General features: G+C 43.3%; 1 protein-coding gene and 1 long non-coding RNA gene across 2 annotated transcripts; both read left to right on the plus strand.

Annotated features, from left to right (window-relative positions):
• Positions 1-4,734: 4,734 nt before the first annotated feature.
• LOC138768025 (uncharacterized) lies at positions 4,735-7,915 on the plus strand. Its single transcript, XR_011358915.1, has 3 exons — positions 4,735-4,812; positions 5,855-5,960; positions 7,671-7,915. It is a non-coding gene; the product is annotated as an uncharacterized lncRNA (long non-coding RNA).
• Positions 7,916-24,079: 16,164 nt separating this feature from the next.
• Positions 24,080-52,199, plus strand: NUFIP2 (nuclear FMR1 interacting protein 2). Its single transcript, XM_069945691.1, has 4 exons — positions 24,080-24,408; positions 46,119-47,783; positions 49,521-49,553; positions 50,908-52,199. The coding sequence occupies exons 1-4, from the start codon at positions 24,225-24,227 to the stop codon at positions 50,958-50,960; spliced, it is 1,935 nt and encodes a 644-aa protein (XP_069801792.1). The 5' UTR covers positions 24,080-24,224; the 3' UTR covers positions 50,961-52,199.
• The last annotated feature ends 13,770 nt before the right edge of the window (positions 52,200-65,969 follow it).

Consider the following 65,969-nt stretch of genomic DNA (forward strand, 5'->3'; position numbering starts at 1 on the left):
TTCAACAATAATTCGCTAATCTTTTCATTGAATAAAAGATCTTTCAGTCTTTCTTGAAATGTCTACCTACATTTCCCTACCTACATGCTCAGCCCGGCGAACGTTTTAAACGACCATGTAACGATGTAATGATCGCAATAAAATCGTTACACTACAGATATCGTTCACGTTCCCACACGTATTATGTGTTATCGTTCGCTTAAAAAAATCGTTAAGTGCTCGTTAACGAGCTGTCGTTGGAGCGAGTCTATGAACGATAATCGTTCCGTGAAATAGGGCTATTAAAGTTACAGGTTATCTTTCTGTGGGTCAGTGCGATTACAGTACCTAATTTATATAGATTCTATTCTATTTTAGTACTTTTTATCACTTAATTAATATGCTTAAAATTCCTCTAATTAACCTCTTAAGGACATAGGACGTACCGGTACGTCCTATGTCCTCATTAGCACTTCAAAGCGGGGCCGCGCGGCGGCCCCGCTTTGAAGTGCCGCGATCCCGGGTGCCGCGTGTAGCCCGGGACCGCCGCTATTAGCGGGCACGGTCCGATCGCCGTGCCCGCTAATTAGCTAATCGGAGGCAGCTGTCAAAGTTGACAGCTGCCTCCGATTACCGGAGGCAACGTTTCCCTGGTGTCTAGTGGGGGAGATCGCTCCTCCGGGACCTTGTCCCGGAGGAGCGATCTCCGTTACTGATGCCGGCCGGGGACGCGTCCAAGATGGCGCCGTCCTCGGCTCGGCACTCGTTTGTTTCCGGCTGCAGCAGCCGAAAGCAAACGAGTGCCGATCTCATGGATCTCTGCAGCATATCTATGCTGCAGAGATCTCTATGAGAGATCAACGTGTATATACTAGAAGTCCCCCAGGGGGGCTTCTAGTATATGTGTAAAAAAAAAAAAAAACGTGTTGTTAATAGTAAAAATCCCCCTCCCCTAATAAAAGTCTGAATCACCCCCCTTTTCCCAGGTTTTAAATAAAAGTAAACAAATAAATAAATAAATAAACATGTTTGGTATCGCCGCGTGCGTAATCGCCCGAACTATTAATTAATCACATTCCTGATCTCGTACGGTAAACGGCGTCAGCGCAAAAAAAATCCCAAAGTGCAAAATTGCGCATTTTTGGTCGCATCAAATCCAGAAAAAATGTAATAAAAAGCGATCAAAAAGTCGTATATGCGCAATCAAGGTACCGATAGAAAGATCACATCATGGCGCAAAAAATGACACCTCGCACAGCCCCATAGACCAAAGGATAAAAGCGCTATAAGCCTGGGAATGGAGCGATTTTAAGGAATGTATATTGGTTAACAACGGTTTGAATTTTTTACAGGCCATCCGATACAATATAAGTTATACATGTTACATATCGTTTTAATCGTAACAACTTGAGGAACATGCATAACAAGTCAGTTTTACCCCAGGGCGAATGGCGTAAAAACACATTTCCCCCAAATAAAAGAAATGCGTTTTTTTTTTTCAATTTCACCACACTTTGAATTTTTTTCTGGTTTCGCAGTGTACTTTATGCAAAAATTCAGCCTGTAATTGCAAAGTACAATTAGTGACGCAAGAAATAAGGGCTCATGTGGGTTTCTAGGTGGAAAAATGCAAGTGCTATGACCTTTTAAACACAAGGAGGAAAAACCGAAAACGTAAAAACGAAAATGGGCCATGTCCTTAAAGGGTTAATGGTACCATTTTGGTTTTGATGGGACTTTTGATCTCTTTTAACTTTTTCTGATGTATCATGTGACCAAAAATCAGCAATTTTGGTGTTTCAATTAATAAAAATATTAATAACATAATATTTTAATAGATTGGACAACTTTTGCTTTTCTTTTATTTGAAAAATGGGAAGGTGGGGTGGTTTGAATTTTTATTGAAAATTTTTTTTTGAAAGGGAGGGTTTTCTTTTTATATTTTTTATAGAAACTTTAAATATTGTACTTTTTACTGTACTTTTTAAGTCCCCCTAGGGATCTTTTATAAGCAACCTTTAGATTGCTAATACTCTTGTTAACTGCCTAATTGGCTACCCGCAAACATATTGCCGATCGAACATCTGACAGGTGCAGCACCTGTCATACAACACATATAACCTATTCAATACCGCATTGAAAGTGTTAAATGACTGCCACTGGCATCAGTTTCAGAGCTCTGCTACACATAGCAGCCTACCCTTGCTATGAAACATGCTCAACTCCTGAGCTTGTTCCATTCACGCCTTCATGTCATCCGGCGTATATAGCTGTATGGCTAACATAAGAGGGTTAAAAGGAAAGAATTTCCCCCCTTTTTCCCCATCTTAGTGAATCCAGCCTACACACTGGGCATGGGGAAACATAGCCTTTCATCTTTTGACCTTGTCTGAGACAGACAGGGCACTGCACTTCCTTAAAAGGTTACTCCAGCGGGGGGGGGGGCACTTTTTTGCTGGGACCGGGGAGGAGGTGGCCGAGGGAAAAGACGTCCACTTACCTCCCCGGTTCCAGCGGTGGGCCTCCGAAGGCCGCGGTGCGGGACCTGCCGCTGGAACCGGGGAGCTAAGTGGACGTCTTTTCCCTCGGCCACTTCCGTCCCGGTCCCAGCAAAAAAGTGCCCCCCCCCCCTCTGGAGTAACCTTTAATGGTGCTGTCTGGATCAGCGGATGTGAGACCACTGTGCCCTAAGGGCGTTGTCTAAGTATATGCTCTGTTCTTCACGAGATACTCCTGATAGTGGAAATAGTCTTTCCCAAATGATACGCTAGGTCGCTACTTCCTGAGACAACGTGACAGCTGGTCGGGGCAGACTAGATGGCAAGGGTGGAACCATCCGTGTTGCCAATCTGACAGTACAGACAAATATGCAGACACACAGGATGAAAGTAACAGATGCAGGTGAGAAAGCTGGGGACAAAGACACAGGTGCAGGTCACACGGTGCAGTTGACAAAGCAGATAACTAGATGCAGGAATGGTAGCAGGTGCAAAAGTGGCTTGGGTCAGGTTCACACTCAGGACAGGAACTAGGGCTGGGCGATATGGCCTAAAATTTATATCACGATATAATTTGATGCATGCACGATATAACGATATATCACGATATATAAATTTTTTTTGTGTGTATACTCAACCCCCCCCTTGCCAGTCATCAGCCTTCCCCTGTGCCAGTGATCAGCCCTCCCCTATGCCTTCAGCCCCCTTTGTGCCAGTTATCACCCCCCTTGCCAGTCATCAGCCTTCCCCTGTGCCATCAGCCCACCCTGTGCCAGTGATCAGCCCTCCCCTGTGCCATCAGCCCCCCTTGCGCCAGTCATCAGCCCCCCTTGCCAGTCATCAGCCTTCCCCTGTGCCATCAGCCCACCCTGTGCCAGTCATCAGCCCTCCCTTGTGCCAGTTATCACCCGCCTTGCCAGTCATCAGCCCCCCGTTGCCAGTCATGAGCCCCCCGTTGCCAGTCATCAGCCCCCCGTTGCCAGTCATCAGCCCCCCCGTTGTCAGTCATCAGCCCCCCGTTGTCAGTCATCAGCCCCCCGTTGTCAGTCATCAGCCCCCCGTTGTCAGTCATCAGCCCCCCCCCCCCAGTGCCAGTCATCTCCCCTCTCAGTTTTCCAGCCATTTCATGTGCCAGCCATCATGTCCCCCCAGCCAGGGCCATCATCAGCCCCATGCCAAGCCATCTGCCGCCCCCGACCCCTCTGCTACTTACCTTTCCTGCAGGGCTGGCTGATGGAGTCCGCGAGGCGAGACGGGCCGCGTCTTCTTCCCAGCATGCACTGGGAGACCTGACGTCACACGCATCAGCGCGCTAGCGCGCTGACGATGCGTGAACGGGGGGCCCTGCAGCGCGGTACCACGGAGCGGTAAGTGAGAATCTTATTCACTACCGCTCCGTGGTATATCGGGATATGACGATATGCCAAAAATCTATATCGTCAACCGAATTGATGACGATATTTTGGCATATCGTTTATATCGCCCAGCCCTAACAGGAACACACAGGTATATTGGAAGCAACTGGGAGTGCAGGATCAGACAGCAGGAACTCTAGAACACAAGGACACCACAGCGGGAACACAGGAACCAGGTTGGATGGGCAGGAGCACTGTAACAGGAACAAGGACAGGGAGTACAGGCAGGGAAATATTGGTAAGACAGATACAGGCTCACAAGAATGCTTCTGCTAGGCAAATGGAGAAACACCTTTGCATGACCACTGGACCTTAAAGGGGTAGTCCACCCAAAATTTTTTTCTTTCAAATCAACTGCTGCCATGAAGTGACAGAGATTTGTAATTTACTTCTATTAAAAAATCTCAAGCCTTCCAGTACTTATTAGCTGCTGTATGCCCAACAGGAAGTTGTATTATTTCCAGTCTGGAGAGCAGGAGGGGTTTTCTATGGCGATTTGCTCCTGCTTTGGACAGTTCCTGACATGGACAGAGGAGGCAACAGAGAGCACTGGGTCAGACAGGAAAGAAAACACCACTTCCTGCTGGACATACAGCAGCTAATAAGTACTGGAAGACTTAAGATTTTTTAATAGAAGTGAATTACAAATCTCTGGCACTTTATGGCACCAGTTGATTTGAAAGAAAAATTTTTTGGGTGGACTACCCCTTTAATGCTCAGAAAGTGCGCATATGCACGGAGCATCAATACCTAAGCCACAGGTGCAGTGTAATTAAGGTACTGAGCCTTTAAATCTGGGAAAGGTGCATGAATGCCCCCTCTAGTGGCCAGATCTATACTACACGGAGGAAGGAAAGAGAGGGCACACATTGCTCCATGCGGCTAGGACTGAAGAAGCTAGAAGAACCCAGGCCACGAAGGTGAGAGGACAGCTGCCGGAATACCCGGATGTTGTTACATGCGCCACAAAGCTTGGAGGACACAGACCTCTGTCCCCTGACCTGTCTGCATCCTCCTCACTACTTGACTGACTGAGAAAGATCTCCACATGTCATTCCTGGAGGAGCAGAGAGATAGAATCTTTCCACTAGTACATAAGGCACTATTAAAAGCTGGCTAAAGAAGGGGGGCTTTAAAGCGATTCTGTATCGACCAACCCACCCCACCAAACAGCTAGTACTATTCATTTGATGAGAGTAAATGCATACTGGTCATGTCTTTTAAAATGCGCCTGGTGCCTTGGTTAGAGCAAAAAATGATCTTTTAATCTGCAGCGCTATGTCAAACAGGTGTGTCTTTGCCCCAGGTCTTCAACACCTCTCCTTCCTTCCTCCCCACTCTCCTCATCTCTAGGAACACCCCCCAGGCAGGATTTCTATTCATCGCCTGTCTAAACTGCACCTGTGATGCTACATCCCAGGTGCATTTTAGACAAGTGATGAATAGGAAAACTCCAACCTGGGTGTGTTCCTAATAATGAGGAGGGTGGGGAGGAAGGTAGGAGAGACATCACAGACCTGGGGCAAAGACACACCAGTTTGACACAGCACTGCAGATTAAAAGATCATCTTTTGCTCTAACCAAGGCACCAGGTGCAATTTAAAAGACACGACCGTTAAGAATTCACTCTCATGAAACGGATAGTACTAGTGGTCTGAAGGGGTGGTGGATACCGAGTTGCTTTAAAGTGGTTGGTGACTTTATAGTAAAATTGTTCAGTGTACAATTTTAGTAAATATACTCACTGCACTTACTGACAGAAGTTCCCTGTGTACCTTATAGACCATCATGTGCAGCTGACAATAATGAATTTAAAGGACCTTATGAACTACCCAGCAATCAATTATGCAACCCAGCCACACAATTGATTGAAGCCAAGAGACAAAAACTAATCAGTGAGACTGGCGCTTGTTATCTTTCCCCTGCACCAGTAGCCTTTTCTCTCCCATTCATCCTATTCAGTTCAACAAGTAGATGCTGAAGAGAGAAAGATCAGGCCAGCCCCCCGTTATGACGACATAGACACAAAATGGTGCCGGGAGAAGAGGACATGGTCGACAGTTATTCGGTATGTATGTAGAAGGGGGGGGTGGAGGGAACTGGGCCAGGTGTCTAATTAACACACATTACAAAGTTATATAACTTTATAATGTGTGTTAATTAGGGGAAAAATGTTGTTGTCCTTTAAGAATGTTTGGTGGGTGGTTTTTTTTTTTCAAATTTTTTATTTTACTATCCACATTTTATAATAATCCTGAAGTCTTTCACTAGGCCCAACCCCTTACAGTAAGCAAATGTTGATCTGCTAGATCAGCGCTCGCATACCAAACTCATACACAGCTCAGTTATCGTGCATCCAGGGCTGCAAGGACATTATTAGCCATGTCCATGCAACGCTTGCATTTGACATATAAAAAAATTAAGTTTATGCTTACCTATTCTTCTCCGATGTCCTGCAGCCTTTCACCTGTGTTCCCTGCTCACCGCTGATGCTTCTGGGCCGGTCTCTTCAGTAACAGGCCGCTCAGCTGCTAGCTGAATGACCTATTCAAAGGTTGCAAAGTATGCTCAGTAATGTTTCCCATTCATGTCCATGGGACAAATCTCGTCCATTGTTTATAAAAAATATATATATAAGTGATAAATTCGCTTTAAAGTGTACCTGTTATGATGGACGCTGACCTGATTAATATAAAAACCATTCTGCTGCTGGAAGTTCAGGTATCTATGGCTACGATAAATCCAGGGCCGTATTGTACACAAGCCTCAGGCCATGTTCACATGGCGTAAGACAACGGACGTTCTGTGAAACGGCCGGGTCACAGAACGGCCAATGTCATAAAAGATCATCCTTGCCGATATGGCAGTACCAGCCAGATGATCTTCATTTCTGATGAATTAGGATGCGGGTGCATTCGTGTGCGCCCACATCCCAATTTGCTGCTGCACACAATAGATTGTGTGGCCGGAGCCACACTCTCCATTGTGTTAAGTGACAGGTTCTCTGCGGCCGCTATTCAATGAAAAGCGGCCGCAGAAAACTGACATGTCAGTTTTTTGTGCGGCTGGATGGAATCCTGGCCGGAGCGAAGTCTATGAGGGAGATTTATCAAATATGGTGGAACTGGCTCAGTTGCCCCTAGCAACCAATCAGATTCCACCTTTCATTTTTCAATGAAATGAGGAATTAAAGGTGGAATCTGATTGGTTGCTAGGGGTAACTGAGCCAGTTTCACTTTACACCATGTTTGATAAATCTCCCCCTATGTGTATACGCTCCAGCCGGGATTCCATTCTTTCACATATAAAACATATGTGTTGTATAAATCACGGCCGTTGTTGCAAACTGCAACAACAGCCGTGATTTATACAACACATACATTGTGTGAACATAGCCTCATATTGATCCAGTAGGGCTTGTGCGCGGGTCTATGGATACCCTAATTTCCGTTAGCGGAATGGTTTTCATGCTGATCTGGTCAGTATACAATATGATAGCTATGCTTTAAAGCTAATCATGCCTGCTACGGTATTTCCAGATCTCCCACAGAACAGAATGGATATGCCATAAATGATGTAAGATGGGAATAATCCTTTAAATCTTTAACTGTATCAGCTGTAATTTTATAGCTTTAAGCAAGTAAGTTGTTTTTCCATTTTATAAGATTTTATTTTATAATCATCATAAAACAGAACATTATGTACAGACAATTTTTCAACAGCATATGCTGGATCTGAATTAATATTCCTGACAAGTTCTGTTGCTTTCTGTTTCCAGAGTACATATTCTGACAATGGAGCCAGCTCAGAAACATGTGACTTCCTCGGAAGTGTGTGGAATCTGCTGTACTGAAGACTCCGCCACCTTTTACATGGCCCCATCATGGAGAAAGTGCAGTCTTGGACGAGATAATGCTGACGTTGCCATCAGTGGGAAGATGCCAAGTCATAAGAGGGCTGGAAATCAGATTTGCAGAGCTTTGTCTACTTCTATGTAAACAGCTAAACAGTAACACAAATGCATTCAGTCCAATTGTTTTCTGCAGTGATTCCTGTGCAAAACACAGACAATATATTCTTGTTGTGTAATGAATATAAATCAAATAGTTATTAGGTTACATTTAAGGAAAAGATACTGCCAATGCAAATTTAGTGCTGATGACATAAAGATCCAATACAAAACACATACACCGATGACATATGCATCTGTATTTTGCACACTCGCTCTAGATCTCAGGTCAGCATTTTCTATCTACAAATATAAAAGTAGTGCATGCCGTATTTTTAAAACAAACATATATCCTATACACGCATGTGAAGAGCCCCACTTGTATGGAATTTGGCTTAGTCAGATTAAAGGGGTACTCCGGCCTGGGGGCTTTTTTTATATGGCCAGTAGTGATGAGCGAATAGTGAGATATTCGAATATTCGATATTCGTACGAATATCCCGCGAATATTCGATCCCATTAAAGTCTATCGGAACAAGTATTCGATTAGTGAAAAACATCTATTTGACCATTTGGAGGGTGAAACCGGAAGCTGGGGGATTTGAACGCTTATCAAATATTTATCGAATATGCACGAGATGTTCGTACAAATATCGAATATTCGAACATCTTACTATTCGATCGATTATCTATTCGATCGAACAGTATTCGCTCATCACTAATGGCCAGGGAGGAGGTGGCTGAGGGCAACAATGTCCACTCACCTTCCCGGTTCCAGCGGCAGGTCCCGTATCGCGGCGCTTCTGTCCCTGCTGCCCAGCCACTTCCTGGTGTGGAAGGGCAGCGGGGATCGGACCGCTGTGATACGGGACCCGCCGCTGGAACCGGGGAGGTGAGTGGATGTCGTTGCCCTCAGCCACCTCCTCCCCGGCCATATAAAAAAAAGCCCCCAGGCCGGAGTGCCCCTTTAAAGACACCCCGCCTAGGCAAATTATTTGGTGGGTACCCCACAACACCACTGGCACGCAGACCTTCTGACCCCGTATAGCAGCCAAAAATAAGAGGGGCTTTACCTTGAAATGACCCAAACAATTAATTTTATGGGAGTATGGCTATGTTCACACAACGTAAAAAATAGAAAAAGGGTGTCCGATTTTGATATTTATAAAAACATAAATTTTTGCGATTAAACTGCGATTAAACTGACTGCAATGACAATGCATTGAAGTCCATGGGAAGACGGACGTCCAATGCGCACAATGCATTGAATAACGGACATTTTTTTACCGCTGACGTCAAAATAATGAACATGATCATTATTTTCGGACGTCTTTTGTAAAAAGCAGACCTTTTTTTATTAGTAGTTCACACATATTTTTTCTTTTGTCACTGTTCTTTCTTCATTTTTACTATTAAAATTCAATGGGCTTTTCGATTAAATGGGTTGTCCAGCGAAAAACGTTTTCTTTCAAATCAACTGGTATCAAAAATTTATATGGATTTGTAATTTACTTCTATTAAAAAAAAATCAAATCTTCCTATACTTATTAGCTCCTGTATGTAATGCAGGAAATGTTTTATTTTCAGTCTGACATAGTGCTCTCTGCTGATATTTCTGGCCGAGACAGGAACTCTTGTGCCGGTTTTCTATGAATCCCCATAGAAAACCTCTCCTGCTCTGGAAAGTTCCTGTCTTGGCCAGAGATGTCAGCAGAGAGCACTGTGTCAGACTGAAAATAAAACAACATTTCCTGCATGACATACAGCAGCTGATAAGTATGGGAAGACTTGAGATTTTTTACTTGATGTAAGTTACAAATCTATATTACTTTCTGACACCAGTTAATTTGAAAGAAAAAGATTTTCGCTGGACAACCCCCTTTAAGCCGCACCCAAAGGCCAATTTGTCCACCTAAACTAGAACAAACAGCAGTCATTGCACTAAGGGGAGGCCAGGCTGTTAAATGACGTCCGTTATTTTATACTCAAAATGACGGACGTCATTTTAAACGGAGCTGAAAAAACTCTGTGTGAACAAGAGATTTCTAAGCCAGCAAGTTGCTTAATCAGGCCATACACATTACATTACTGTCAACCAAACCTGATTTTGGCAGGATCAGCCAATCAGCTGTATGGCAGATGTCGTCAGATGTTTGATTTCGACATGTCTGATCCTTTCAGGGCACTGCTGGTTTTAGGAGGAGTAGGGGTCCCAGACGGAAGTATAAGACTGAGGAAGTATTACATAACTATTCCTCCGTAGATTATTTCCACAAATGATTCCAGTGAAGAATAAGTCAGTAATACAGAGCACCAGAGATACTGAAATATTGGTCATATGCATGAGGCTTTTATGTGAATGCAACCTAAACATATCCTCTAAAGAATTCTTTCCTTGGTAAAATTTTACAAGCTTTAAATGACATATTTGAAATATTTCCCCCCAGCTGCATTACTGTGTTGTGCTGCTTACATATTGCATGTTTATATTATACTATATATAGTAGGTAGTAAATATTAGTGTTTATTCCTTGTAATATTTCCTGTGAGTACAATGATAACAATGAAGCTGCCACATGTTCAGGATAGCTGAGGAGTGAACCATCTGGATTTTACATTCTCCAATTATCCTCCAAACGCTGTATTGAGGCACTAATGTTTGATTTCATTTGTTTATTTGTGTATTTGTTTTTGACTCCTAGATTTACATAGATCAAGTAGTGCATCTGATTCATTGTGAAACCTAAGAGCCAAAAAGGAGAGGCAACAGAGAGAAGTGGATATATGGTTCTGTAAATCCTTGGCGACCTTGGTAATTTAGTGACACTCAGGAGCCAGCTACATGAACTAGAACTAGTAAGGGGTCAACATAGGCAGAAGACACAGCCATAATGACAGTGAACAGAAACTTTTATTTTTAAAAGGAATCTGTCAGCTCTATATCATGCCAAAGAGGTGTCAAAGAGGTGTTGCCAAGCCTCAGCATACATGCCTCCTCCCTCAACCTTCCCTTCCCACCTTGACTGATTACATGGTTCAGTGCTGGAAGATGAGTCAGACAAGTTTGGGGGAGAGTGGAAGTATGTATGCTGAGGCTTAGCAACGCCTTCTTGACACTTGAGCTCAGAGCAATATATAGAGCTGGCAGATTTAAATTAAACAATAGTGTGTTCTATTTGATAGTATTTAAAGTGTCCCTGTTGTTATAACTAACTAAATCAACAGTAGATGTGATATAAAGCAAGTTTGCACTTTAAATTCATTATTTTTTAACATGGAAAAAACACGGCACTTCCTGTTTTCTGAGACAGTCAGAAAACAGGAATTCCTGTGTATCCCAGGTCATCTGAGCGCTCACAGAGAGAAGGCAGTCATGGAATTGATGGACACATTGAGCAGTGAAAATCTGCCTTCAGGAGACTGGACCTGGATTTCTGGTAAGTTCAGCTTTGTTTCACAGTACGATAACAACAAAAAAATAATGAATGTTGTCACGGCCGCGGCGGCATCTCGTGTTCCGGGCCGCCGCAACCTCCTCCTGCCCCATGCAGCCGCCGGGGTCCTTGTGCAGGGAAACGGCGCTGCTGCTAGTTCGGCCCCTGGGGGCGCCTCACCTTCCTCCGCTCCTGTCTCTCACTGTGCCGGCCGGCGCGCGCGTCCCCGCCTCCTAGGGCGCGCGCGCGCCGGCTGTCTCAGATTTAAAGGGGCAGTGCGCTCCTAATTGGTCCACATGTCAATCACTCCCCTATAAGTTCCAGCTCTGCCCCCTTCCAGGTGTTGGAGCCTCTACATGCTTCCCATAGCGTTTGGCCCAGCTCCCTATTGTTCCTGATTCCTGTTCGCTACCTGGTCCCTAGTCCTTGTTCCTGCTCCTCTGTTACACTATTGCTCCTGTGTTCAGCCTGTCACCTGCGATCACGCCTACAGACCTCTGCTAGCACCATCTCCTGCCTACTGCTCCTGCCACGCCTCGCCTGCCGTCACTAGCAACCAAGCCAGGGGTAGCGACCTGGGGGTCGCCTGCCGCAGCAAGTCCATCCCGCCTTGCGGCGGACTCTGGTGAAAACCAGCGGCCCCTTAGACTCCGCTCCCTGGTGAGGTTAGTGCCATCGCTGGTGACGGTCCAGTGGATCCACTACTCCAGGCGTTACAGTAGGCTCCAACCATGGATCCCGGCGAGGTGCCTGATATCCGTGACGTAGCCAGAGTGGTCGCTCAACAGGCCCTACAGATCCAGCAACAGTCGCAGCAGATCCAGCAGCTGACTGCCGCCTTACAGCAGCATACTACTGCTCAGCGCTCACCACCTACTGCTGTCTCTTCGAAACTACAACTGGCTCTCCCGAGCAAATAAGGTGGTGACCCCAAGTTGTGCAGGGGATTCCTGACTCAGTGCACCATGCATATTGAACTTTTAAGTAGTCAGTTTCCCACCGAGTGCTCTAAAGTGGCTTTCATCATCAGCCTATTGGAGGGTAGAGCTCTGGCTTGGGCCACGCCTCTCTGGGACCGAGATGACCCTACTGCTGCCAATCTCCGAATCTTTCTGGCCAAGTTTCGCTCCGTCTTTGAGGAACCTGCCCGTGCATCTTCGGCTGAGACTGCTCTACTTAATCTCTCACAAGGGAATTCCTCCGTTGGCGACTATGCCATCCAATTTCGCACCCTGGCAGCAGAGCTAGACTGGAATGAGGCCGCTCTAGTAGCCACCTTCAAGAAGGGTCTGTCCAGTCGGGTGAGAGACGTGCTTTCTGCCCGAGACCTACCTACCTCCCTGAACGAACTCATCCTACTGGCCACCAGGGTTGATACTCGTTTTTCGGAGAGGGAGGAGGAGGTTCTGCATGAACAACGACTAAGCCTGTCCCGTCGCCATCACCAGCTGGCGCCGGTCTCCCAGAATCCTGACATTCCGGTGTTCCAGCCGTCTCCTGAGGTTCCTATGCAGGTGGAACGAGCTCGCCTGACGCCTGATGAGAGAATTCGTCGTCTAGAGCTGAATCTCTGCCTCTACTGCGGTGGCCCTGATCACTTTCGGCAGAGATGTCCCCAACGTCCTTAAGCATCCGGGAAATGCTCGCACCTAGGTCTGGTGGGACAGGTCTCCCTAGGTGTAAATGCCACCTCTCCAAGATTGTCTATGCCAGTTTCACCCAGACACCCTCAGGACAAAATCACCAGACTACTGCCTTTCTCGATTCTGGGTCAGCAGGCAGTTTTATTGCGGCAACATTGGTTCAAAGATGGCGGCTACCCGTGACCCAACTAGCCAGACCCCTGACTATCTCCTCGGTCACGGGCGAGATTCTTACCGACCATGTGTACTACCAGACCGCACCTCTAGTCCTCCAGGTGGGCCCTTTACATCAGGAAAAGATACCCTTCTACGTCCTGCCCCATTCTTCTCCCGCCATCCTCCTGGGACTCCCTTGGCTGCAATTACATGCCCCTAAGCTGGACTGGAGAACCGGGGAGATTCTCAGTTGGGGTCAGGACTGTTCCAACCAGTGTCTGAAGTCACCTCAGACCAAGTACTCTATGTCGTCGCCTGACCCCGCCAAGCCTCTATCCGGCCTACCGGCGGAAGACCAAGACTTGGCGGATGCCTTCTCTGCCGAGGAGGCGGACTCTGTACCATCTCACCGGGCGTACGATTGTCCCATAGACCTCCTTCCTGGTACTCCTTCTCCACGAGGTCGGGTGTACCCTCTCTCCGTACCCGAGACTGAGGCCATGTCCTCCTACATCCGGGAGAACTTACAGAAGGATTTCTTCCACAAATCCACATCCCCTCGCCACATTATACCTCCCGATCGCCTAGTGCCAGTCGCCACCTCTACTCTTCAGAGAGTACCCCCCGGAAAGACCTATGTTCGCCCTGCGCTTCGAAGAAGGATTTTGAAGTGGGGACATTCCTCGTTGGTGGCCGGGCACCCTGGAGTCCAAAAGACCGGGCAACGGATCTCCCGCCACTACTGGTGGTCCAGTCTATTCCAAGATGTCAAGGACTTTGTGGCTTCCTGTACCATCTGTGCCAAAAACAAGTCCTCCCGACTACGGCTTGCCGGCCTATTACAGCCCTTGCCAGTTCCAGACCTTCCCTGGCACCACATAGGGATGGACTTCATCACTGATTTGCCTCCATCTGCAGGCAAGAAAGAGGGGGAGGCCAAAGGGGGGGGGGTACTGTCACGGCCGCGGCGGCATCTCGTGTTCCGGGCCGCCGCAACCTCCTCCTGCCCCATGCAGCCGCCGGGGTCCTTGTGCAGGGACCCGGCGCTGCTGCTAGTTCGGCCCCTGGGGGCGCCTCACCTTCCTCCGCTCCTGTCTCTCACTGTGCCGGCCGGCGCGCGCGTCCCCGCCTCCTAGGGCGCGCGCGCGCCGGCTGTCTCAGATTTAAAGGGGCAGTGCGCTCCTAATTGGTCCACATGTCAATCACTCCCCTATAAGTTCCAGCTCTGCCCCCTTCCAGGTGTTGGAGCCTCTAGATGCTTCCCATAGCGTTTGGCCCAGCTCCCTGTTGTTCCTGATTCCTGTTCGCTACCTGGTCCCTAGTCCTTGTTCCTGGTTCCTGCTCCTCTGTTACACTATTGCTCCTGTGTTCAGCCTGTCACCTGCAATCACGCCTACAGACCTCTGCTAGCACCATCTCCTGCCTACTGCTCCTGCCACGCCTCGCCTCGCCTGCCGTCACTAGCAACCAAGCCAGGGGTAGCGACCTGGGGGTCGCCTGCCGCAGCAAGTCCATCCCGCCTTGCGGCGGGCTCTGGTGAAAACCAGCGGTCCCTTAGACTCCGCTCCCTGGTGAGGTTAGTGCCATTGCTGGTGACGGTCCAGTGGATCCACTACTCCAGGCGTTACAATGTATATTGCAAACTTGCTTTATATCACATCTAATGTTGATTTACATTTTGAAAGTTATAATGACAGGGACGCTTTAACCCCTTAGCGACCCATGACGTATCTGATACGTCATGGTGCCGCGGGGGGTGTTCAGAGAGGGGTCCCGCCAGGACCCCGCTCTGAACGGCGTCGCTACCGGCCGATATGTATAGCCGGAGAGCGCCTCTATTAGCTGGCGCGGGTCCCGTTGCCGCGCCGGCTAATTAAGCCTTTAAATGCAGCTGTCAAACCTGACAACTGCACTTAGATGCTGTGCTCTCCCTGTGCCTGGTGTCTAAAGGGACGGATCTCCCCCCGCATTGCGATCGCGGGGAGGAGATCCGTTCTTCTGCCCGTGCCAGGCCTCAGCATCGGAATGACGCTGATCCCGGCTCGGCAATGCATTGCTATGGCCTGCAGCAGGCCATAGCAATGGATCACCGATATGATGGATCATTGCTGTGTATATACACAAAACACAGTAATCACTGAACTCAAGGAGAACAGTGAAAAAAACTCCAATGAAGTACTCAATCAAGAGTCTCCACTGATGCCCCAAAAAATTTAAATATGCAAAACAAGAGTCCATGGAGTCTCGGTTGCGAGTCTCAAAACACGGGCTAGCAAGATATCTCTAGCCTGTTGCCATGGGGTGCCTCAATGATGGGGAGAGCACCACACCACCCTAATAAATAGCCCCTTAAGTCCCACTCGGTTGCGAGTATTGGAACACAAACAGGGAAATACCAGGGTGGCCCCTTTTTGTCAATGTCTTACTGAAAATATGAGTATTACGATCATGACAAGGGCTTGCCAAGGCAGGTCTCCATCCACAGACAGCCGTTTCGGGGTATTTGCCCCTCGTCAGTGTGGAGTAGGATTCTGGCTAGTTGGGGCAATAACAAATCAACCAACAAAACACAGTAATCACTGAACTCAAGGAGAACAGTGAAAAAAACTCCAATGAAGTACTCAATCAAGAGTCTCCACTGATGCCCCCAAAAATTTAAATATGCAAAACAAGAGTCCATGGAGATATCTATAAGAGATCAGTGCTGTGTATATACAAGTCCCCCAGGGGGACTTCTAGTTAATGTAAAAATGAAAGTAAAAATGTTTTTTTATTAATAAAAATTCCCTCCCCTGATAAAAGTCCAAATCACCCCCCTTTTCCCATTTTATAAATATAAATGAATAAATAAACATATTTGGTATCGCCATGCGCATAATCGGCCAAACTATTAATGAATCACATTCCTGATCTAGCACGGTAAATGGTGTCAGCGCAAAAAAATCCCAAAGTGCAAAATTGCGAACACATCATGGCGCAAAAAATGACACCTGACACAGCCCCATAGACCAAAGGATAAAAGCGCTATAAGCCTGGGAATGGAGCGATTTTAAGGAACATATATTTGTTAACAATGGTTTGAATTTTTTACAAGCCATCAGATAAAAGAAAAGTTATACATGTTACATATCGTTGTAATCGTAACGACTTGAGGAACATGCATAACAGTCAGTCAGTTTTACCATAGGGCGAACGGGCTAAATGCAAAATTCCCCGAAATCAAAACAAATTCCTTTTTTATTTAAATTTGACAGCGCAAATTATTTTTTTTCTGGTTTCGCAGCATATTTTATGGAAAAATAATGCCTGTCATTGCAAATTACAATTGGTTTCGCAAAAAATAAGGGCTCATATGGGTCTCTAGGTGAAAAAATGCAAGTGCTATGGCCTTTTAAACATAAAGTGGAAAAAGCAAAAGTGCAAAAATGAAAATTGGCTTTGACCTTAAGGGGTTAAGCATAATTTTAAGTTATGCAATCTGTTTCCTTTACTCCATGAAAAACTGTTTTATAATTGTAGGGTTACAATAACTTGCAATTGTACAACGATTGTCACATAGTCAGAGGTCACTGAAAGCTTTAGCCATAATAATAATAATAATAATAATAATAATAATAATAATAAAAAATCTTATAAAATAAACAACATATTCTGTTTGCATAATTGTAATGTTCTATACATATAGCAATTCATCTATAAATATGTTAGAACGCAAACATTTTGCAAAATTTCTCTACTTACTATATTATACAAATGTGCACGTTTTTTTTTTTTAAACCCTTTTAAATGTTAAAATTGTCCCAAATAAAAAAGCCACCATATAGTTATGTAAACAAGAAATATAAATATTGGTGCTTTTCTAAAATTAAAGGGTTGTCTCATGAAGAACCTATGTCTGTATGCTAAGGCACATGGACATCACTAAAGGGGGTCCCCCTCTCTATGAGCCATAACGGAGAAGCACTCTGTTCTGGTATGTATCACATGGCCTGTCATTGACCTAAGTAACCACCATCTAATACTGCTGGGGAGATTTCTAGCTGGTCGCATTTTCCCTTCAGGTAAAATCAAGTGTTTGCCAGAGATTATAGGACCTAGACCCATGATGATCCAAACTAGAAGCTGCAGGGGGGCTCTGTAATAGAGCTATGTCTAGCTGTTTATATAGGAGTTAGAGATGAGCGAAACTCACATGCGTTCAGGTTGGTCTGAACCCGAGAGTGCGTAATTTAATTACCGCTGGCTAAAAAAGTTGGATGCACCTCTAAGGTTACCTGGAAAAGATGGATATAGCCATAGCTTGTATCCATGTTTTCCAGGACTCCCTTGGGCTGCATCCAACTTCTGCAGCCACCGGTAATCAAATGCTTCAGACTTAGGGTGTTATTACACGGGCCTATGGGGGCCCGATAACTGTAAACGAGTGCCAATCTGCTAGATCGGCACTCGTTTACTGGGTCTATAACACGGCCTGATAATCGTTTAACAAGGGCTGTATGGACATCGTTACCAATGTCCTTGCAGCCTTTGCTTTAAAAGGCATACATTACCTATCCATGGTCCAGGGCTCCTCCTGCGGTCTGCTTCTCCCCGGATCCTGTGCGCTGCAGCTTCAGAGCGGCCTGTCTAGGCTGACAGGCTGCTCAGCTAATCACTCACCGTGGCGGTTCCAGCCGGTGATTGGCTGAGCGGCCTGTCAGCTAAGACAGGCCGCTCTAAAGCTGCAGCGCACAGGATCCGGGGAGAAGCAGACCGCAGGAGGAGCCCTGGACCATGGATAGGTAATGTATTTACTTTGCAAATCGTCAACCGCCGGCCGAGCACCTCTATTACTCGTAGCGATGCACGGTTGGTGGCCGACAATTATAGGTCCAAACCTTTATCAATGATCAGCTGATCGTTGACATTCAGCCGATTATCGTTCCGTGTATTAGTACCCTAACCCGAGTGTGCTCGAGATATATTTAATATATAAATGCTTGCTTATATTTTATAGGAGTTATTCAGACCATAACATAAATGTGTGCAAGAAAAGTGTGGTGTGATTTTCTGCAGGATCTTTTCAGCCATGAGATAACAAAATTAAAATACTTGTAACTCAAAAAAGATTTATTGCTACAAGCTGACCCTGTGCTTTTAAATATATGCGTGTCTGATGACAGTAAGATTGGGGGTGAATATAAACTAAGACGAAGTTACAAATTATCCAGATTTTCTTTCATGCTATGTAGTTATTTTGTGGTTTTGTTTAAAATTGCAATCTTCTGCTTTGTTCTAAAAATGCAAGTCTGGTGAAGAAGAAGAAAAGTTTTTAAAGAAGATTTTCTATAAAAAGAATTCTATAAAAATGGGTTTAAAATGAAATGTTTTGGCTTTGTGCACTTTGGAAAGGACCGTTTTGGGCACCCTTGGTCAATGTAGTCAACATGCACCTTCCCAATGTACTATACTACAACATGTGCTCTATTAAAAGGGGTACTCCAGAGATTTTTTTTCTGCTAATACATTGGTTTAATAAAGTTATATTACTTTGTAGTATAACTCCATTAAAATAAATGTGGACTTTTTTGTTTATTTAACCACCTCTGTTGAGTGGCAACAGTAAGGGGCAACACAGGCCCATCTTCTTCTGATTAAGAGCTGCTGCACAGCACTAGTGATACAGAGCAGGGTCCCGTTCCCACTATGTACTGTATATTCTTCTTATATACTACAGCACAGCACGGCAGCCTCTCGACAGTGAGTGCTGATTACTATAGCAATACCCGCTCACTGTTCAAAAGCTGCCGCACTGTGATATACTGTCGGGCAGTACTGTAAGGGCTTATCCCTGCGCTTCGTAATCCACAGAAATTACAGAATCTGAAGCTGTGCAGTGGGTTCAGAGCTCTCTCACCATCATGTATCAATATGATGCCGCGAGAGCTGTGTTTAAAGAGGTAGTGCGGCGTTACAAAATTATTCACTAACTAACACACTTTACAAAGTTATACAACTTTGTAATGTATGTTATGTTAGTGAATGGCCCCCTTCCCCGTGTTCCCCCCCACCCATGCTAGACCCGGAAGTGTGATGCATTATACTCACCTGATTCGTGTCGATCCCCGTCCTCCATCTTGGGACAATGATGCCATCTTCGGGAGGCAGGCCCAACCGCTCCATCCGTCCCTCATGCCGGCCCCCCTCTGCCGCGTCATCAGCTGCTCAGCCGCGATTGGCTGAGCACAGTTATGCTCAGCCACTCTTTTGATAAAAGTACATTGTGTGAACATAGCCTTAAAGTGACTCTGTACCCACAACCTCCCAAACAACTTGTACCTTCGGATAGCTGCTTTTACTCCAAGATCTGTCCTGGGGTCCGTTCAGCAGGTGATGCAGTTATTGTCCTAAAAAACAACTTTTAAACTTGCAGTCCTGTGCCAAATGGCCATGGCTTGGAATATCTGTGCCCTTACTTTGCGCCACCCCTCCGTCCCTCCTCCCACCCTCTTTCCTATTCCTCTGCAGTGAACATTGCATAGGTGCCTAAACGATCCAGCCCATGAGCCGTGCTGACAGGTGATGAATAGGAGACAATCTGCCTGGGGCATTCCTAATGATGAGGAGGGTGGGGAGGAGGGACAGAGAGGTTGTGCCAGCCTAATGCACACACACCCTAGGCCACGGCCATTTGGCACAGGGCTGCCAGTTTAAAAGATGTTTTTTAGGACAATAACTGCATCACCTGTGGAACGGACCCCAGGACAGATCTTGGATTAAAAGCAGCTATCCAAAGGTACATGTGGTTTGGGGGGAGGGGGGCAGATTGTGGGTACAGAGTCACTTTAATATGAGTAATCATACTGCTCTGTAGACAAAAAAAGGAAAAAGTTATAGAGGTCAGATTATGGTGAGTAAAAAAAAAACCTTAAAGTGTCATTGTGGTTATAACTTTTAAAATCTAAATCAACAGTAGATGTGATATAAAGCAAGTTTGCAATATACATTCATTATTTTTTGTTGTTATCATGCTGTAAAACAAAGCTGAACTTACCAGAAATCCAGGCCCAGTCTCCTAAAGGCAGATTTTCTCACTTGTGCTGGTTGAAAAAAAAAAAAGACTAAACCCAGGAATTCCTGCCAGTACAGAGAGTCGGGGCTCAATGTGTCCGTCAGTCACATGACTGCCTTCTCTCTGTGATCGCTAAGATGGTCTGGGAAACACTGGACTTCCTGTTTTCTGACTGTTTCCTGTTTTTTTTTATTTTAGAAAAAACTCAGAAAACAGGAAGTGCAGTGTTTCCCATGATAACTAAAAAAAATAAATAATGAGTGTAAATTGCAAACTTGCTTTATATCACATCTGCTGTAGATTTAGATTTAAAAAGTTATAACGACAGTGATACTTTAAATGTTTTAAAGTTAGGAAAACAACAATTATATAAATTGTGTGCCATTGCATTTTGCTATAGCACTGTAGTGTATATGATAGAATAGTTATAACATTGTTTTATATATGATAGCATTGTGTGATTACACTGTTGTGTATGCCTTGTGTTATAGTAGTGTCTTATATATGATAGCATTGTGTGATTACATTGTAGTGTAGATTCTAGCACTGTTAAGCTATGTTCACACAACGTTCTTTTTAAGTAAAGAACGGACGCTTTACTGCAGGGGCGGCATTGCATTGAAGTCAATGCAATGCCACCCGCTGTGTTCTCACATCGTTATTCTAGTGGGCGTTAGAATAATGTGCCTGTCAATTATTTGACATCAGCTGTTCACATTACGCAATGTGCAGCACGGCTGCACATTGCATTGGAGTGAATGGCTAATTGATTTGCGGGCACAGCCGCCGGTGCCCGCAAATCAATTGTGAAGAAAGAACGTGCCTGCAGCCGATACGGACATATCGGCTGCAGGAACGGGCTGAGTGCAGCCCAACGGCCGGCTGTTTAACAGCGTCCGTTGCTATGCAACGGACACTGTTAAACGTTGTGTGGACCTAGCCTTATAGTACTATCTTATATATGATAGCATTGTGTGTCTACACTGCTGTACATATGATAGCATTGTGCTATAGTAGTGTCTTATGTATGATACTGTTGTGTATACAATAGCATTGTGTTATAGTACTATCTTATATACAGTATAATAGCATTGTGCTATAGTAGTGTCTTATATATAATAGCATTGTGCTATAGTAGTGTCTTATATAAATTCACGGTTTCGTCTACATGCAATGGCTGTGTTCCTATAAAGTGCTCAAGCTAGTCATTCTAGGTCCATTGCAAACGGCCGTTACACTGCCACTACAGCTAACACTGATCATAGCCAAAAAAGAAAACAAACGCTGATTTTTCGTAGCAAACAACTTATATATCTTTATTGAATATACATTAAAACCATTACCATAAAAAAGAGAGACAGACCAAACATTAAAAAGAACAGTGACTATCCTGGAGGTGTTTCTAAAGTAACCAGATCACATATGCTGAGGTCTCTGACCGACAACAAATGTCACAGAACAGGGGGATATATTCTCAAGAATCACATAGTAGGACACTATAATAAATATAATAAATAATAAAGTGCAAGTGCATTCAATTCATAGACTCAACCTACAGATAATTCATAAATCTCTGATCCACCCTCCATCTAGTATTATTTCCCCATCAAATCTAGAGATCCAGACAGTTAGATACCTTTTGCGATAATATACAGTGTGTATCCTCCAGGGTGGTGGCGTCCTGGAGGATACACACTGTATATTATCGCAAAAGGTATCTAACTGTCTGGATCTCTAGATTTGATGGGGAAATAATACTAGATGAAGGGTGGATCAGAGATTTATGAATTATCTGTAGGTTGAGTCTATGAATTGAATGCACTTGCACTTTATTATTTATTATATTTATTATAGTGTCCTACTATGTGATTCTTGAGAATATATCCCCCTGTTCTGTGACATTTGTTGTCGGTCAGAGACCTCAGAATATGTGATCTGGTTACTTTAGAAACACCTCCAGGATAGTCACTGTTCTTTTTAATGTTTGGTCTGTCTCTCTTTTTTATGGTAATGGTTTTAATGTATATTCAATAAAGATATATAAGTTGTTTGCTACGAAAAATCAGCATTTGTTTTCTTTTTTGGCTATGATTAGTGTCTTATATATAATAGCATTGTGCTATAGTAGTGTCTTATATATAATAGCATTGTGCTATAGTAGTGTCTTATATATAATAGCATTGTGTGATTACACTCCTGTATATATGATAGCATTGTGTTATTACACTCCTGTATATATGATAGCATTGTGTTATTACACTCCTGTATATATGATAGCATTGTGTTATTACACTCCTGTATATATGATAGCATTGTGCTATAGTAGTGTCTTATATATAATAGCATTGTGCTATAGTAGTGTCTTATATATAATAGCATTGTGTGATTACACTCCTGTATATATAATAGCATTGTGTGATTACACTCCTGTATATATGATAGCATTGTGTGATTACACTCCTGTATATATGATAGTATTGTGATTACACTCCTGTATATATGATAGTATTGTGATTACACTCCTGTATATATGATAGTATTGTGATTACACTCCTGTATATATGATAGCATTGTGTGAATACACTCCTGTATATATGATAGTATTGTGTGATTACACTCCTGTATATATGATAGCATTGTGTGATTACACTCCTGTATATATGATAGCATTGTGTGATTACACTCCTGTATATATGATAGCATTGTGTGATTACACTCCTGTATATATGATAGTATTGTGATTACACTCCTGTATATATGATAGCATTGTGTGATTACACTCCTGTATATATGATAGTATTGTGATTACACTCCTGTATATATGATAGTATTGTGATTACACTCCTGTATATATGATAGCATTGTGTGATTACACTCCTGTATATATGATAGCATTGTGTGATTACACTCCTGTATATATGATAGCATTGTGTTATTACACTCCTGTATATATGATAGCATTGTGTGATTACACTCCTGTATATATAATAGCATTGTGTGATTACACTCCTGTATATATGATAGCATTGTGTGATTACACTCCTGTATATATGATAGCATTGTGATTACACTCCTGTATATATGATAGCATTGTGTGATTACACTCCTGTATATATGATAGCATTGTGTGATTACACTCCTGTATATAAGATAGCATTGTGTGATTACACTCCTGTATATATGATAGTATTGTGATTACACTCCTGTATATATGATAGTATTGTGATTACACTCCTGTATATATGATAGCATTGTGTGATGACACTCCTGTATATATGATAGCATTGTGTGAATACACTCCTGTATATATGATAGCATTGTGTGATTACACTCCTGTATATATGATAGCATTGTGTGATTACACTCCTGTATATATGATAGCATTGTGTGATGACACTCCTGTATATATGATAGCATTGTGTGATGACACTCCTGTATATATGATAGCATTGTGTGATTACACTCCTGTATATATGATAGCATTGTGTGATGACACTCCTGTATATATGATAGTATTGTGATTACACTCCTGTATATATGATAGCATTGTGTGATTACACTCCTGTATATATGATAGCATTGTGATTACACTCCTGTATATATGATAGCATTGTGTGATTACACTCCTGTATATATGATAGCATTGTGTGATTACACTCCTGTATATATGATAGCATTGTGTTATTACACTCCTGTATATATGATAGCATAGTGTGATTACACTCCTGTAAGGCTCCTCAGTCTCCCAGTCCCAGTGAGAGTAGTAGTCCTCTGCCCTGCACAGTGTGGCTGCTCCGTGCACCCTGGTAGTGGCAGCCATAGTGCTGACGTTGTAGCCCAGCCCTGTGAGGTTGCAGAAGTTGTGAGGGGAGGGGGGGCTGTGAGGGGAGGGGGAGCTGTGAGGGAGGAAGCACCAGGGCTGTGGGAGGGGAGGACGAGCACTTGGAGATGCCTGATTGCTGGAGAGGGACAGTCAATCGTTTCTAGAAAGTCCCTGAGCCAACCGGCTCGGCCTGAGAGGAAGAGGCCCATCTGCACACTCACATCCAGAGAGGGGCTGTGTGCCTGCAGCCAGCTCAGGGGGAGCCCAGACACTTCAATGGAGGAGCAGCCTGGGCCCCAGCAGCAGCAGCAGCACCATCTGCACTCATCGTCCACTTACTACTACTACCCGGGCAGCCTGCAGCATGGAGCAGAGGGCAGCGCCAAGTACCAGCCAAAGCCGCTAAAACATGACCACAAACACGCCCTACAGCAGCAGGAAACACACCAGAAGAAAGCAGGTCCGCTTCTGGGGGCACCTACCACAGCTAGGGGGGCATGGGATGAGAGGTGGCTGAGGTGGGCACTGCTCCTCTATGCCAATGACTTGGCAGTGCCATGCTTCACCACCACTATGTATGTTAGGCTGCAGCTACATGGCTTGCAGTGTTATATTTTAGTAGTATAATGGGATTTTTATGCAGTTTGATTCACTTGTTCTATCACTCGTATTGGAATTTGGCGCACTACAATTCAACTCATTGATCACCATTGAGTCAAAGTTCATAGAAATAACCAAAACCATCATTTTTGGGGTCATATGTAACTTTTAATTACTATTAATTAATAGCAAACCGCCACTATGTTTCTGCGTAGGACGTTCCCATAAAGATAATGTGGACTGAGGTTATGTTGGTGAGAGACCGTGTGTATAGCTGGCTCAATGGGTTGTCCGTTGTGCCATAGTGACCTATAACCAGAAACAGTAGTCGTATTGTTCGCTCCTCATTGTTATGCATAATTATTTTTATGTAGAACCGTGTTTGATCACACAAAAGTTGGTATTAACTTCTGGTGTCCACCAACCTATGGACTGTCTTGTGTCTGCCAACTTTTGAGTTGCCTATATTTTTGCCCATCAGTGCCAATACATGTGCCACAACATTGGAAAAGCTATAGTGCCACATGCTAAGAAGTCATTGTTGTTTTTTTTTTTTCGATATGGCTATGATACATTGTTACCATCCATAAATGTCTTTGTTTCCATGGAGTGGTTTATACCTAGAAGCAATTGATGTTTAACTATTTGCATGTTCTGCTTTGCCATGTAAATCATTGTCTGAGATTCCAGATCTATACCAGGGTGTGATCCAATACCAGACACTGAGGTGTCTGCTGTTACATGAGCCCAAGGCTTAGGTGGTTGCATAACTAGGTGTTTTTCAGTCGTTTTGGGGGCCCACAGTCCCTCTCCTTGTCCCTTGTACATGCTATATTCTGCTGTGGGATCTTTTTCTGGGCGGTGTGTAGTTATGTAAAGCTGCTCAGGACCGGCTGCTTGCTGCAGGGGGTTAATTGAATTCTCCAAGCCGGCTACGTGCATTCTCCTCCCCCTCTAGTCAGCTACTCCATATGGCCTAGTGTCAGCAGCCAGAGCCGGGGACTCGCCTAAAAGGCTTCTGTCTCTTGTAGACCAATCTGGGGCAACTACAGCCAGTCCAAGTAGATGATGATGATGGTGATACCAATGTATGCTATTGACCCCCACATCCCTGTTGTGGTTTCCTCTATACGGGTGGAACCATTTTCTCTGGGATGAATATTCTAGAAGATGTGGCAGCATAGGCCATGGTGTTTGCATTATATAACGGGGCTGTGTTGTTATATCGGGAATGGCCCTGCAGGTCGGATAACATGCAGAGCACTAGAGCTTAGCGTGACGTGTTTTAGGCTGGGGGTAGGTGTCTAGGAATGCAGGAAGGGGATTTTTTTTATTTAAAGGGTTATTCCAGTTTTTATATTTTATAGCGGTATTCACCCAGACTGTGGCTTTCTGGTTGGTGCAAAACTACTTCTCCTGGGAGTATGATGGAAGTTGTAGTTTTTCAACAGCTGGAGAGCCACAGGTTGGGGCAAACTGTTTTGTATAGTAGAAAACCATACATTTTACTGATATACAAGTAAAACATTTGTGACAATAATAATAAAAATAATTATTCCACATTAGTCCTATTCGGTTTACCCATGGATGTGGCCTCCATGTTGACACAGCACTTGCATGTCATGTAACCACCTTTTGCTTACATAATGCAAGTGGTCACATGATGCATAGAGGGTCACATGACTGACATCATCTTTAGTCCTATTCAGTTTGCACATAGATGTATTACCACGTGCAAACAGGGGTCAGCTGCACTGATATACATGTGAGGAGAATATTATAGCATTAGAAAACTGTAAGGTATAAACAGCTCTGATACATTCAATGCCAAATGTTGTAGATTGATTCATTCCTTTCTGACGTACATGTATGTAACATAATAGGCTGAGCCTGCTCCGTGCCAGTGGGTGCTGGCTGCTATCTACAGCGGAAACCTGCCACTAATGGGTCACATTGAAAATCACAGCATTCAAATGGCTAAACGACAGGTGATTGCAGGGTGCCAATTGGTTATTATGGCAGCAAGAGACCTCCAGGCCTCAGACAGGCTCTAGTAGCACAGGACAAGTTGAACTGATGCATGGATCAGTTTAAAGGGTTATCCAGCGCTACACAAACATGGCCACTTTTCCCCCAATTGTTGTCTCCAGGTCAGGTGTGGTTTGCAGTTAAGCTCCATTTACTTCAATGAGTTTCAAAACCCCACCCAATCTGGAGACAACAGTAGGGGGAAAGTGGCCATGTTTTTGTAGCTCTGGATAACCCCTTTAAGCAATCTAAAGATTGCTTGTAAATGTCCCCTAGAAGGACTTAATGTAACACAATTTTTTTCTTTTTCCGTTACGTTGTCGGTTCCGGCGCAGTAATCCTGGTGGTGTGGTCCCTTTTTCAAAGCGCTGCCTGGTTCAAAGGCTCTGCGCTGTTTACTTCTTGTGCACCAGCCCTCCATGCAGTGGAGGCAGGCCTGATGGCCCCTAGTGTAATGATATCCTCTTGTTAGTGGCCTCTCTGTCTGTCAATTATCTCCGCAGACAGGCAAAGATCCGTGACTAGTCACAGGTGGCTCCCTGTCCAGATGACTAGTTGCTGCCCCTGTCCCAGTATAAAGACCCCAGCAGACGCTGCTTGTGTGCTAGGGGAGCTGCATACTAGATCTGTAGGCTGCAGCTGGGAAGCCATATTGGCACAAATTGTGCTGACTGGTTCCCTTTAAAATAGAGGTCATGGAGAACACCATGAAAAATGTAACGCCTTTTCTAGCATGATGTTACTGCAACATGTGAATACAGCCTAATCATTCCACCTCGCCCTAGTAAGCATTGTTGTCCAGTTTCCTGAATGTAGTCTCGGGCTGGGTTCCCACACATGTTTTGAGCACCCTAAAACCCTATCCCTAATAGCTGTGCCATGGTTCCGATAAGCCTGGCAACATTGCGTGGCTAGTGGGGGAGAAATGGGGACAATGGGGGAGATTTATCAGACATGGTGTAAAGTGAAACTGGCTCAGTTGCCCCTTGCAACCAATCAGATTCCACCTTTCATTCCTCACAGACTCTTTGTAAAATGAAAGGTGGAATCTGATTGGTTGCTAGGGGCGACTGAGCCACTTTCACTTTACTTGTTTGATAAATCTACCCCATGGTTTCTTCTGAACTCTTATGCGGAAACCCAACCTAAGTAAATATTGGATGCTACTGTTCTGGTTACCATGGTTATGTCCATGGTCAGGTATAGACTAAAGTGAATCTACATATGTCATATATACTTCTTCTGGGAATATTATCTCCCCCTATGTATACTACTTATGGTTTATCTCTGTTTCTTGTAATCTTTTATGCTTTCCAAGGAAAATTGTTTAGGTCTGTCTTACATCCATGATATTCTGTGTACATGTTCAGAGTATTCCTCAACCATTTCTTATATATACCGTAAACGTAGCGCAGAGATTAAGTGAACGTATCCTTGGACTAGTTCCATTACACATGTTGCTGACCATAGCAACGAGAAAGAAAGTAATGGGAAATAGCAATGAGGTTTATATTACAAAGTGACTTTTTTATTTAACGACTAAACCAGTTTATTTATAAAATGTGTAGATCCCCTTACTGTGCTGCACATCTCCTGGTGAATGTCTGGAACAATAAAGACTGCTATAAAGCAGGCACCAGGCCGCAAAGATCTATCATCAGACATAGCTAGATAGTTATATATATATATATATATATATATATATATATATATATATATATATTAGTACAAATGTGCAGTTTATAATAAAGTACCTTACATCAATGTACTGTTTTTCTCCCCCATGGATTTTATTACGCCTAAGTTTTTTTCTTTTTTTTCTTCTCTTAAATGTGACCTTGCTGTTGCCATGCAACAGTGCACACCCTTTCCCACAATCCTCTAGTTTGGAGGCTAAAGGACCTTTTACACAGGCCAATCATGGGCCAGGAGAATGCCTAAAAACGCTCTTTCACCTGATATTGGCATTTGTAAAAGTAACATTAATCAGCTGTGGGGCCAGAAAGCACCCCATCCTTGGCTGAGCGCATCTTTTAAACTAGCTTTAAATTTTATTGCCATCAGATGCACATCTCCCTGTGTAAAGAGGACATGTGCGGCCAACAACAAAGGAAAACTGAGAGCACGCATATGCCTATGTCCGTGCTATCAGTTTCCAGCCCTTCAGTGCTACTGTGTGATCCGGCATCCTGTCCTGCTGTCCGTCCGCTGCTGTATCTTCAGAATGATTGACAGCTAGAGGAGGCGGGGGGGGGGGCAGATTGCACCAAGGGCAACAGATTATCAAAACTAAGCAGACAAATGGGGGATTAGTAAGCCAATATCTCTTAAACCGTTTTACCTTTATACAGTTTTAAAAATGCCTGTACATTTGAAATATGCTTAAAGTGCAACTGTCATTTTTCAGAAATAAATAAGTATCAATAGTACAAGTGATTTTAAGCAAATCTGTAATCGGTTTTATTAAGCAAAACAGTTTCCTTCTGTACTCCAAAAGCTGTTTTACAGTCTCCTCGCCCCTCACTTCAGAAGGATTTCTGTGTCCATTATGGTCTATGGATAGGGGGCGAGGGAGGTGAGTGAGAACGGAGACTAGAAAAGGCAGAACTGCAAGACACTACATCCTGCAATCTTATCTAGTTCCCAGAGCAGAACTGACCTTTCTGACCCATAAATACAGTGTCTGCACAATTTCCAAACAGCAGAACTGGTTCCCTCCTCTTCCTGCTTACTCATCCCCCTCGGCCCCTCCTCCCTCCATAGTTTATAATGGACTCAGCAAACATGTCTTCACTTTGCTCCTGTGATGAAGACGACTTTGTCTGATAATGCACAGACAAGTAAGGGGGGGGGGGCTGCAAAACAGCTTTTTTGTACATAAACGGGCTCCTTTTGCTTAATAAAATGTATTGTAGAATTTTTTCTTTTTTTTTTTCTTTTTTTTTAAAGGGGTTGGTTACTTTATAGTAAAATAGGTCAGTACAAAGTATTAGTAAGTGTGCTCAATGTATATACTGACAGCAGCTCCCTGTGTACCTCATAGAGCTAATATCAGACTCCCCTTCACCAGGCTGGGCTGCCCTGCTCTGTTTTGTTTCAGTCCATAAAATGGCCGACATGGAGGAGCATGTGACCATGCCCTCACATGCTCCTCCATGAAAGCAATCTTATGGACCAAAACACCACAGAGCAGCCCAGCCTGGAGGAGGGGAGTCTGATATTAGCTCTATGATGTATACAGGGAGCTGCTGTCAGTATATGCAGTGAGTACAATTACTAATACTGTATACTGAGCAATTTTACTATAAAGTGGCCAACCCCTTTAAGCGCATGTACGGTACTATTCATTTCTGCTAAAAAAAAATTAAATTAAAGTTACACTTTAACATAGTGCACTGGTTTAGACCTAGCATTCTTAATGACACAACCCCTTTAAAGGGAATCTGTCAGCTGTAATTCAGTTTCCAAACGGCTGACACTGGTAAATAGCTGTTGGGTCAAGAAAACTGTAGAAAATATAGAAACATGCTTTTATTCTCTGGTAAAGAGTCAAAGGCTTTTCCAAGATCCTGAATAGCTGCAAGCTGGAATGCTTCCTCTTCTCCCCTGCTTGATTTGTCACCTGGAAAAGGAGTCTCAAACAAAGTCAGGTATGGGAGGAGGAGTAAGGCGGTATTACAGCTCGCTGCACTTAAAGGGGAACTATTAGCAGGTTAGACAAAGTTTAGTTAGTTTACTCGTTGGTCCGGTAAGACTGTTAGGAACGCTGCCCCGCCCTCATAGAGCAGATTCGGCCTGACGGCGGATCAGCGATGGTCTTACTGAACACAGAAGTAAAAGACTAAGGGTGCATTCTCTGTAAACTGTCTGTAGCACGGACTGTGTTCTGTGGAGTGGATCTCTGAGCTCCCAGCATGATGATTAATTATGATGCGGGAAGCTCAGAGATCCACTCTGCAGAATACCGTCCGTTCTACAGACAGTTTACGGAGAATGTGTGAATGAACCCTAACTGCACGGGAACGGCGCAGAGGATGAAAATGAGAGACATACTTCATCCTTGGCGCTTCCTGCGCCATAGGGAGCTGTCAGCTGGTTAGATTTGTCTAAGCTGCTGATAGTTCCTCTTTAAAGTGTACCTATCACTTTGGGACTGTGGCAGAATATATTGTATGTTTGGCTTTAACACTGGCAACCTGACAGGAAAGGATTGTGACATATGCTACTGTATAAGGACCGTGGACCCAAAGTTGCCCAATCTATGGGACCACAGGACGGACTGGGCTACTTTCACACTAATGTTAGGGTGATGGTGGTCCAATCAATAACGTAAATCGGTAGTAATATCCATGCAGCCCTTGCCCTAAACTGTTCATACATTACCTTTCCACGCTCCTGGTTTTCTCCTGCCCTCTTCATGCTTCCTGACTGGTCTCTCAGCCAATCACGGGGACGGTGGTCCTGGCCAGTGATTGGCTGAGCAGCCTGTCAGCTCTGAGAAGCTGCAGCGCACGGTGCTGGGAAGAGAGCAGAAGGCAAGAGAAGACTGGGAGCGTGGACAGGTAATGTATGAACAGTTTATTCAATCGTTAGTCATCGGCCACGCATAGCTATTACACTTAGTGATGCACTTTCGGTGAACAATGATTTTAGGTCTGGACCTAAAGAAACGATCAGCTGATGATCGTCGTCTTATTTGGCCAATTGTCACTTCGTGTAATAGGACCCTTAGTTGCATGCATCTCCAAAACTCGCAGCACAAAAGGGCCTTTTACACAGCCTGACATGAGGCCGTTCAAGGACTCGAGTGTGCGACAATCGGTGAGATTGGTGTTTGTTTGCAGGGGCATGGCACATCCATTCAAGCAGCCATAAAAACTGACAGCACAGATATGTATATATCCATGCTGTCCGTTTCCAGATCACACAAGCAGTGTACATTTACTTTCAGCACTGCTGTGTGATCTGGCACTGTCAGCTCCTGTCCTGTTGCGTAACGTACAGGCCACTGCCTCACCTCCTCCAGAATGATTGACAGCCGAGGAGGTGGGGCGGCAGCTTTAAGAGAGTAGGAGGGGATCTGACAGTGCCAGATCACACAGCAGTGCTGAAAGTATGTCTACTCTGCTTTTGTGATCTGGGAACTGAAAGCAGGAATATGTGCATATCTGTGCTGTCAGTTTCCCTTTGCTATCTGCCACACTTTTGTTTTTTTGTGTGTGTGTGTGTGTGTGTGTGTGTGCGCTTTAAACCCCTTTCATGCATTAGTTTATTCTGTTGGCTTTTGTGGACCAAATGCCACCCTTTCATCTCCATTTCCCCATACACACATCTATAGATGTTACAGATCCATGATGGGGAAGTAATCCATGCCGCAAAAAAAATTAACAATTGTGCAGCCTGTAGTTGGGGCACAGATCACCCATTTTTAAAGGGAACCATTCACCCCGTGGCCCCAGGCAGAAACTGACATACAGTGACATAAAGGTCAATATACTTACCACGTCGCTCCCGGTCCCGTCCCGGATCCCGTTGTTGACACAGAGAAATCAGCGATTCTTCTTCTCGCGCCCATTATGGTAATGAGCGCCGCCGGGTCCGAAGTCCAGCCTTCTCCCCGCCTCCGACACTTGATTGACGCCGGGTCCTCTTCCTCCTCGTCTTCTTTCTTCTCGCCGGATCCCGCGCAGGCGCCGTGACAGTCGTTTTCGGCGCATGCGCAGTTCACAATTGATGCCGCTCCGCAGCCTCACTGTTTACTGCGCGTGCGCCGATTGCCTCGAATACGTATCCTGTTTACCGCGCAGGCGCAGAGAGGTGATGAGACCATCGCAACGGCGCCTGCACGGGAATTCGTCAGAAGACTGAAGACTGAAGACGTCAATCAAGTTCCAGGAGGCGTGGATGGGCGGCGACGAGAAGAGGACCTCATGAATAAGTTGGACTCGTCCGTCGTTTCCTATGGACGTTGGACTCATCTCAGCTCATTACCATAATGGGCGGGAGAAGAAGAATCGGCGATTTCTCCGTGTCAACAACGGGACCGGGAGCGATGTGGTAAGTATATTGACCTTTATGTCACTGTATGTCAGTTTCTGCCGGGGGCCACGGGGTGAATGGTTCCCTTTAATGAATGGGTCTATGCAAATGCACATGGGTAGTTATGTCCGTAGTTGCCGGTCTGCGGCTATGGACAGCATCACGACTGTATTGGGCCTTAGTCTAGCCAATTATGTTTCATAAAGAGGAATCCACGTTTTCCTCATAGTATACATTATTACACCATTCCATTACACAGGAGAAGTTGTTTTTTTTTTTTTTTTTTTTTTTTTTTTTTAAACCATTATCAAATCAAAGTGGCCTGTAATGTCATGGCCAAGGATCTGTTTGACATTTCCATTATGAGGTGCCTCATTGTTACCTAGCGACAGTTCTTATATAAAGTGCCTATTGTACATGTCACTATGAATAGCATTTACATTATTAATGCCCCTAATAATAATCATTTTTATGGCTGCTTTTTTTTTTTGAGTTTTCAAAACCTATTGTTATGATGGCACGTTTGTTCACTGTTGTCCTTTTCCATTAAGGATGCCTTCACACCTACCGTGTCGCAGCAGAAAATCCGCTGCGGATCCGCAGCAGATCTAACTAAATGAATGCACACAGCATTAAATACGCACTGTCAAATCCGCTGCGGATCCGCAGCAGATTTGTAAGTGCGGATTTGATGCTGTGTTCATTCATTTAGTTAAATCTGCTGCGGATCCGCAGCGGATTTTCTGCTGCGATACGGTAGGTGTGAAGGCATCCTAAAGCTGTCTTAGGCTATGTTCACTTACCATACTAACAATGGCCATTGTTTTGAGTGTCAAACAACGGCCATGGTTTAGCATGTTCCTCTTGCCAACATTGCAAAGACAGACGTAGGAACATCATTTTAGTTCAGTATTTGCTGCCCTTTTTGGTTGTGGCTTGTAATACGTCCATTGACTTTAATACCAAGGACAGTTGGAAAAAAAAGTACTTCGAAAAAGTTAAAATAATGGCTGCTGTTCGCAAAATAATGTCCACGAATAAATAACATGAACGTTATTTTGATGGCCTAGTGAACAGCGGCCATTATTTAATGCATTTTGTGAACCAACGGCCATTTTTTCCATAGACTTCAGTGCAAATCATTGAATTATGAAAACAATGGCCATTGTTTTAAATGAAAAAGACGGCCGTTCTTTGCTTAAAAAGTACGTTGTGTGGACATCTAACTCTAACCTAACTCTACAGTGATTGTGATCGCTGGCATCACTTTCTAAATTCACGTACACTAAGGCCATTTTTACTCGCCTTGGTTTCTCGAGGCTCGATGAATGATTGATGTATATTATTTAGCATTGTGCTTCAAAAGATTAAATTAAATCTTCTTCTAATCACTTAGTTTTTGTTAGAACATGACGTTCTCTTCTTACTCGCTTTTACCAATAGGCCTCCTGTGGAAAACTGCTCTGTGAGGCTTCATATGTTTTAATGAATAGGCAGTCCTTAAACAAAACAGATGCTGCTCTCAACCTTAAAGGGGACCTATCATGTTGACTATGAAATTTGATTTGCAGCCATCATGTTATAGAGCAGGAAGAGCTGAGCAAAATGATATGGGGGGAATATTCAGTAAATCTTGAGTTTTCTTCATTTAGGCCTCTGCTTATTCTGAGCTTTGGAGTCCAGTGGGTGGTCCTAATCAAAGACTTACAGTAATCTGTGTACATACTCCGGCCGCCATCACTTACTCCTATGCAGTTTCCACACGGTGTCTCCTATAACTCTTGAGCACAGTATACCATGTTGACAAAGGTCGCAAATGACCGAAACGTCCAGGAATATGGTACACCATAACTTATGTTAAATCCTCGCTACCTGTGTTGGAAACTGTAAAAAAAAAAAACTTAAAAGTGCATAAAAAAAAAAACATAAACAATTGATGGCAATTGGTGTGCAGTGGATATTCCTGTATTCATGATAATTGATTTAGTTATACAACTTTGTAATGTGTGTTATGTATGTGAATGGCCCCCTTCCCTGTGTTCCCCCCCACCCACGCTAGACCTGGAAGTGTGGTGCATTATACTTAACGCATTCGTGTCGACCCCCGGCCGCCATCTTGTGACAATGATGTCATCTTCGGGAGGCCGGACGGACCGCTCCAGCCGTCCCTCATGCCGGCCCCCCTCTGCCGCGTCATCATTTGCTGAGCATAACTGTGCTCTGCCAATCGCGGCTGAGCAGCTGATGACGCGGCAGAGGGGGGCCGGCATGAGGGACAGCTGGAGCGGTCCGTCCGGCCTCCCGAAGATGACATCATTGTCACAAGATGGCGGCCGGGGGTCGACACGAATGCGTTAAGTATAATGCACCACACTTCCGGGTCTAGCGTGGGGGGGAACACGGGAAAGGGGGCCATTCACATACATGACGCACATTACAAAGTTGTATAACTTCCTACTTTGAGTGCACAGACATAGCATCAACTATAAGTTATAAACCCTTGTGGAAAAAGATTCATTATATCAATCAGCTGCCCCATGTCTGTGACATGATGATGATAATATCCGGGTAAACAGCCTTATTAAATTGACAGGTTTCCTTTAAAGGGGGTTTTCAGTAAAACAGACTGAGCTATCCAGAGGGTAGATCAAGCGTCACTGATCAGCAGAGTGTCAACTACTGGCACCCCTGCTGATCAGCTGTTCTGGGCCACATTACACACAGTGAGCTGAGCGGGGTCAGAAGCAATTGGCTCCTTTCACTGTGCAGTGGTCGGACCTAGTTACTGCAGCTTAGCCAACTTCTTCTGCCCCATTCACTGTGTAATGCAGGTTCCGATCAGTCACTGATGAGCTATATTGTGACTAGCACATCAATGCCTGGACATCACCTTTAAAAGGATGGTCTAACAATTGAATTTGCATAGCTGATGTAAAAAGGACTCCTGCATCTGTCTATGTTATATGTTCAGTGAAGTCTTTCTTGTACGAGGATCCTTGATATACTGCAGACCCTTGAGCACTACAAGAGGGTGAAGGAGAGAGCTGACTCATACTACATCACATAAGCTTTACGACCTTTGCAGTCATATGCTTGCTCATTTCAGTCTTCATCACCAGAAGCAGAAGTAAAATACCGCTATGTTTAAGTATAAGGTATTTCTGAGTGAATAGCATGTGTGCATTGTACTGCATGTCATTTGTGGGGAAGCCCTTTTAAAGGGAAGGTATCATCAGAAAATTACCTGTTCAAATGAATTTTGTATGTTAAACAGAATTTTTAAAGAACTTTAGTGGGGTTTTTTTTTTTAACTTTACATTTTGTGATTAAAACTATAAAAAAAATCAGAATCTTACAGTTTTCATCTTGGCCACTAGGATTATAGCTTAGCTGAGACTTCCCCTTCTGTCTCTGATGATTATTAGGAGGCTACTGGAAAGTGATCCATACAGAATTACAGGGAACTGTAACACCCAATAGATCGCAAAGACAATAGCAGCTGATTGTATACTTGCTTTTTTAGGGTCAGGAGTAAAAGAAGAATAGGCAAATTAACCCATTTTACAAATTATGAAATTTGTAAAGAGATCTCGGGGTCCCAGGGGTCAGAACCCTGCGATCAGACATATCCCCTATCCTGTGGACCCTTTTGTTTTTAGAGGGATAAGCCCCATCAGGTGCCTGGTAACAGCTTTCACCCATCCATTTAGGACACACAAACAATTTGGTGCTGCTTGAAGCGAAGGTTTGGTCAACAGCTATTGGTGTATAAGGGTATGTTCACCCTTGAGTAAATTCCACCTCTCCCATCTCTGCCTATGCCATAGACTCCATTCTAGGGTCAAGCAGATTCCGCCGTCCACCTGGAGAACAAACCTGTTCATTCTTTGGGCGGACAGCAGAATTTGCCTAACCATAGAATAGAGTCTATGGGACTGGCAGAGATGCGCGTGGACCGGGATTCCTTAGGGGCCCTATTCCACCGGACGATTATCGTTTGCATAATCGTTAACGATTAACAATCTCAAACGACCGCTATTGCGAAAGACCTGAATACGTTGACTCATTTCCATGGAACGATAATCGTTACTTATAATCGTAATTGCGATCGTTTTTCTTCGCTATTTATTCTCTATTGCGTTCGTATCTATTGCGAACGACCGAACCATGTCTTATTCAATGCGAACGATTTGCGAATGTTGTGCGAACGAGCAATTATAAAAATAGGTCCAGGTCTTATAAAGCGATCAACGATTTCTCGTTCGGTCGTTAATTGCATTTCAACCGAACGATTATCGTTTAGATTTGAACGATTTAACGATAATCTGAACGATAATCGTCCGGTGGAATAGGGCCCTTAGTGTGCACATAGCCTAAGCACCCGAAGTGTCAAAGAAGGAAAGTATAAGTCTGTAAGAGCATAACCCAGGTTATTTCTAGACCTTTGTCTTGTAACCCATAGGTATGTGATGGCTTACCAAAGGAACAGGGGTTTATCTCTGACTCTTCTTCCACCAAATGAGGTCATTGTCTTTGACTGCATCCGAGCTGAGGATGGATGGAGAGGTGTTGGCATGTGTGTTATTTAACACTTTCAAATCTTTTAATAGGTACAGAGACAGCTGACAAACTTGTTTGGCTGTATGTGTAATTCCATAGACTTTAATGGAGAGAGCTGTGCCAGTATTACAACCAGTTCTCCATTCATTCTCTACCTGGACATCTTGGCTACCACATCTGGCCGATAGGGACATGGAAACACCATTCTCCAATAGATGGGTGTGATCATACATTGACAGTACATCCTTTACTGTCCAAAATGTTCAGATAAACATCCCAGTAGTAATGCTGATGAATGCAGCAAAATAAGCCTCAGTATGGAATATGAAGCTTACAGATTCAAGTAGGGCCCCATAGACTCCTTTGGGTACTGTATTGCAGCTGTGTATAACTAAGAGCTTGTAAGTAACTGTAAAAAAGCCTTTAAAGGGAATGTGCCATCAGAAAATTACTTAAAAAGGTTATACATTTTTATGTTTCATTTTAGTACCTATATTTTAAAATAATTCTGAAATTACAGTTTCCATTCTCACCACTAAGCCTAAAACTAAACTGAGACTTACTGCACTGTTTGTAACAATAAGGTGGAGGTTGCTGGAACGTGATCTGTACAACATTACAGTGAAAGGTGAAACCAATAGATAGAGAAGACAAAAGATAAAGTTTACCGTTCAGCCTGCCCATCCCTGCAGTCACCTCTAGATGGAGCTTGGGAGCTCACCGCATACTGTTTTTATTATTGGGTTTTGACGTATAAACTTTATACATTAAACTCCCTCCAATGCTGAGCCAATTATTCTAGAAAACTAGAATTTTATAGCGCTAGATTTATTCACGTAGATTGGAGGAACTTATATTAAATAAATCGCCAACATTTTTTAGAGAAGATACTTTTCAGAAAACTCTGTGCACTACTGTGTCACGTTTAGTTAAGTTTTCTTTGCCAACCTTATCTAATCTTCTTTAGAGTGGCAGACTACTTAAGTACTGCAGGTTAAATGTTGTATGTAAACGGACGTATTGGCAATTTTAAAGTGACTGTACCACCAGGCCCAGGCTGAAGTACTGGAGGCGGGCGGACCCACCCTTAGTGGGAAGAAACTCCAGCCCCTGTATGATAGGGTTCCATTGATTCTAATAGAGTCACGTCATGGAGGGGCTGGGGTTTCTTCCCACTGGGGGTGGGTCGGCCGCCTCCAGTGCTTCAGCCTGGGTCTGGTGGTACAGTCACATTAAGATCACTGTTACTTACATATCACTGTTTCTGAGCTGCAGAGCGCACTAGTCCTGCCAGTGAATGCTTTCCCTGCCCTTGCACCTCTGATACACCTGTTAGCTTTCTGCCTATACTGTATGGCTGGTGAATTTTTCATTCTGAAAACTTTAGCTGGCCATACACTTCAGATAGTGTTTCGCTGAACCATGGCACCCCTTTGCAGGCTACATTTCTAATGGGGGATATGATGTGTTAATGTGATGTCATACACGGTTCTCCTAGATCCCTATAACACACCTGCAGCAGCAGCAGCATGAAGGACATTATAGAGCAGTGTAAGGTCACCCCCTCCCTATATGCAATGTTCAGGGGCTTAAATCCCATACGGACAGTCACCATGTGACCAGGGGTTGCAGGTTCAGTATGCTCCCTGCTGTAACGTTCTTCACCTGTAATGTTTCCTAGCTATGATGTTTGCTCTCCACGGTTTTTCATGTAGATAGAGGTTCGGTTTTTGGATGTAGCTCTTCCATGACGTTAGACCTAGCATTTTAAAATTTTCCTCCAATATAAAATGTGACAGATGATCAGCCTTTGACCATTTGTACTTGATCTTGTCTGGTAAATGGGAAAAGCTCCCATGAATATACTGCAACACAGACATAGGACAGAAAGTGTCCTTTGGCATCTATTTTTATTTATTTATTGGTATAGGAAACTGCCGCAGACTGTTGTTTACTCTGCTGTAGGCCACACCTGATACAGATGGCAATTTAATGTGACTGTACCACCAGGCCCAGGCTGAAGCATTGGAGGCGGCCGACCCACCCATAGTGGGAAGAAACTCCAGCCCCTCTATAACAGGGTTCCATTGGAGTCACGTCATGGAGGGACTGGGGTCTCTTCCCACTGGGGATGGGTCGGCCGCCTCCAGTGCTTCTGCCTGGGCCTGGTGGTACAGTCACTTTAGGAGCCTGTTGAGTTCTCAGGTGCATCCCACTATGTGACCTACCCCTACTAGACAAGGGAACACGTAATGGCGGGAAAGCGTGTGACTCTCCAGAAGTTGCAAGACTACAGCTCCTATCATGCCCTGACAGCTGTAGGCCATCGGGCATGCTGAGAGTTGTAGTTTTGCACCAGCTGGAGAGATGCCTTCAGGGGCATGCTGAGAGTTGTAGTTTTGCACCAGCTGGAGAGATGCCTGCAGGGGCATGCTGAGAGTTGTAGTTTTGCACCAGCTGGAGAGATGCCTGCAGGGGCATGCTGAGAGTTGTAGTTTTGCACCAGCTGGAGAGATGCCTTCAGGGGCATGCTGAGAGTTGTAGTTTTGCACCAGCTGTAGGCCATCGGGCATGCTGAGAGTTGTAGTTTTGCACCAGCTGGAGAGATGCCTGCAGGGGCATGCTGGGAGTTGTAGTTTTGCACCAGCTGGAGAGATGCCTTCAGGGGCATGCTGAGAGTTGTAGTTTTGCACCAGCTGTAGGCCATCGGGCATGCTGAGAGTTGTAGTTTTGCACCAGCTGGAGAGATGCCTGCAGGGGCATGCTGAGAGTTGTAGTTTTGCACCAGCTGGAGAGATGCCTGCAGGGGCATGCTGAGAGTTGTAGTTTTGCACCAGCTGGAGAGATGCCTGCAGGGGCATGCTGAGAGTTGTAGTTTTGCACCAGCTGGAGAGATGCCTGCAGGGGCATGCTGAGAGTTGTAGTTTTGCACCAGCTGGAGAGATGCCTGCAGGGGCATGCTGAGAGTTGTAGTTTTGCACCAGCTGGAGAGATGCCTGCAGGGGCATGCTGAGAGTTGTAGTTTTGCACCAGCTGGAGAGATGCCTGCAGGGGCATGCTGGGAGTTGTAGTTTTGCAATAGCAGTTGAGCAGGGATGGGGAACCTTGGGCCCTCCAGCTGTTGCAAAACTACAATTCCCATCATGCCTGGACTGCTAAAGCTTCGCTTTGATGATGATGGGAATTGTAGTTTTGCAACAGCTGGAGGGCCCAAGGTTCCCCATCCTAGAGTAGCGCCACATTCTGGGGACACTGGCTTATAGATTCCCAGCACTATCCCCCGTTAGATATGCACAGCATTGGGTTGAGTGGCGGGGCGTGTGATGTCGGAGTGACAGACAGCTCCGGCCATTGTGTCTGCACTTGTGCTGACTGCTCTGTTTTCGCGTATACAGTTGGCCCTGGCACGCCACACGTAACTGCGCCGGGCGGTGTCACGTTTCCGCTTCTGATTGGTGCACTTGGAAAGGGGACAAGGGCGGTTTCGCGCATGCGCTCTCCTCTGTAGTGTGACGCAGCCTCTCGCCGTGTACTCTCGCGTGTGGTTACACGTACTGTGGGCATGCGCCTTGCTCACTAGGAAGTCTCGCGAGAGCTGTAAGTTCTTGCCAAGCGAGACTTCCCGGCTCCGGCACAGTGGTGTTGAATGGTGGAGTAAGAGCAGGAGCCGGGATAGTGTACGGCCGCCAGGTGCCGGGGCTCCGGGGTGAGGCGCCCCCTGCAGCTCGGCCTTCACACGTCAGCAGTGCGGCTATCGTGCACCGTCCCGAGCGGGATGAGAGGGGCCATTGGGCTGACTGTGAGACCCGCTGCCCTCCTCCCTGCCACAGCTCGGACCCGGGACCCCGCAGTCAAGGTGACCGATGGCAGTAGCGGATTGGATCAGGTAGTGATGGCGCTGTGCAGGGCTGAGCCATGTCTGTATCTATGTGTGCTCCCCAACCTGTGGCGCTTCAGCTGTTGCAGAACTACAACTCCCATCATGCTCTGCCCACCCCCACAGACATACCATAGGCCTCTGTGGGGTATGACTGGCCCTATATACACCCCACTATAGTCCTACATAGCAGGCTCCATTGGCTGCCATATTAAGGGAGTTGTCCTTTGCTAAAAATAAAAAAAAATCCCACCCAAATATTCAGACTTAAAGGGGGATTCTAGTGCTCAAAATGTAATAAGAGTATGTTTACATGTTGCAGACTTTCTGACTTTATCATTAAAATAATTGTGGAAAATCTGCAGCTTCTCTCCCACATGTGGACCTAAGGCTACGTTACCTGTACCTATGTTACAGTACTTATGTCCCATGTGACGGCCCTAATAGGGTCCAGAAATCCTTTGATGTGTTGTGCCTGCTCGGTCAGTCATCGGTGACCGGCTGATCGGACGTATCAGAGGAAGTGGGGAACTAGTGCTGTCCATATGGCGATGGTAGGGGATCAGGACAGGTGAGTATGCTTTTTTGTATCTCTTTACAGACCAGGAGTTACTTTAAAGTGACTGTACCACTAGGCCCAGGCTGAAGCACTGGAGGCGGCCGACCCACCCTCAGTGGGAAGAAACCCCAGCCCCTCCATGACGTGACTCCATTAGAATCAATGGAACCCTATCATAGAGGGGAGGGGGTTTCCTCCCACAGGGGGTGGGTCGGCCTCCTCCAGTGCTTCAGCCTGGGTCTGGTGGTACAGTCACTTTAAATAAATGAAGGAATTCATCCCCTCCTGCTCCCCTCCTACCACTGCTCACCACATCCTGCTTTCCATTTCAAAACATAGGAAATATGCAGTGATTGGCCGGATGTGCAGTTTCAGTGTTATGTCATCCAGCAATGTTGTGGTGGTCCGCCATCTGCCCCATGAGGTGGAATGCACTCTGGTTTGTCAGTCACACCTCAGTAGGTGTTCTCAGTTTAGCCTGTAACTATTGTTGCTCACTTGATTATAGCGTCCTTAGGCTAGGTTCACACTGCGTTTTCAGCATCCGTTTAACATACGTTTTTTGCAAAAAACGGATTGCAAAAAAACTGATGCATTTGTAAAAACAGATCCAAACGGATGCATTTTTTTTTTAAGCACAATAAAGTACTGTTGACACTACTTTTTTTTTGATGTTATAAAAAACAGATCCGTTAAACGGATGCTGAAAACGCACTGTGAACCCAGCCTTAGCAGGATCAGACATGATGAAAAAACAGCACAGGAGTTATTCAGTATAAGATAAAGCACTGCTACTTTGTTGCAAAAACAGGGTCACCCCCTGTCCTCTGGTTGTGAGTGATATTACAATTCTGCTCTATTTACTTCAGTAGAACTTAGCTATAACCCCCATCCCCAAACTGAGGACAGTATAGATGCTGTTTCTGGAGGAAAGGAGCCATGTTTTTCTAAACCTGGATGACCCCTTTAGTAAGTGACTGTTGCAAACAGTTTAGGATGGAGTTACTGATGGAGTTGTACAGTAGATTAATAAGTACAACTGTTAAGCCATTCCTCCCTTGGTTGGCAAGACTTGTGTACCATTCATTAGATGGGGTATGGAAAGTGAGACGTCATTCGTCCTTCTCATGCGGCTCACACTGCTTCTTCCCATTGTAGCTGGGCATTGTCCTAACTCTCAGGATATTAGCAAAGTTGCTGTTTCAGTGGATGAGCCGGCTGTCTCCTGCTCCATCAGCTGCTGTGCTCTGGACTGGATAGCCACCTTACCAGCCAAGGTGGGGCTTGCCTAGGCACATTTCCTACCCAGTGTGTGCCATGGGCACAGGTGCATAATGTTCCTCTCTGACTCACTTGAAAGGTTTATTATATATTATCATATTTATTATTATATTTGCAGTGTGCTAGGTGTGTGTTTGCACAGCTTTCTCAGGTGCATCATGTTAGGAGACCTGCAGATCATTTATCTGACTCCACAGTCATTTAGAGTTAGTAAAACACATCTGCTTTTCCAGAAACAACACCACGCCTTTTATCAGGTTGTGTGTAGTATTACATCTCACATTAACACTAAAGGGGTTCTCTGTCCCGGCCCCCTTTTTTTCACAATTTTCGTTGAGGTGGTGAGTGAAAACAATTACATCCACTTACCTCTCCGGCTCCTGTTCTCCCATCTGTATCCAGCTGCTCCTGACCACATCCTAGTCCGAGACGGGCTTCGATAGGTCACATGGGCATGCCCACTCAGCCATTTAGTGGCTGTAACAGCATCCTGCCCATGTGACTTCCCAAAGTCCGTGTCAGACCAGGAAGCGGTCAGGAGCAGCTGGATACAGATGGGAGAACAGGAGCCGGAGAGGTAAGTCGATGTAATTGTTTTTACTCACCACCTCAACAAAAAATGGGAAAAAAAATTACATCCACTTACCTCTCCGGCTCCAGTTCTCCCGTCTGTATCCAGCTGCTCCTGACCGCTTCCTGGTCTCTCAGGGACTTTGGGAAGTCACATGGGCAGGAGACCGCTACAGCCACTGAATGGCCGAGTGGCTCTGCCCATGTAACCTCTCGAAGCCCGTCTCAGACCAGGAAGTGGTCAGGAGCAGCTGGATACAGATGGGAGAACTGGAGCTGGAGAGGTAAGTGGAGGTAAATGTTTTTACCCATGTTTTTACCCACCCCCTCCCCGGCAATTGAGAAAAAAGGACTCTCAGCTGGAATACCCATTTAAGGCAATTCACACACGGCGGGTGGGCTCTGGCTAGGGGATCTGTGCAACGATCCTCCTCCGGAGAAGAAAGCAGAGTACTCCAGGCCACTTCTGGTGAACATGAAGCCGGTCAGCACAGGGGAATAGGTGAACTGTAGATGCGGTGACAGGAGAGCACATCATGCTCTCCTGTCATCCCTGCAGCGGGGGGATGATCCGTGCCGTGATCAGCACTAGGACATGTTCTATTTTTTCATGCTGCGGGTCACTGCACAGATCATGTGACTGCCCACATTCACTTCAATGGTCCCCAAAATTACGGGTCTTGTGAATGCAGCCTGAGATGTAATAACACACACAACCTCAGGACATGTATGGCACTGAAGAAAAAGCTGCGTTTTTATCATCCTGGACAAGCCCTTTATTAGGACTGAAATGACGCTATTTTGCATTTGAATTAGCTTTCTGGAAAAGCATATGACTAAGAGACAGCTAATTCCTTTCATGCCATGCCAAGAGAACTTGGAGAGCTCATACTTCATAGTGGTTTTCATGTCAAAGGGCCCTGTTAGTCAAAATGTTTTGTTTTGTTTCTTTTTTTCTTCACAGCATTTTATGGCTGTGATATACCATCACTTAAAGGGGTTTTATGGGATTAGATAAATATAATTTCTTTCTTCCAGAAACTTTGCCTTTCTTGTGCAGTGGTTGTGAGATATGTTCTTCAGAATTAGCTAAAAGGACCACAGTGCATGTGTTTAAAGGATACCTGTCACCCCCCGTACCGGAGTGACAGGCTCCTGACCCCCTGCTAGATCCCCCTATACTTACCTAATCGCGCCGGGTCCCGCTTCCTGATGCGGTCAGGTCACGGAGATTTCCGCTCCTGAAGCCCGGCGGGAGCACTGACAGGAGAGTCCGATGCCCATAGAGAATGACGGAGCATCGGACTCCCCATTCATTCTCTATGAGCGTCTGACTCTGCTGTGTGCGCGCGCACTGGGCTTCGGGAGCTGAAATCTCCGTGACCCGACCTCATCAGGAAGCGGGACCCGGCGCGATTAGGTGAGTATAGGGGGATCTATCAGGGGGTCAGGAGCTTGTCACCCCGGCACGGGGGTGACAGGTCCTCTTTAAAGGGGTATTCTAATACATAATAAAATTATATATTGCTTGGGCTGATTCTACTGACTTCTAAAGCTTCTGAAATGAAAGGACCTGCCCTCACCGTTAATGGTAGGCTGCAGCGATCGCGCTGCAGCCTGTCATTAACCCTTTAAATGCCGCGATTGCAGCGTTTAAGTGTAAGTGACAGGGGAAGCTCTTGTTACTTACCGTTAAGGACCCCCTTAACGAGGGTCCCGGTCGCTGTGACAGACCGCCAGAGGTCTCTTAACTTCCTCTGTGTAGTCCAACCGGCGATCTGCTCATTGAGTCTGTCACAGGCAGGCTCAATGAGCAGAGCACCTATTACACTGATCAATGCTATGCCTATGGCATAGTAATGATCAGTGTTTGCAATCTAATGATTGCATGTTAAAATCCGCCAAGGGGACTTAAAGTGTGTAAAAAAAATAATTAATTAATTAAAAATGTTTTTTACAATATCCCAAAGCCCCACCCCCAATAAAAGTTAAAATCACCCCCCTATCCCATAATATTAATAAAACATATAAAAATAATTTAATAAACAAACATATATATATAGTGTTTAAAAGTGATCAAAACGTCCAATCAACACAAATATGGTGTTAATAAAAACTAGAGATCATGGTGCAAAAAATGACGCCCCGTAGGTAAAAAAGTAAAACCGTTATAGGAGTCACAATAGGCCCATTTTATTAATAATTAATTGCAAAAAAAAAAGGATTTCATTAATAAATATATATATATATATATATATATATATATATATATATATATATATATATATAAGAAAACCTGCATATGGTTGTGTTCAGACTGACCTATAGAATAATGGTATCATGTCAATGTTACCGTATAGTGCATTACGTAGACACAGGAACCCCCCAAAAGTTACCATATTGCATTCTTTTTTTCCAATTTCACCAATTTATATTTTCATAAATGATATTTTTGGGATTCCATCATACATGTAATGATAAATTAAAGTGCTAGAGCTCTTAGAAGGGGAGGAGGGAAAAAAAAAGTGCAAAAATGGAAACTGGCGCGGTCCGCGGGGTCATTTTGGGCTTGGTCCTCAAAGGGTTAAGATTAACTTTGTTATAAGCAACAATGCTAATTTCTGTTCTGTAATGTGTGTTTTTTCTTTCTTCATAGTACATGGAGAGCTAAATGGTACTACAGGAGACCGCAGGACCCTGGGCTCTGACAAGTCTGCGAACCATACTGCCTCCAGAATTCACAACGGTGGCCAGCAAGCCCCCGCAGAAATCGGCACCAATTCTAAGCACCTAGCCAAGACTATTAACTTTGGAAAGGCAAACAACAAACCTAAAACTTTGCTTCATAGAAATAGTATGGACAAAAAGAATGAGAAATCTTATGAAAGCAAACCTAAAGATATCAAATGCACAGACAAGGGTGAGAGCAGACCCATTCAGAATGGTTTGCTTTCCAACAGCGCTGGTTTTATTACTAACGGCTATGTAAGCAAAGGTGCCGAGAATGATGGCAGTGGTTCAGAAAGTGGATATGCCACAGCTAACAAAAGGAAAGCCAAGTTCACCAATGCCAAGCCTGCTGAGAACTCCAGCTTTTTGATTGGCAAAATGTCAGACTCTGAAACTAAACTGGATTCTGAAAATTTCAAGCCAGATTTGTTTTTAGATCAGAAAGGGGCGACTCGGGCGGATAATGGTAAAGCAACTTGGAAGAGTGAACCTTCAACTACGGGCATCGGTCGGGGAAAATCAAACCCTGGAGATATACAGAGGAAAAACTCTGATGCCAAACCTGTTGTAGGAAAGAAATTTGACGACCGACCCAAGGGGAAAGCTTCTCCTATTAGTTCCACTAAGGAGGACTCATGGACTTTGTTTAAGCCACCTCCTGTTTTCCCTGTTGACAACAGTAGTGCTAAAATAGTTCCCAAAATTAGTTATGCAAGTAAAGTTAAAGAGAACCTCAATAAAGCAGCCCAGAACAACGCAACTTCTCCCTCTCCCCTTTCCTTCTCCACTCAGACTGGGGAAATTACTTCATCAAACTGTGTGTCCCAGGTCCCCATGTCTGCCATGAAGTCTGTATCTACAATTAATTTTGCCAATGGACCCCTTTTAGTAGGAGCTGATGGGGGTTTTATGGCTACTGCTGCTAGTACTGTTTCACACACACTGCCTGGGGGGGCAGAGACTTTGCCCACAGAATCCTCTTCTGCCTCTGAACAAAAGAAATCTGGCCTTTTTACTTATCCTTTAAATATGCAACATGCCCTGCCAGACGCTTTGCAGGGAGACCAGTCTGGACAGTCGAATCAGCATAGCTTGGGAGAAATTTTTCAGAACCAGTGGGGCTTGTCTTTTATAAATGAACCAAGTGCTGGCCCTGAGGCTGGAGCAGAAAAGCCGGACACTGGGCAGGGTGTCTGGGAGCACCCCACCCTCCCTGTATCACAGGGTGCTGAAACTGTTCCCTCAGGAAATGAGCGCCCTGTTTTTCCCAAGGCCTATGAGCTGGAGAAACGGACTAGCCCTCAAGTTCCGGATGGTGCCACACTAAAAGCAGCTCATGGTTCTGGGGGAGACAGGGGTGTGTTATCCTTAGAGACTCTGCATATAGGAGAACTGCAAAAGCCAGAAGCTGCTAGCCAGGGTTTATTAGTGTTTCAGGCCAAGGTCTGTGAAAACGAAGAAACTCTTCAGACCTCTCTGAAAAACACTTTACAGACCTCCGCCAAAGATAAGAGGTACCATGGAGATCTTGATTGCAAAGATAGCTGGGGTTCTTTTGACCTGAGGGCTGCTATAATCTATCACACTAAAGGTAAAAAATGTGCTCATCTTTGTTGGGATCATGCAATACGTGAACTGTTATATTGTCAAACCTCAACTGCGACATAATTTGAAGGGATATTTTTCCATTGATGACCTATTCTCAGTATAAGCTATCAATATCTGGTGGGGATCTGACTTCTGGCAATACAGACGATCATCTTGTTGCCAGTGTTTTGGCACCCTCATAGACAAAGAACAGAGTTGGAATTGTCTTTGCACATTTTGTAGTGGCTGTGCTGGGTTTAAAGGGGTTATGCAGTGCTAAAAAAACATGGCCACTTTTCCCCCTCTCTTGTCTCCAGTTTGGGTGGGGTTTCAAACTCTGTTTCATTGAAGTAAATGGAGCTTAATTGCAAACCACACCTAAACTGGAGACAAGAGAGGGAGGAAAGTGGCCATGTTTTTGTAGCGCTGGATAACCCCTGCAAGGCAGCTCAGCACTGATTTAAGTCAATGGGAGCTGACCTCTAGTAACAGCGCTACAGTGTGTGGAGCAGTCTGCTCCTGGCTGGGCTCTTTGTGTGCATATGAGAACACTGCAGGACATAGTCTTCATAATAAGTCTGTGGAACCCATCTCCTGCAAGGAGACTGATCGAGCACCAAGGCGCATCAGTAAGCCCACTGGATGATTTTTTTTTTATATCCTTTGCGATCTCACTATTATTCAGTATTGTGTAGAACTTGAGATCATAGTCACATTTTTCCATGGCAATGGAGAAAAGTCAACATGGTGGAAGACAGGGCTATAACATGTACTAAGTGATTTGCTGATGTCAGAGCTATTATTTGTTATTCTTTGCATTTCTGAAAATTTTCAGTTGTGAGTTTAATGGTTTAAAGTGAAAGAATATGTGTGATATGTATTGTGCACACTGATCTGTATGTTTAGAAGCAGTAAATGACTGGAGGTGTTGATATCTTTTAGTACCAGGGATTCATTTAGCATTACGTGTAGGCATGTTAGGAAATTGTTGTATCAGCGATTTCCCCATTACCTAAACTATTATAGAGTGTTACACTATCATTTTATGAGATGGCAGTACCTGTTTACCCCTGTTTTTATGACTATTCCTTTTACTTCCGGAGTGTGCCATTTTTCTGCTCCATTACTATAGCCACTTTGGCAACCACTCTACAATGTCTTCTTTTTAGTCTGCATCTTGTGATACATGCCCCTGTTAATGTTCTGGGTTGCAGTTGGCAACAATAATTTGGGAAGACTTCAGGGGACTAGACTAGTAGATGACACAGGTCTTAGAATGGGCGCCGAGCTGGTGAATTTAGGGGCGATACATAAACCTGTCACAGTTGAACCCAGCATTATTAGTCTGATTATATTAAAGGGTACCTGTCCTCTACAAAAAATTTTTATAAAATTCGGGCAAAGCTGTACACTGCTTAAGCCTCCAAGCAGTGGTGATCAGATCCAAATTTTCTGACCTGTCAGAAGTGTGTGCTTTTTTAAAGGATAGGTACCTCTTGAAGTTCTGCTAAAAGTTTATTCGGTTCAACCATTTAATCCCTTCTTGACTTGTGAAAAGCTATACAGGTCTCTCTCACCTTGAGATCTGTCCAGCTATGACCATATTGATGGCTAACACCTTTTCTGTACTGTCTACAAGATACATTTTAGGCTGAACGATGAGATGACTCAGTTTTGTGCATGTTGTTCTTGTTGTCATTTCTATGAAAAATTCACAATATTTTTTTTTTTTTTTTACCAGAAATGGAATCTATTTTGAACTTGCAAAAACAAGGTAAGTTGACTGAAAGGTAAACTGCTTACATTTGCTTACCTTGACTAAACAAAGGTGTCTTATCTGTTTCTTTTATGTATATGTAATCATTAACATGGCCCTGGCCTATACACAGCATCGGGTTCTGGCCTAAATGTGTGTGGAAAAACTCAGTCCACACAGCGCCACCTGCTGTTCAGAGCTACTGCATAGCATCCCATTATGGGTAACTAGCTAGTACTAGATGGCTGAAGGAAACATTCACTTTATTTTATAACCAGCTATAGAAAGTGGTCCTTGTCGATCATCCCCCCTCCTCCATTTATTTTAGTTTTAATATCTGTAGTAGGTAAGAGACACAATCTAATCCTTATTGTGTTGCTTTATCCTCATGCGCTATGGCCAGTATTGTTCGATGTTTGTTTTTTAGCGTGTTCCATTGCATGACTTAGATCAGACCAGGTTTAATGCTTCTGGAACTCAGAACTCAGTGCCCATATTACTAGGCAAAATGCAGATGACTTGTGTGCATGAGACTTGGAAGTGTATGTGCTACCATGTGCTTCCTCCTGGCTTTTTCCCCTGTCATAAAAAAAAAATGAAATAAATCACAAGTCAAATGTTTTGTATTTCAGTGAAATGTTAAATTTCAGGGCTCTACTACAGTATAGTGCACTACAAGGGTCTTTATGCAGTCGTATTTACATAATGCAGTGCATCTTCTGGAGATAAGCAAGTCAGTAAATACTAGTATACATATGAACATTGTAGCTTACATTTGTCATATAAATGTCTAATATGGCTTTGTCATTGGCACTCATTCATAGCGATGATTGTTCAGCATTTGAAGAAGGTGACTAAAGAAGTTGTATTCCTGGACTCTCGGGCTGCATCCAACTTCTTCAGCCACAGGTATTCGAGTGCCAAACAGGGATACTGATTCGCTCATCAATAGTGACTGAGGAGCAAGACTAAAGCATCGGTGGTGCTACAATTCTCTGGAAAACCCATTGCACATTTTCCCAAGCGTTTTGATTACTTTGTAAAGTACTTGGAAAGTGAAGCCTCATTTTCTTAACGGAACCAATCGACCACTTTTATGCTTTACATTTAGTATTGGGATTTTGTACTATGTTTATTTGATCATCTCTGCAACGGACAGGCTGCACTTGACTTTGACTACAACTTGACCACCAGTAATGTTGCTGGGAGCCCATAAATTACCCAGCAGGCTGTGCTACCAAGTTGCTTTGATTGGTACAGCATGTGTTTATAAACCTAACCTAAGGTTTCTTACATTTTGCAGAAAGTAATTATTAGACTTAATCGACATTTTGAATAATGCAAGGCTTTATTTTATGCTTTTGTCTTTCAGATCCCAATAGGATAATCACTTATAATGAAGCCATGGACCGCCCTGATCTCTGAGATTACTGCCAGGGGACGCTGGCTTTACTTTTCCGAAGTCATTTCATCAGTGCATGAGAGACATTACCTGGCTGTCATGCTCCTTTAAAGAATATAAAGAAAAAAAAAAAGAAAAAAAAAAAAAAAAAGGAAATGGTGCAAGAAACAGAGAGGGGAAAACAACAACATAACAGAATCAAATTCTTGGATATATAATTATATAAATAAATATATATACGTATATATATATATTTTGTTTAGATAACTATGTATAGAAAATTCTATCTATATAAATATATATAAATATATAGTTATTTAAACAAATTTAAAATGAAAATATTAATAAAACAGTCAGGAACCATTACTTCCTTTCCCAGGGAAAAAAGTTAAATTACTGGTACTTTAATTATTGTTTTTTTTTTCCAGTTGTTTTTGTTGTTTTCACACAAGACTAAGGTTTTGAATACAGAAGCATTGTATTCCCGATCCTGTATTACATTGAATAAGACATGCATACTTATCTGCCAATGATGAGAGAGCACATCATATCACTTTTTGGGGGGGATTGATTCCAACAGTTCTGGTCTCATTCCCCAACCTCGTATTTGTGTTTAAAATGGCTTCTGCATATGACATTTATCCTGGCTAAAAAAAAAAGAAACACATTTTTACGTTTCAGAATAACACTTTATATATATCCTTTTTGTTTTTTCTTTTTTTTCCCTATTTCTTTTTTTTTTGTTCTTCTGGGATTTACAAATGAAAGACACAATAAATAAAAAAAAAAACGCAAGCTGTCTTAATTTTTTCACTTTTTTTGGAACTGGAGACAGATGCACTTTTTGGAAAATTCGGACAAGCAGGTTTTCTTAATTTTGACCATTGGAATTTGTGTCCCATCTATTGAAGACTAGGAAAGATGCTTTAAAATTTAAGAACAAAGGACGGAAAAAAAAAATCGCAAAACGCAAAAGAAATTAATCTATTTAGGCATTTAATATATGTAAAAGATATATATAGAGAGAGTCCAATCTGTTCCCTGTTTGATGTCATTGTATGAAAGGGGAACAAGCTGCGTGAGGCTGTTCTGGACACTGGCTGTATCATCTCTTTGTGTGTTGCTAATACCTGTCCTCTTGGTTTTCTTCTTTTACCCTACATGTACTTTGAATATAAACAGATTGCACATGACTGTCATGTTGAATTCCTCCATGGCTCTGACAAGAGTCCGATTACATATATATATATTTTTCAACTGTATGCTTCTGAAAATCTTTGAGTCTTTTTATAATTTTGAGAGTGCCCTTTCTGTATGAGGACAGTGCTAGAAGCAGGACTTAAGCAATAAAGGTATTGACCCTTTGCATTAAGCGAGTGGCCTGCAGTGCATTAGATGCTACTGGGAGAATAGTTGCAGTATATCCACATGTTGGGAGTGGCACTCCTCAGTTGCTCACTGTCGCTTTGTCTTCAAGCAATGTCCTCCATGCTTGTTTGGTTTGTTACTTATATCACTTGTGCAGAGCACAGTGTTGGGCTTCTATGCAGGCAATAGTGGTGAGAGTGCCTCTGCAACAAAAATGTTATTTAGAATCGAATGGTGCTATAAATATATATTTAGAAATCACATTGTTTTTTTCATCTTGCAGGACCCTCCAGTGTTTGAAGGGGGTGAATTACTTAGTTGCAAAAAGTCCCCTCGATATCACCCCAGGTCTAGAGAGAGAGTTTAACCATTGGTTGCTGGTATGGTCAACAAGCAGAATATGTGCTTATTAGAGATGAGCGAACCTGGAGCATGCTCGAGTCTATCTGAACCCGAACTTTCGGCATGTGATTAGCGGTGGCTGCTGAACTTGGATAAAGCCCTAAGGCTATGTGGAAAGCATGGATATAGTCATTGGCTGTATCCATGTTTTCCAGACAACCTTAGAGCTTTATCCAAGTTCAGCAGCCCCAGCTAATCAAATACCGAACGTTCGGGTTCGGATGAACTCGAATCTGAACCCGGTTCGCTCATCTCTAGTGATTATGGATCAAAATGTAAACATTTCATTAGAAAGCTGCTTGGTTAATACGTTGCCAGCATTTTTTTTTCTTTTGTAGAAATGTTTAAATAGTACATATCAAACAATTCTTGCTTGGAATTATTTATTTTACTGCAGGAAATAGGCACAAATGCTACACAGTTGATTTATACGGTTTGTTAACTTGATCTCCTTTACATTGTTACCTGTTTATTTTATTTCTTTTATGGCTATTTCCTCTGTGGGTACATTACCATGTCCATAAAAACTAGCAAAAAACAACTATTTAGGTTGCCTAAAATTTAATGATACACGTTTAAAGTGAGACTTTATCATAGTGGCATGGTATTGAACTGTGAATGGCAACGTACAGTTAGTCAAGTTTTTATTGGCCAAAATACAAAACCTTGTTGTGTCATATAAAATTTGCCACCTTGTTTTGTCCGATCTGTTGTGTAGTCTGGATAATGGTCTCGGGCTATAGTAGAATTTTAAAACATCAAGCGTGAAGAATAGGTTTACACATTGCCTATTAGTAAACTTCAATTTTAAGGAAGCTTTGTCTTCTGATATCTTCCATTTTTGTTTTGCAGAAATAAAGTTTAAACAGAAAAAAATCATAAGGCTTAAAGGGAACTTTTCACCCTGGCTGCCGGGGGAAGAGCCGCCCAACCCCCCCGGTGGAGCCCCATATACTTACCCCTTCCATGAAGTCCCGTTCCTGGACCCGGTCCCGCCTTCAAGAGATCGCTGTCTGAAGCCCTGCATGCACGTTATGCTATTACCAGAGAGGAGTATGAGATCCATAGAAAATTACTGCTCCAGTCACTTTCTATGGTTGTCTGACTCATCTCTGGTAATTAGCATAACGTCCACGCAGGGCCTCCCACAGCGATTTTTCAGCAGCGCAACTTCATGGAAGGGGTATGTATATGGGGCTCAACAGGGAGGTCGGGTGGGCTCTGCCCTGGCAGCCGGGGTAAAAGGTTTGCTTTAAGTTCGTACAGGAAAAGATCTGTTGATCCATATAGTAATGGGAAAGTGGATGACACTTTAAAGAGATTGTCTGGGAGAAATGAAAAATTTGTGAGTAAAATTGCAGTGTGTAAAGCATAGTATACTCGCCTCCACCTGCTCGCCACAGCTTCCGCGCTAATGCTGCTGGTTCTCCGCTTGTTTTAGGCTCTGTATTATCCTTACCCCAAGGGGCCTCCTGTCTCAGTGACTCAGTAGTCACCGCAGTGTCCTTCCCCAGGCATTTATACTATTAGCCTGCAGGTTCTATGAGGTTGGGATAACAAAGCATGGAAGAGGCTGAGAGCAGTAGAAGACTGGAAAAATTGGTATGGAAGTTGTGGGGTCTGTAGGCGGTCAGATATAATATATACACACACACACCTTTTATCATTTATTTTTTCAACTATCCATTACCAATACCACATGATTTAGGGCAGTTCTGTTTTTTCCTTACCCAACCCAGGCCTGTGTGGACCTAACTAAAAACTTCAGAAACTTAATGTGTAAGCCTAGCCTGGAAGTTGTCTATATGTGCAGCTTGTTGATGCGGGGTATTAAGGCCTTAGATCCTAATAAGGCTGTGTTCACGTAGAAGTCAAACCACTATCTGCAAAGCAATGTGTTTATATAGATGCAACTTTACTTTAGTTTTATGCATTTTTGCTTAAGAAATTGTGTGTATGTAAAATCAAGGTGCAATTGGTCACATGTAATTTATTATTACATGAAGTTTTGTATGCTGCAGATTTTTCCCCATAAAGCTTAGCGGAGCGAAAAAGAAAAAGACATGATTTTTTTAAAATAAATATGCATATATTATATATTTGCCCTAAAACTGTTCACTACAATGTAACATCAGTGCTGCAGTGCCAACTACACTGCATGTGAATTTACCTTGGTGTTTTTTCTGTAGGAATCTGTGATCACTATATGTGCCCGTTGTACTGTGAAGCACTGCATCAACAACATGTCCATGAAGGCAACTTAAGGTCTTCATTTAGTAGCCCTGACAAGGAAATTCTACTCAAAGTTCTGTCTGAGGAATTTTTCTTTGTTCACCTGTCTGTGTTGTTAACCTATGGTTCATGGCTTAGGCAAATATGTTTGCCATTGGAAAACTCTGTTAAGTGGTTTGTGGTGTTTGACAACTGTATTCCCACACTGTTGTCTTAACTGAGAGTAGACACCCCTTCCCTACACAGCTTTCCAGCCATCTACACTAAGTAATAGATGTTTCCTTGGATGGAACGCTCAAGTTCAGATTTGGGTTGATTATACATGACCAAATCACTAGACCTAAAACACATGCTGCTCTATCATGCAGAAAATTTTAGAGACATTCAGGCCTCCCCCTTATGGACCACTAGCCTAATAAAAGCATTAGTACAAAACACGAACCTCTCAAATGGTGGCCAAAGTAACACTGTTACAGGTTAAGGCCTATTGTCTTTTTGTTTTGTTTTTTGGCGGTAGTTTTTTTTCGGACAGCCGTAATTTTGTGCCCAAATAATAGCTGTTATGACTGGTGTTCCATTATTTGGGGCATGAAATGACTGTTGTGCAAAAAGACGATTGTTAAATGCCCATTACCCCCCCCCCCCCCCCCCCACCCCCCAAAAAAAAAAAAAAAAGTGGTTCATCCCTCCTGGCCTGATACTTTTTAAGGTACTGGATCTCATTCATTCATCTGCCTTAAATGAAGATGGTATTTTATCATTAATTCTGGTAGATTTGGAGCTCTGCATCAGAAAGAATTAGCTCTCATTTTTTAGGTATATAAAGAAACTAAGCTGCACAGATTGTTGGCCCTTTAAAATAGATGTGTTAAAAACTTGATTCACTTTAAACCACTGGTGTCAAACCTGCGTCCCTCCCGCTGTTGCAAAACTACAATTCCCATTATACCAGGACAGCCAAAGCTAAAACCTTGGCTGTCCGGGAATGATTGCAACAGCTGGAGGGTTACAAATTCAACACCCCTGGCTTTAAACCAGGTTGCTATGCTCTAGCACTTTTCAATGACCATTGTTTTCAATACCTATATTTAAGCCCCCAATGGTTGTTCATCACTAAACATTGCATCTCTAATGACTGCAGAAAGATAAACAAGAAAATCTATTGTGAGGGAAGGCTAATGCTTTTGTATGGCAGCATGTGCTCTGGGTTTAGTGATCTCTTAAAAGGCAAGTAACACATTGTAGATATCTAAAATTCATCTCTGTAAAATGTAGTTTAGTTTTTCACACTTTTATTAGGTTTATCCAATCAGGGAAACATATTTGGGTAGACGATATTGCTTCTGTCATCAAGTCTTAATTTGCCAAAAAAGTTCATGACCATGTTTTTATTTAAGGAGTAGGAACGTTCTATATTATGTGGTTACTTGGCCTTTTAATGCAGGAAATGTTTTATTGTTTGTGCTGTTTCACAACCCTAATGCTAAAGATCACTCAGCTGCAGTGATGGCACTTTTTTTTTTTTTTTATTCTGTTAACATGAGGTATATACATCACACTGTTTGTACATCCTGTCCAGTATTATGTTCTAATTCAATAACTTGTTAATAAAACATTTCTCTGCAGTTAAATGAACATGTTTTCCATGTTGTTGCAGCATAAAATTGTCGGCTCAAGCGTATTCCTATTTCTCAGCCGCTAAATTAGCTTGTATTTGGTTGGTTTAATTTTCAACATGGAGATCCTCACAACGTTTGGAGATTACCAGTGACTGATAAAGTTTACAATGTTATAGTGTAAACTTGTTCTTTGTCACAGAGAAGGAAACAAAATTGTACCTGTCTTAGTCTAAATCACTACAGTTCTGCTCACAAAACAGATTCATTTAGGCAGTGCATAGGATCCTGGAAAGAGCCATAGGTCTATTGCCGCCTTGAGTATAACTGGCAATGGCTCTTAAAGTTTTGATCGGTCAGTCCGTTCGAATCCCGACCAATCAGGAGAACTAACCGGGAGAAGTGCAAGTGCAGCGCAGTCTCCTGGCCCTCTATTATGTGACCTGTATAGCCACATAATATAAGTCTATGGGGCTGTCCAAGTCAGACAGACAGTGGGGAGAGGACGAATGGCACCGTGGAGTTCTCCTGATCGAAGTCTGGACACTCAGACCTCGACTGATGAAAAGTTTGTTCTAATGACAGGTACTCTTTAATAATGGATGATGGCAATTTCCTATTGTCAACAATAAATCATGCCTAGCTTACTGACATGCAGTCGCAAAGGCACATGTAAAAGATTACATCATTGCCTTGAATTCTACCGAGGGTTTGGTTTCTGTAAATGTAAATTGCAGCTGTTTTAAGTCCCATTTATAAAGACTTAAAGGGTTTCTGGCATCAGAATATGTTGTCCTGTTTTAAATGGTCACTAAATTTTCAACAAACTTTGAATAAATAATGCTTATCAATTCAAAAATCTTTGTACTTTATCTTAGGGCCCTATTACACCAACAGATTATCTGACAGATTTTTTTTAAGCCAAAGCCCGGAATGGATTTGAAAAGGGGAGAAAACTCAGTCTCTCCTTTATGACATGTTCTCTGTTTATAGCCTGTTCCTGGTTTTGGCTCAAAAAAATCTGATCTGTCAGATAATCTGTTACTGTAATAGGGCCCTTAGAGCAAATGTCACTCAGAAAAAGTGCTGAAAAGTTGGCCTTAATCGATTGGAGGGGGGGGGGGGGGAGAGGGGAGAAGTCTCTGGGAAGTGAGAGGAGCAACATAAACCTGTTGGTTTGTTAGTCCCTTACACGCTGGCTCAAAAAATACTTTACCACAACCCTTTTTTCTTTTATTTTGCTAAATTTAATTATTTAAATTTGGTAGTTTGACGCCTGCTATCCTCTGGTGTGCTGCCCGCTTATCCATATTTACATATGCATAATGTAGTGACATCTTATTTCCCCAGCCGGGAGCTGCATGTATGCTATTACTGTGCAAGTTTGGGATCTTCAGTGCCTTCTTCAGGTGAAGGTGACTTAGACTAGTGCACTGAGAAATTGGGGAAGACCTCCAGTGCAACAAACTACCTGATTTAAATATTCTAATTTTTCTAAATAAAGAAAAACGGACCAGGCAACAAACTATACTTTGAATCAACATGTAACTGACTACAAGTGCATAGCAGGCTCGTATATACAAACCTGCTTTTAGTTTGCCTTTAAATACAGTAAACTTAGAATACAAGGGACTCAGGAGGTAGAGGAAGTGCTGTTATGAGGAATAGTTGCTAGTATTGTAGTGTTGTACCATGTTAGCAATAGACAGCAGAATAGGAAAGAAATCGCCTGAGAATATTTCATTTTAAGCTTTCAGGAGTCTAGCGCCCTACATTGGACATGTTATACAAAACAAAAATTCACAGACTTACACACAACACAGGTCATCAAAGGATTTTAGAAACTAAGAATAACAAATTCAAGAGAAGGGTCTGCAATTTACAACAGGTCAATAAACTAAAGATTGTGAGGTGTGACAAGAGGATGCTGAGCTCTGGTTGCTATCTGTTATCAAATAGTAATTAATGGACTTCATAGCCAGAACAGGTCACACACAGGCCGACGTTAGGCTGGCATGAATATTGAGACCATGTTGCAAAGGTATAAATCTTAGCATTAGCCAAGAAGGAAGAAAAATGCAAAGGCACTCACCGTCTCGTGCTGTAATCTTTATTTTTGTGTAGACATCAGTTTACAGGGGGCGAGGTCTTTCAGCAAACAGCTGTCCTCCTTGGCTTTAGACCGTAACCAGCAGGTCTTCAACTGTATGGAGGAATAGTTATAGGTTATAAGTCATATTTAATAGAGTAACATGGGGACAGATCACAAAGAATTCTTTTTTTAACCATAGAGATGATTTATACAGTACCCAAAGAGGTTTATGTTCAAGAATATTCACAAGGTTTTTATTTTTCATGATTTGGAAACAATGAGAAATATTGCGGCGATGGATACAGGTACAGTACTAATACAACTAAAGGTTTTACATGCTTGGTCTACCCCCTACCACTTTTATATTGATGGCCTATCCAATGGAAAGGTTAATAGTCTTGGAAAAGCCCTGTTATTGGTTGTTATTTTTAAGTTGACTTGGCATTTCCCCACCAAAGGGCCGTCTGGTTGCTCACAGCACTGAGGTCGCCACTCTTATCCTGGATAGTCAAAACAAAAAGAAATAGGTCTGCTCTTCATTTTTTTAATCAAATCGTTCATTGTTTTTTGTCCTTCACCTCCCTAGCACTAATGTGAGTGGGGTGAAGTTGACAGTGACAAGCTCTGTCTTCTGATGTGTATGACATCAATGCAAGGGTATTCAATATACATAGTGTATATGTATAAAACTTGCTTAAAATGGAACAGACTTGTATATGCCTAAAATATTGCATGTTTCAATTATTAATTTTTAAAATGATCCCTACAATTGGTCATGACCATCCTTATTTCTTTCCATGCCAATAAACATTTGTGGTGTACTGTACCTGTCACTACCACAAATTGTATGTACATGTTGGTAGTGATCTGCTCTGAACAGAATGTGCCACTTCCTCCCAAATATTTTACTTAATAAATTTCTATTGGCTTTACAGCCAAGGAAGCAAGGAAAACTCACTGCCATGTTCCTAGAACCAATCTGAAAATATATAAACCCCTGTGGCATGGTGAATTGTCCTCTTATAAGTGTCTATCTGCTAAGGGGCAAGTGGCTGCAGTGAAGGGTTGGCCCTTGGTCAGTCAAAATATAATGTCAAAGGGCCCAGGAAAGAGAACCTTTTCCACACTGTTACTCCATCTTGAACTTTTTACACCTGATTTAAAGGGTTTATTGATTCTTGCTGTTTTTGCCTAATCCTGACCTGTCCATCTGCATGATGTAACACAAATCTGGATTCATCTGGCCAGGCAATGGTTTTCACTGCACGCTGGTCTGTTTTCAGTTCTTTAGTAGAGATGAGAGAACCGGGTTCTGGTTCGAGTCGATCCGAACCCGAACGTTCGGTATTTGATTAGCTGGGGCTGCAGAACTTGGATAAAGCTCTAAGGTTGTCTGGAAAACATGGATACAGCCAATGACTATATCCATGTTTTCCACATAGCCTTAGGGCTTTATCCAACTTCAGCAGCCACTGCTAATCAAATGCCGAAGTTCGGATCGACTCGAGCATGCTCGAGGTTCACTCATCTCTATTCTTTAGCCTACTGACGTCTTGCCTGCCTTTTCCAAATTAACAGTAGTGCTGTAAGTCCTTTCTAGCCCATCCATATTAAGGAATGATCAGTTAGGCCTAAATACCATGTTACGTGCACGGTTCGTAAATGTGGACAATGTGCTACAAAACAGAGTTTGGAGCTCTTGGCCTCACTCATAACGATGCCGGGAGCTCAGAAATGGTTTAAATCTTCATGCTGTGTGTCAGTACAGTAGCACAAAGATTTAAAGTTTCCCAGCTCCCGGCATGACTATGAATATTGATGTTGGAAGCCCCAACCTCCATTCCTTAGCACATTGTCCGCATTTATGGCCCGTGCATGGGTTGCGGAAATAAGGTGGTGTTTGGGAATGTTACTTGGAGCTTCGGTGTTCGAGTCAGCGGCAAGTTGCTTGACTTTGCCACCTGTTCCTCTGAAAAACTCTTGACCATCTCCTGCTCTCTTCCATAGATGTTTTTTTTTTTTTTTTTTGCATTCACAGGTTCCCCCTGACACTGGATTTTTTGTCATTGGTCACACCATTCTCTGTATACTCATTACACCATTGTCAAAAAAGCTCCACAAATTCTGAAATTTTGGCTCTTGTTTTAAAACTCTAGTGGCTTGTGTCTACCTTCATGTATGCTCATCCTAGTGCATTGCTATTCACCCTGTGTTTGTAGTGTACAATTCAGGTACATAGTTTTGTTCTTCCTTTTTCTACTTTATTTGAAAAAAACGCATAAAGATAATGTATAAAGCTTTTGTTTTAACCTTAGCTCTGCTAAAAAGGTGGGTATTTCTTTTCCAGTACAATGTAATGAGTGATGAATGCAACTGGTATACAGCCTCACATACAATTACAAATGCAATATAAGGAGAGTCACTTTTGTAAGATAAAAATATTTTAATGTACAGAAAGTTACAACACTGAGAAATAGATATAAGAAGCAATGTACAAATTTAGTTGTAATTGTTTACAAACTCAGAAACTCAGAACTGTAGACTATGAAATGTATAAACTATTCTGTATCTGTGCAGATGGTTCTTAAGGCTGACATTGCAGGGGGTCCTCCCTCTTTCCACCAAGGAGGCACTGGAGGTCTGAGGCAGAGGACTTTTTACATAGTGCCCCAGATTCCTGGGCCAATGGCCTTTTATACAGGGTCCACTACTTACCAGGCCAAAGGGCCAATTGCTGGTACTTGCCAAGAAATCCAAAATACTTGTGTTGGATCCCCCGATGTAAAATTGTCTCTCTTTACATCACAACCTTTTATGTAGTTTTAAGATTCCTCGGGTAGGTGCCAAAAAATTAGGGCCGTATTACCCAGTAAGGGTATGTTCACACTGAGTAAATCAGGTGGAATTCTGCAGCGGAACTGTCCGCCGCAGAATCCCACCTTCCTCAGTGTGACACTGCTTCTCTATGAGAGCGCACGCTTCTCTGCGGCCGCCACTCTCCGCTCGAAGAAGTGACATGTCTTTGGCTATGGCACTAAATAAGGTTCAGGAGGGAAGTGTTTTTAGTAAAAAAAAAAAACAGCCCAAGAACAATAGGACACAGTGAGAGGTTATCTGGGGGAAAGATCAGAAGCAACGTGAGAAAATATTATTTTACTGAAAGAGTAGTAGATACTTGGAACAAACTTCCAGCAGATGTGGTTGGTAAATCTACAATAACAGAATTTAAACACGCCTGGGATAAACATGTATCTATCCTAAGATAATAAGAGAAAATACTGAAAGGGCAGACTAGATGGACCCAGTGGTCTTTTTCTGCCCACACTCTTCTATGTTTCTATGGCAACATAACTGTTTTTTTTTTACAATGACGGCCGTCAATAATGTTTAGAGATGAGCAGATTTACAAAGTCTTTGTTATCTCTGCAGTCCGCTCATCAGCTGTCTGCCTTTTAACTGACTGCTTCTTCATGCTGCTCCTCCCCGGGTGCTGAGAAAAGCTGGATCCATTCCTGGGAAACTTCTCCCATCTTTGGATCTGCACATTCATGTCTCTATAACTCTGGCTGAGGCTAATTCCCTCACCGGTGCATTCCTGGGGAGATGCGCAACTCTAATGATGTCACCTGTGTGTTCAGTGTGGAGATTCTCCCATTCATTTCATTTTCCCCATTCCGCCCCCCCCCCCCCCCCTCCCCTCACCTGTACATCTGGATAACCTTCTCTCTAACATTCTGGGGCACCCAATGTATCTGCGTGCCAAATTTGGGGTCAAACTGTTCAGGCATTTGGAAGTCTATACAGAACAGACATACATTTTTATTATATAGATTAAGGAGCAGAAGGATATTTAAAGGAGACGTCCCACAACAATAAAAAATCGCAGGCAGGTGTATGTTGGATCATAATAAAGAAAGTATACTTACCTGTATCCCTGTAGTGCTACCTGACTGATCTCTGACAGCCACCGATCTCCTGCTGCTACTGCACCGTCACAAACCTGGCTGATGGATTGCTTGCTCAGTCAATTAGTGGCTAGGAAGGGAGATAGCTGTTGTCACTAACTGGCTGGGGCCCTGACGCTCCAGGAAGCCATCCGAAAATGACAACTGGCTGCTGTCTAAGAGAGGGGGTGGGTAAGTACTTTATTATGTTCTTGCACCCCCTGCCTGTGATTTTTTATTTTTTTTCTTTTCCCCCATGGGACTATTTATATAATGCCAACAAACAGCAGCAAATTGCTTCATTAGCTCGGCAGTCAGCTTATCAGCCTGTGCTTTAAACTTCATGCCGCTCCACTCTGGGTGCCTTGAAAAACTGGACCCAGCCTTGGTAAACTTCTCCCAGTTTCCCAGGACTAGATTCAGCTTTTCCAGGCACCCAAAACGAAGCGGCACAGAGTTTAAAGGCAGCTGATAAGCCGACTGCCGAGCTAATGTAAAGCTTCCCTTAATTGACACTGAAAATTCTCTACTAAAGAGTGTACAAATAGAAATATAATGTAACCGTTATGGATATATGCAAGCTTTGTTTATGTTACTATATGTATAGGACACATGAGCTTAAAGTCCATAAATATAAAATCTCACCGGCACTAACCATACAGCATATTCAGATATAATTCATCTAGTAGAACTGCCTGTCCTTTGGTTTCCAGGGAATTCCTGGCAAGGGAAAAGGAAAGTGAGAGGGCATATATTTTTTATTACCATTCTGCACAAGGGTTAATATTTCAAAGAGCTTAAATCTTTCCATTGTTTTCACGTTTGACCTGTGTCACGGACATCCGCTGTTTTTCCTCTTCTCATTGTCCCATCATCTAGATATAAGGCTCTGTAAACCCCTAGAGAAAATAAAAATGATAAATTTGCTTACAAGTTATTTTATTTTAAACTAGATTTTTTTTTTTCAGATGTCAGCAAATGTGTTTAACCCCTTCAGTGTCCCAACTATTTTGAGCCTTGAGGAACACTGGCCTCATTCACATGTTTGGTTCTATATATTTTGTCCGCACTCCACCAAAAAAATTGTGCGTAGTGCATCTAATCTGTATTTCTGCAAAAAATGGGAAGGTGATAGTTAAATTAAGGTGACCCATATTTTTTTACGGATGTTTCCTCCATTAAAATTATGAATGCTCCCATAGACCTCTGAGTGAATCTGTAACGCAGTTACGGCACATGCTAGGACATGTCCTATTTTTCGGCAGTATGAATTGCGAATCTGTAAAACATCAAACAGTGTAAATAGCCCAATAGAAATCAATGTGCCCTAAATTCCTAATACATTTACAAACCGTGTGAATAAGACCATAGAGTTATAAGGGTTTTTGTTTCTTGGAGCAAGTTTGAGAGTTTTTTTTATTTTTTTTATTGGAGTTATTTTGAGATACATACAATACATTGAAAATCATTTGACGTGTGTTTTGTATTTTTTATACAAAGTTTTCTTTTATGTTTGAATAATACGATAATTTTATAGTTTTGGTCGTTACAAACACTACGATTCCAACTGTATGTATGTAGTTTTTTATTTTATACAGAATATGTATATATGTGTAAGGGAAACGAAGTGATTTTATTTAAATGTTTCTAATTCATTTAGCTTTCTTTTATACTGATCTTCAATTTTAAGTAAAAATAATTTTTCCCAAAGCTCTTATATAGACCAATAGCGGCTCATTGTTGCCACAATGGTGGATGCTATTGTTTCACTTTTGTCAGCAATCATAATGTCTTTTGGTCTTGCCTAAAAATCATTAGCCACTGAGTGTACATCGCTACGTCTAATAGTGATGCGCAGCTGATGACTAAAAAAAAAATCACTTTATACATACCTGTCCATGCTTCCCAGCATTTTTATCACTTTTGCCCGCTCACCATCACAGCCCCTGAAGCTCCTATACTAGTCTTCGAAGTGAAAGGCTGTGCAGCCAATCACTGGCCACGGTACTGTCCCGTTCTAAGACCGACTTTGAAGTTCCGGCTGGGGGAAGTGGACGCAAGTGGGGAAGAACACCGGAGAGTGTGAAGAGACAACATATATATTATTTACAACATATATACTATTTACTATATAATAGCAAGGGCTGCAGGGACTTCACTAATGGTGTATATATAGCCCTTGCTGGCTGATTATCAAGCCATGCAATAGGCTCAGTAAATGAGCGCTGATCTAGAAGATTGGTGATCTGGCTGTGTAATGCGGCCCTTTAGACATAGGTTTTATTTACAGCATGGGTTCCCCCATTCTACCTCCAGTGTAGTGGTGAGTGGTAAGACCTTGTTCACACTTGTGTGTCTTGGTGGCCGTTGTCTCCGCCGGCGGCGCCTGCTGGGTTTGGGGGGGGGGGCCACTTGGGGTTTGGTCCTGTGACAGTGGGGTTGTAGGGCCATTTGTTGGCCTCCCTTCCCTGCTTGCACTCGCTTTGCAGGGTTTGCGGTCGCTGATCGACACAGTGTTGATTTCGTGTAGGGACTCATGTGAGCCAGGAGACCGGCACGTGGTACATGAGGCAATATGGTTTGATCAAATTATATACCAACATCCTGGCGTTGGTTTTTAAATGTAGCCAAGAGGCATTAGTGTCAGCCATAGGTGTGAGGTGCAGCCGCTCCTTTCCATGTCCGTATATTCCATGGATAAGCCATAAATGTTAACATGGGAATAAACTTTTAAGGGCTTTGATTTATATGGAGGATGGACGGGCATTACGGAGTACCAAAGGATCTAGTCTGTTTTCTAGTTTCAAACTGAGACAGCACAGTTTGAAGCTGATTGCTTAGTGTTACAGAAAAGTTTGATTCACAAGTAATTAGAATTTATTCATTGTATGACCTCTGTGCACAGTAATAACTTGTTTCTAGGATGCATGTAAAAGCATCTCCAACTTCATAATGAGTCTGAGTTGTACAGTATGTAGTGATCCACTCTCCAATGTGTGCAAGACTGTGCATATACAGAATACCTACACGCTGTGTATGCTGGTATACTTGCCCTTGATAAAATTGATTCTGCTTCCAAAATTGCTTTATTTCTTCTGTTTTTTATTGTTATCCATGTCTAAATTAGGGCTCAAAGTATTTAAAACCATTTAGTGAAATATATCCAGGGGACAAAACATGGTTGTATCTAACTGAAAACTCTATATCCACCCTAAAACTCTGAAAGCTTGCCCCCAGAAATATGATGCAGCACATTGAAACTTACCAATATGTTGGGTTTATAGGCGTGTTTGAGATAACTGAAGTACCCAGATGAAGCCGATGGAAACATGGGGAGAGTGTACAGCATGGAAGGTTTTTTTTTGGTGGGATTTGAAC

The sequence above is a fragment of the Dendropsophus ebraccatus genome, chromosome 11 (assembly GCF_027789765.1).
Source record: "Dendropsophus ebraccatus isolate aDenEbr1 chromosome 11, aDenEbr1.pat, whole genome shotgun sequence".
In the NCBI taxonomy this organism is placed as follows: domain Eukaryota; kingdom Metazoa; phylum Chordata; class Amphibia; order Anura; family Hylidae; genus Dendropsophus; species Dendropsophus ebraccatus.

What these genes read in the sequence shown, in the direction of transcription:
- NUFIP2 (XM_069945691.1), top strand. Translation starts at nt 24,225, where the DNA reads ATGGAGGAGCAGCCTGGGCCCCAGCAGCAGCAGCAGCACCATCTGCAC. An exon ending in TATAATCTATCACACTAAAG is followed by an intron (nt 47,784 to 49,520) that starts GTAAAAAATGTG and finishes TTTTTTTACCAG; the next exon opens with AAATGGAATCTATTTTGAAC. An exon ending in TTTGAACTTGCAAAAACAAG is followed by an intron (nt 49,554 to 50,907) that starts GTAAGTTGACTG and finishes TTTGTCTTTCAG; the next exon opens with ATCCCAATAGGATAATCACT.